The sequence below is a fragment of the Adiantum capillus-veneris genome, chromosome 5, assembly GCF_014529385.1.
Source record: "Adiantum capillus-veneris isolate H3 chromosome 5, ASM1452938v2, whole genome shotgun sequence".
In the NCBI taxonomy this organism is placed as follows: Eukaryota; Viridiplantae; Streptophyta; class Polypodiopsida; order Polypodiales; family Pteridaceae; genus Adiantum; species Adiantum capillus-veneris.
Window position 1 is genome coordinate 91,982,980 of NC_140935.1, and position 72,089 is coordinate 92,055,068.

The 72,089-nt window shown below is 40.9% G+C and overlaps 3 protein-coding genes across 6 annotated transcripts; all 3 read right to left on the reverse strand.

The window, feature by feature from the left end:
- Nucleotides 1-14,139: 14,139 nt before the first annotated feature.
- On the reverse strand, nucleotides 14,140-38,018 carry LOC147457727 (uncharacterized). The gene is made up of 4 exons (XM_086512549.1): nucleotides 37,985-38,018; nucleotides 15,264-15,353; nucleotides 15,005-15,182; nucleotides 14,140-14,924 (listed from the first exon to the last, which is right to left on the reverse strand). The coding sequence occupies exons 2-4, from the start codon at nucleotides 15,299-15,301 to the stop codon at nucleotides 14,628-14,630; spliced, it is 513 nt and encodes a 170-aa protein (XP_086368675.1). The 5' UTR covers nucleotides 15,302-15,353; nucleotides 37,985-38,018; the 3' UTR covers nucleotides 14,140-14,627.
- On the reverse strand, nucleotides 19,390-24,468 carry LOC147457728 (uncharacterized). 2 transcript variants are annotated; one of them, XM_086512548.1, is made up of 2 exons: nucleotides 19,766-24,468; nucleotides 19,390-19,680 (listed from the first exon to the last, which is right to left on the reverse strand). In XM_086512548.1, the coding sequence occupies exons 1-2, from the start codon at nucleotides 20,051-20,053 to the stop codon at nucleotides 19,447-19,449; spliced, it is 522 nt and encodes a 173-aa protein (XP_086368674.1). In that variant the 5' UTR covers nucleotides 20,054-24,468; the 3' UTR covers nucleotides 19,390-19,446. Both variants share the same exon structure in this region; 1 of them encodes a protein (XP_086368674.1).
- LOC147457729 (uncharacterized) lies at nucleotides 37,800-39,529 on the reverse strand. Of its 3 annotated transcripts, none has more exons than XM_086512547.1 (3): nucleotides 39,388-39,529; nucleotides 38,235-38,756; nucleotides 37,800-38,153 (listed from the first exon to the last, which is right to left on the reverse strand). In XM_086512547.1, the coding sequence occupies exons 2-3, from the start codon at nucleotides 38,626-38,628 to the stop codon at nucleotides 38,023-38,025; spliced, it is 525 nt and encodes a 174-aa protein (XP_086368673.1). In that variant the 5' UTR covers nucleotides 38,629-38,756; nucleotides 39,388-39,529; the 3' UTR covers nucleotides 37,800-38,022. The 3 variants fall into 3 exon arrangements, with proteins under 3 accessions (XP_086368673.1, XP_086368671.1, XP_086368672.1); XM_086512545.1 differs by having other exon boundaries at nucleotides 38,235-39,139; nucleotides 39,388-39,519; XM_086512546.1 differs by having other exon boundaries at nucleotides 38,235-38,818; nucleotides 39,388-39,503.
- Nucleotides 39,530-72,089: the final 32,560 nt, after the last annotated feature.

The following is a 72,089-nucleotide window of genomic DNA, read 5'->3' on the forward strand; positions in this document are numbered from 1 at the left end:
CGTTTTCTTTAAAGGCTTGGGCTCTTCTGTGCTTGTCAGCAGCAGCCTTTTGCCTTTGCTGTGAGATAGAGATAGCATCCTTAATCTTTTGGAAAGATTCTTGTAGGTCTCGGCTATACTCATCTGCAGCGAAGATCTTCCCATGTACCTTAAGTAGCAAGGGACTTTTTGATCTTCCCTCAATTACCTCGAAAGGTGCTTTTCCTGTGGAAGTATGTACAGTGTTATTGTAAGCATACTCTACTAAGGGTAAGTACTTCTCCCATTGGGATCTTTGATCTACTTCCGTTACATAGGCTTTTAGTAGATCGAGAATGGTTAGGTTAGCTATTTCACTTTGACCATCAGTTTGTGGATGATAGGCCGAAGAGAAGTTTAGCCTTGTTCCTAAATTCTCAAAGAGACCCTTCCAGAAATTACTGGTCATTCTAGGATCTCTATCCGACACTATGGACATTGGCAAACCATGGTACTTGAAAATTTGTGAAATGAAGAGGGTTGCCATTTGATGGGCTTTGATAGTATTTTTGACAGGTATAAAATGAGCTTGTTTACTGAACCTGTCTACTATCGTCCATATTCCCGTATTCCCATGGATAGACTTAGGCAATCCAAAGATAAAATCCATGGATATGCTCTCCCAAGGTGAATTAGGGATTGGCAAGGGTTGAAGCAATCCAGGTTGCTTCCCTCTATCAAATTTTGTCTTTTGACACACCACACATTTGAAAACATACTCTTGTATGTTCACTTTCATGGTAGGCCAATAGAAATATGTTTCAATTCCCTTTAAGGTAGACTGAATCCCTCTATGCCCCGCATATGGGGGAGCATGAGATTCATACATTACTTTCTCACGTAGTGAGTTAGTAACGCATAGTCTATTGCCATAGAGAAGATAACCATCTTGTAAAGTAAATGGTTCTTCTTTCTTCCCTAATGCAAGGGCTGAAATCACATCTCTAAAATCGGGATCAATAGCATACTCATCTATCACTGAAGATAGATCATTGTGAGTTGCTATGGAAACCGCATTCACTCTCGGTCGTCTTGAGAGTGCATCGACTACTTGATTATGCTTGCCAGAAATGTGAGCAATATGAAAATGAAATTGCGAAAGGAAATTTGCCCACCTCATTTGTTTGTCGGAGAGCTTGGTCTGCGTCATGAAGTACTTAAGACTTTGGTGATCCGTTCGCAGAATGAAAGGAGTCCCCAATAAATAGTGCTTCCATGAGTCTAAGGCATGTAGAACTGCAAGGAGTTCTTTTTTGTATATGCCTAGAGCTTGCTCAACAGGGGCGAGCCTTCGACTCTCATAGCCTATGGCGTGCCCTTCTTGAAGAAAAACAGCCCCAAGGCAATCACCACAAGCATCACATTGGACCTCAAATGGTTTTGAGAGATCCGGTAGTGTAAGCACAAGTTGAGAGATAAGCTTTTCTTTAAGCTTTTCGAAAGCATTGTTCTCCTTAGCAGACCATGTATACCTAACACTTTTCTTTGTTAGGTCATGTAATGGTCCCGCAATGGCCTCTGTAGTAGACTGAGTAACACAATCTTGTAATCTAGAACGCCATGATACTGCTCCACCAGCCAATGTAAAGACATACCCTGACGTAGACCTTCGGTTGTCTAAGTCACCTACATAATTTGAGTCTGTAAAACCCTTTACACTTAGCTCCTGACTCCCATAGCATATACGCATACTCTTTGTAGCTTTCAGGTATCTCAATATTCCTTTCACTCCCTCCCAATGTTTCTTGCCTGGGTTTGACATGTATCGACTTACTACTCCCACTGCAAATGCAATGTCTGGGCGAGTAGCAATCATTGCATACATCAAACTACCCACTGCAGACGCATATGGAATCTTATCCATTTCAGCCTGTTCTTCCTCAGACACAGGACAATCCTGTTTGCTAAGTTTCACATATGGTGGCAATGGAACACTCAGTGCCTTTCCCTTCTCCATATTGAAACGTTGCAAAACCTTGTCAATATACTCTGTTTGAGATAACCAAATCAACTTCTTTGATCTGTCTCTCTCAATGCGCATACCAAGTATATGACTTGCCTCACCCATGTCTTTCATGTCAAACGATTTTGCCATCTTTGACTTCAAAGTTGAAATTTCTTCCAAGTGCTTGCCAGCAATCAACATGTCATCCACATACAAAATAAGGATCAGCCAACTGCCATGCTTAGCCTTCTTTGTATATAGACAGTGATCGAACTCACTACGTTTGTAGCCTTGAGAAAGCATAAACTTGTGGAATTTATGGTACCATGCCCTTGGTGATTGTTTTGAGCCATAAAGACTCTTTAACAACTGGCATACCCAATCTTCCTTGCCTTTCTCAACAAACCCTTCTGGCTGCTGCATGTAAATTTCCACATCTAAATCACCATGCAAGAACGCTGTCTTGACATCCATTTGGTGCAACACCAAATCTAATATGGCAACCAATACAAGAAAGCATCTCAATGTAGTCATCTTGACCACCGGAGAGAAAACTTCATCAAAGTCAATGCCTTGTTCTTGCTTAAAGCCCTTGGCAACAAGCCTTGATTTGTACTTTGGTTGACTATCATGAGCGGTGATCGTATACCTATAAACCCATTTACAAGGTAGAGCCTTTTTGCCCTGTGGTATTTTAACTAGCTTCCATGTCTTGTTTTTATGCAGAGCTATCATCTCTGACTGCATGGCCAATTGCCAATTCCCGGAGTCCTTCATTTGCACTGCTTCCTTGTAACATGAAGGCTCATTGCAATCAGTCAACATGACATAGTTCATAGATGGAACAAACCTATTAGGAGGTCGCGTGACACGTCCAGATCTACGCACAATAGGTGGCTCAGGCTCAGCCACAACCTGTGGTTCCACTCTATCCTGTCCTTGCTCCTCTTGAGCCCTAACATTTTGTCTTGCACGTGCAGGTCCATCTTCTTGGAAGACAACTCTTCTAATCTCCTCAACCCTCTCTGGTTTAGAATGATATTTGGATTCATTAAAGTGAACATCATTGCTGCAGACAACCTTTCTGGATTCGGGATCCCAAAGTCTGTACCCCATCTCACCAGAATTACCATAGCCTAGAAAGATGCACTTTCTACTCTTTGGCTCAAGTTTGTTCCTAAATTCCTTTGGAACGTGAGTATATGCCTCACAACCAAAGACTCTGAGATGCTTGTATGAGGGCATTTTGCCTGACCATACCATCTCTGGCACTGAATCCTTCTCCAAAACCTTGCTAGGAGATCTATTTACAAGATGAACAGCTGTTGATACAGCTTCAGCCCAAAACCCATTTGGCAGTTGTGTATTAGACAACATACTTCTGACCTTCTCTTGTATGGTCCTATTCATCCTCTCAGCAACACCATTTTGAGGAGGATTGTAAGGAGCAGTAAGTTCACGTTTTATACCTTTTGACTCACAAAAGTCCCGAAAGGCCTTTGAAACATACTCTCCACCATTGTCAGTGCGTAAGCATTTAAGCTTCTTGCCACTCTGATTCTCCACAAGTGTCACAAATGTTTTGAAAACACTAAACGCTTCATCCTTGTGCTTGAGAAAGTAAACCCATACTTTCCTCGAGTAATCATCTATAAATGTCATAAAGTAAGAAGCTCCCCCTAGAGATAGGTTAGGCATAGGTCCACACAAATCACTATGAACAAGTGCCAACTGTGTATCTCTTCTACTACTTCTATGCTTATGTGGCTGCTGTGTTTGCTTACCATACAGACAATGTTCACAGAATTCAAAATCATTAAATGAAAAGCCAGGCAAATAACCAGAACAAGACAAGATTTCCATTCCCTTCTTAGACATATGTCCTAACCGGCTATGCCACAAAGAAACGTTCGGCTACTCGGTTACATTGATTACATTTTTAGAGACATTTGATACATAAATCATGTAAAGTCCTCCAGACTTTACTCCATGTGCTACTGTCATAGAACCCTTGGATATCTTCCACATGTTCTGTCCAAAAATGGTGACGTAGCCAGCATCATCAAGTAAACCTGTGTTGATCAAACTCTTTGTAATTGCGGGAACATGTCTCACATTCTTCAGCGTGAAAGAAGAGCCATTCTGAAACTTCAATTGAACATCTCCAACAACTAAGAGCTCACATGTCTGCCCATTGCCTAGCCGAACATGATCTTTAGTGGTCACATAAGAAGTAAACCACTCCTTGTTTGGAGACACATGAAGTGATGCCCCTGAGTCTATAATCCAGTCACTCAGTGCATTTCCATCAGAAGCTGTAAGAAGAGCTGAGTCCATTGTATTCTTCAAGAAGTAGATGTCTCATGAAACTAGACTGTCATCCTCTGCAACAGTGTTTGTCACATTTATTTCTTGAATCTTCACTGAGGACTTGTTCTTCTCACCATGGTCTTCAGCTTTTTCGTTGCCTTTTTCTGCTTTCCATTCTCTGCAGTCTCTTTTCATGTGACCCTTCTTGCCACAATGGTAGCATTCTATGTCACTCTTGCCTTTAGCACTGCGGGACTTGCTACGAGACTGATTCCTCTTTCCACCTTTGTACTTTTCTTTGGTCCTTCCCCTGACAACTAAGGCTGTTCCTTTGCCTTTGTCCATTGTCTTTCGATTGGTTTCTTCAGTAAGCAGACTTCCTTCTACACCTGCTATGTTCAAACCATCTGGAGGTGCAGAATTACTCAAAGCTATGCGAAAAGTGTCCCAACTTTCCGGCAATGTGATCAACAGGAACATAGCTCTAACAGGTTCATCAAACTTGACACCTTGAGCTGACAACTGACTATAGATTGTGTTGAATTCATTCAGATGATTGGACATAGGTGTCCCTTCTTTCATCTTCAAGTCAACAAGCTTCTTAAGCCAGTATATCTGTGAAGCTGCACTCTGCTTCTCATAAAGATCACTCAGCCTTAACCATGCTTGGTAAGCCGACATCTCGTCTGCTACATTGAAGTAAACACTTTCTGCCAAAGTCAGCATAATGGTAGAAAGTGCCAATTCATCCGTTTCGCTCCATTCATCTTCGTCCATATCTTCTGGTTTTATCCCCTTGAGCTTTATAGGTTTTATCTGCTTCTTTTGTACCAACACGTGCCAAATTTGCTTCTTCCACAATGGGAAATTGGTTCCATCCAGCTTCTTGATATTGTAAAGAGCAGTGTCCTGTGATCCAGCCATAGCTACGCTTCACAGTAGTTTACTTTCCTGGGAAAAATTCGGCAGAGTTTTCCCTGTAAACTGACCTCTGAACCAATATCAACCTGTCAAATGAACCAAGAAAGCTTCAGATTCTGCAGAAATTTTGGCAGAGTCTCCTTCGTAAAATGGCTATGGTGTACTAAAAAACAGACCAAAAACAGCTCAAAAAACACTGTCTCTCTGACACTGTAAGCTGCGGGTAAACCTGTCCTGCACCTGTACTGTCTCTCACTGTCCTGTCACTGTCCTATAAGCATAGACTGCGACAATGCCTCAATGGAAGTAAAGCAAAGATGCAATCCCAACTGTCTAACTCACAGTCAATACATCCTAGATGCCTATCTAAGGGTGCTCGAGGGATCGCTCCAAGACCTGTATCACCGAAAGGACCTCAACATTCGAGAATCCCCCAGCTCAATAAAACCTCACTCGACCCTCAACAAAGGCTGCAGTAAATCTGACAGTACATAGACTTCCCACAAAGTCATACATCCACAAATTTCCCACTGTATGCTATAACCGCTGCGGCGGTTGTTTGCTGCGTGACTCACAGCCAGCAAACCCTCAACAGACATACATCATCTCTGACAATGTCAGGATGAAATCTGGAATATCAAGCAGCAAACACAAGCTACCTGATGAACTAGTGGATGTCGCCTATAGTCTGTGTGTAGATGCGCCCGTGTCGTATGTGACATGCCTCCAAGAACTGTGAGCCGTCCTTCGATGTGTAGGCAGCCACAAATCAACACTCTGGGAGTGTCGATATCCTCAGTACCTACAGTCGTAGGCCGAAAATCCCAAATTTGCAGAGTCGGATCTGCACCCGTCGAGACCACGTAGTCGAAAATGACCTGCGCAGACCTTTGTCGAAGCCGAGGTGGCCGTGTCTTCGCCTGTCGAATTTCACTCCAATCTGAGTTGGTGACTCTAGCCTCCTGCAGTGCTGCCCCGAGCCTCGATCTGAGCTCTGATACCAGTTGAAGGAGTACGAGCGGAAGTGCGACGCGAGAGAGAGTGCGAGAAGAAGAGCACGACGATATGGTGAACTCCCTCTACTGTAATGTGTAGAGCATAGTGAGTTCTTATTAGGTTTTTACAAAAGAATATGTGTACATACCTGGCGGCCCGCCCACTTACCTGGGCGACCACATTGGGCTTTATACCCCAACACAGCTAATCCAACATGTTCTTTTTCTATAATGGGAATATATTCGTCTTCATTTACACAAAGACGCAAATGTTGATCTTTACCTCTTCCAATACAATTGTTTCCAATAAGAGCATAGTCTTTTGCTTCTGTTTCAATTGCTCTTTGACGTTGTTTACTCATATCCTCAGGAAATGTTTGGCTCGATAAGTAAGTAACTAGATAGTTACTCCACTTAGGAATAGGTGACATTCGGAACAATGTTACATGAGATATGGGTGTTTGTTTTTTACATTGAGGACAATCTTTCACAAAAGAATGAATATCACTCCTCATAGTTGGCCAAAATACTCCAAGTCTCAAGATCTGTCGCATAGTTTGATCTTTCGCAAAGTGAAGTCCTACTATAGTAACATGTGTTTGACTTAGGTATTGGGTTTTCTCCTCAGGATTAATGCACAATAGCTCAATTTCTTTTTGTATAACCTTCCATCTAGTAACTGATACATAGCCAATTGCTCAATTAATCCAATTGTAATAGAAAGTGGTATTTGCGAATTCACTTGGGCTATGGTCATCAATGATACCATGTTTTCCGACCATCGAGGTATCATTTCAACGGATAACAAATATGCATCTGGTAGATCATCATCTACTCCTTTGGGTGGTTCCCCTGAAACAATCCTTGACAAATGATCTACTCTTTGATGTGTGGTGGCCTTTTTCACAACTACAGTGAAATCAAATTTTAGAAGAATGATGACCCATCTCACTATTCTTTTTGTGTTGCATTGCTTGTTGACCAAGTACAATAAGGCTTGGTGGTCCACAAACAATACAAATTTGTTTGCTAATAGGTAATGTCTATACTTTTTTACGGCATAGATCATTCCTAATCCTTCTCTTTTGGTGGTGGTATAATTCTTTTCCGCCATGTTCAATTGTTGGCTAGCAAAAGAAATAGGAAAATCAATTTTTTCGTCTCCTGGTTGAGCTAGTATACACCCAATGGCAAAATTGGAAGCATCTACATGTATGTGGAATATCTTATTCCAATCCGGTGCTTTCAATATTGGAGCTGAGGTGAGAGCTTGCTTAAGCTTCATGAAGGATTCCTCACACTCATCAGTCCATTCAAAGTGTGTAATCAAGTTGTACATTGGTTTTGCAATAATAGCGTACATGTAAATGAACCGTCTGAAATATCCACAATATCCCATGAAGACTTAAACCCCTTTGATTGTTGTTGGTCTAGGGAAATCAGCAATAACATCAATTTTATCCATATCAGTAGCTATGTCATTTTTAAACACTATATGTCCAAGAATTTTTCCTTGTCTACCCATAAATGTACACTTTTCAGGATTTAAGCAAATCCTATATTGTCTACATTTTTCGAATACCTTTTTGAGGTGTTCAAAATGATCATCTCAGATTGATAAATGTACACCTAGATCATCCATATATACTTCTAAGAAAATCCAAAGATATTTTTTAAAATAATGGCTCATCAATCTTTGGAAGGTGGCAGGAGCATTGATTAACTCAAAAGGCATAACCCGATAGGCAAAAATATTCCATTCCGTTGCAAAGGCAGTTTTATGCTGATCTTTTGGGTCAACCAAAAGTTGATTGTATCCCAAAAAGCCATCTAAAAAGCTGTAAGCTTCTTTACCTGCAACTTGTTCTAAAACAAGCTCAGTGATTGGAAGAGGAAAGTTGTCTCTAATGGTAGCTGCATTCACTTTCTTAAGATTGACACACACCCATAGTTTTCCATTTTTCTTAGGTACTACCACAATTGGAGACACCCAATCTGTGTGTTCAATTTCATAAATGAATTCGGACTCTTTTAGCTTTTCAATCTCTTCTTTGATCTTCCTGGCAAATGTTTCATTATATGTGTATGGCCTTTGTTGACTTGGTTTCGCATCGTCTCTCATGGATATGGTATGTTGACAGATTTCTGGATCAACACCCTTGAGATCCTTATAAGACCAAGCAAAGATATCTCGGTATTCTTTCAATAAGCTTAACAAAATCTCCTCTTCTTCTTCTTCTGTCAGGTCATTTGCAATGTAGGCAGGTCTAGGCTCTTCTCCTAGTTTGGCCAGATCTATCTTTTTTGCATTTTCTGGTCTTTTATGGGACTCGCCCTATTTTCATAGTTCCTTGACAGGTTGTTCGATTATGATTTTTTGATCTTGGAGAGCATATTTCTTGTAATGGGATGGAACTCTCATTACATATGTACCATCCTCTTTTGTGGTTTCCTTTTTTGTCGTATATATATCCTTTAGAGCTTTTTTCAACTCTTGATACTTCTTTTTCCGTTCAACTCGTGTCATAATTGAACCCTTGTCCTACTTTTTAGGCTTTATTTGAGTTTTCTTTCTCGTTTTCCCAATGTTTTTGTCATTTCATGTTCTTTGTTTAAAGAATACCTACCATTGATTTTATCCTTGACACAATCATGTGCCTCTGTCTGCACCGGAAACTGTGTTCTACTAGAAACTAATGGCATAGGTCTAGCTTTCACGTTTCTGGTGTCTCTTTTTCGTCTATACCATTTCTGTCTTCTCGGTTTCTGGTTTGGAAAGTCAAAAAAAAATCCTCTCCTCCTTTCATGAGCAGTTTAGCTCTCACATGTTCTTTTTCTGACCCCGAATCATCTGAGGTAGCTAAATATTCTTCTAACTCATTTGTTGCATCATAGTAGAAGTCTGAAAAGACTTGTTGAGCTTTCATCAAGTCTTTGGGTTCATGAGTTTCGTCTTCAATGTAAAGGGTTGAAATCATTTAGATGGGAATTATGTCATAGCCGTCCTCATTGCAAAATTGAGTAGGCATAGACGTATTTACACATACATACATTGTTGCTAAAATTTGAGACCACTCAAATGGCTCAAACAAATGCTCTGGAAAGGGTTCAGGTATATAGGCTTCATCTGTGCAATCCCTCTCTAAAATACATTCTTCTCGTTTTAAGCTCCCGTTTTCTGAAGCTCCACACATCCAAATAGGAGTGTCTTTGTTCAACCAAGATGGAAACTTAGTTTCAGCCGAACAGACTGAATCGAACTCTTGTATGGGCATTTTCATGACATCTCTATAAGTGTGATCTTTCATATTAACCCTTTTTATTGATTCCACTCGCTTCAAGTACAGATAATTGTTTCTCCAATCTTGGATGAGTTGTACTTGTCGCATGAAAGGTCTTCCCAATATGATTTTGAAATTGAGTTTCTTTCCAAAGTCTACAATGGCAAAAGTGTGTTGATATTCAATCCCATAGGAATTAACTATCACTTTTTCAAGCAGTCCTAAGGGTCTTTCAATGTGTCCATCAGCCAATTGCAATTTCATTCGAGTTTGTCTAATGGCTAGTTATCCTCAGGATTCCCATACTACTTTAGTGGCTATGGCTATGCCTGCCTCACTATCCAGTATTTGCATGGTTTCTATATCATTATACCTCACTGGAAGGGCCGTGTTTCCTTCTTCCCCTTCGTAGTATTCTCCGACTTTGTTCATTAGAATAGATCGAATCTCTTTGTTATCCATTTCGTGTTTCAATTTTCCTAATTTTTTTGCAATTAGCCCTATTATTCCCACCTTCTCTAGAGTTTCTGTAGATCATTCCATAAATATGGTCTGATTTTTAATAGTTCCCCTAAAGTAAGAGTGCATTGAATGGGTGGACATGATTGAATGGATGTTATCTACTTCTAGAGTCTGTTCCGCTCTTTTTACTTGAGTGGTTTTACACACTATGGATTCATCTTCGTTAACTCCCAAGTAAGAGGGTAGTGTTTTCAAGGTCAATGGTTTACACAATCCTGAAGCTTCAGATCCGCAATCCCCATACAAGGATTGTACATCCATGCCCATATCAGGAGGTAGATTGTCTAACCAAACTTCCTCTATAGGAGCTGACTTCAGAGTTAGGCTTCCCTCATTAATCTCTCTAACTTTTTCCCATAAGTGTCCTCTGCAGTCTTCTTCTACAACTATAAGTTCTGGCTCTTTTGTTTCAAGGTGGGGTTCTACCACCACTTCAAATTTTTCGTTATTGGTTCCTACCACGAGCTCCTCAGATTTTTTTCCATACTTTTGAGCTTGGGTTTTTGTTTTTCCAGCAACTCTTGCATGATTCTTACTAGATTTTGATAAGCTTCCAGCTTAGCTGCTTCCATGTCTAAAGAAGGATAGTTTTTTTATTTGTTTTCCATGTTTTGGATTGCTTTAAGTCCCGCTTGGTAAGCTTCCAAGGTTGCATTAATAGGCTCAAAAATTTTATCAACCAAAATTGATCCTCCAGATTTCACGGTGATTTCCTTGATTTCACTTCTAGTTTCTTTCACCTTTTTCCTGGAATAGCTTCTTTGCTGTCTCTTCGTTTTCAACCCCTTGTTTCTGTTTTCTCATCTCATATCTTTTGTTTCTTCTTCTCTTGGTCTTTTGAGAGGAAATTTTTGTATTCTCCAAATCATCAAAGGAGTTATGCTTCTTTTTCTTAGCTTGGGCTCTGGTGATTACCTTGATTGGAACAATTGGTTCACTCTCAGATGAGCTACTAGGTATCACTTGGACTACGTTCACTACTGTTTTACCCTTGTTTAAAGGATTTTTAGGACAATCCTTTGGGAAGTGTCCTCCCTTTTTGCAACATTGTATGCAATAAGCTTCACTTGGCTTGAGGTTCTTGTCAGGCTCTGGGCATCTTTCCAATGATCATTTTCACCACAGTTATGACAGTTTCTAGTTCTTGGCTTAATCATGGGTCTTACCATAGGAGATCTAACACCTGGATTAGCCACATAATACATTGGTGCAAGCTCTGGTGTAGTATAAGTCACAGGTTCTTCCATGGTGGTGGATGCGAATTATACCAATCTCCTTCACCATTACGGTAGATGGACTAGGCTTATCATAGAGTGTACCAGGAACTAGTGCTTGTCCATCTATGACTCCCTCTGGATGCATGTACTTTACACAGGCACTGCATTATGTCCTGGATATGGAGGTTGTTGGCCCAACACAGGTTGAGGTCTTTCCATACCCATCGATGGTCTTTGATCTGGGGCCATATTAGGCTGATATCTGTACATGGGTTGTCCTTGTGGCCTCATAGGTATGTACTAAACATTACCATCAAACTTGGGTCGGTAATAGCACTCATTGGTCTCATGGTTGGTCCATTTACCCTCGATTGCACACCATTTCTGCAGCCTAATTGGTTGTCCTTGTTGAGATATCCCTTGTCTTGGTCCCCTCATATGTGCTTTTTGCATGTTATTCATCATTTCATTCATCCTTTTGAGCATGTCTTCTATGACTGAAAGTGGTGTTGCAGCAGTCTTTTCCACTTGTGTTGGTTTGGTGTGAAAGACCCTGGGAACTGTCGTGTCTGAATCCTCCACCCAACCTCCCTTTTATAGCCTCCTGGCCCTAGGATCCCTTCTCCACTGGGAAGTCAGCCCTTGGCCAGGTCCTTAACCTCCAGGGTGGCCCTTGGCCTTACATTACTCCCCCCTTGGAGAAGCGTTTTTGTCCTCGAAAACACAAGTGGTAGTATCTTCGTAAGAACACTGATGTTTTTCTTATTGGCATCCCATACGCGAGTGAAAGACCCTGGGAACTGTCGTGTCCGAATCCTCCGTCCAACCTCCCTTTTATAGCCTCCTGGCCCTAGGATCCCTTCTCCACTGGGCAGCCGGCTCAGGTCCTTGACCTCCGAGGTGGCCCTTGGCCTGACATTACTCCCCCCTTGGAGAAGCATTTTCATCCTCAAAAACACAAGTGGTAGTATCTTTGTAAGAACACTGATGTTTTTCTTATTGGCATCCCATACGCGAGCCAATTGTCCATATGATACTTGGTGCAGTGAGGAGGTTCAATGAAACCAAGAGCAATATCTTGACATTAGGGCCAAAAACGACTCAAAAGGGCTGTTTGTTAATCTAAGGATTAAGGAATAGTCCAATAGTTATTTGACACGTATACAAAAGTATGGCACTCTTGTCTCCTCTATTGTGGGTTTTGGTGGTCCTATTTTGACGGAGAACCGCTAAATGTCTTGATCACAAGACTAAAACTGCTATATTTAGGTGCTTTCGGCGAGAGAGCTCATTAAATTTGCGGCTCAAAGCAATGAAGTCTCGTCTTTTATTCTATTTTATATTTCACAAAAAAACGTTGTCAAAAGATACGAAATCTATGTCAGAAGGCTCTCAAAACAAGAGCATTAATAACAAATCACCTACTTTTTTCAAACGTATACCTTTCTCGCTCTTTAGTTTGTGAGAGGTTTTAAGTCTTTTCGTCTATACTTTCTTTCTTCTCTAATCTCTGAGTTTCCATGGCGTCTTTTGCACGTCTCCCTTCACATAACATAACTTCTTGTGACTTTCATAACGTTAGAGAGGATGGTCTTTGGAAGTCCATATCTTTTCGTGTGAATGACTGAGTAACAATGCTTCCTTCATGCAAAGGTGTACACAGAGTGAAGAGAACTAAACGCGATAAAGTAAAAAACCATTGGAAAGGTCGTGTTCTTGCTTTCAAAGTGACCGACAATGGCTGGCTAGCTAAGGTTCAACATGTATACATGGCCAAGGATATGGTGTTAGACTGGGAAGAACATCCCACACTGCATTCTTACTGTAAGTATAAAAATTCACTATTTGATACAATGAATTTTTTTCATTATCCCATTGTTTTTCTCATTTTTTGATTCCATTCCAGATATATTTCCTTCAACAGTTGTGGAATGGCAGCCTGTGGAGAGTCTGAGTGGGACGTTCAAAGCAATGCATAAAGAGATTGCAGATGCTATGTATGCTGACAAGCCACCTTCCTTTTACAAAACAATGGATTCGTTTGTCTATTTTGCAGAATATAAAGTTCCATCACGAGAAGGTGCATATGGAGAACTACATCAGTTACCCGTTCCCACCATAAGTTCACTTGATTGGGAAGCTCCTGATGCATGTACTATATCAAGCTTCAAATCCAAGATCAAAGAAGACATCCTTAAAGCTACGTCTCCGGGCAGGATATCAAGAAGGATTAAAGTTCAATGGTTCTTGCCTATACATGTCTTTGTGGCATGTTTCAAAACAATGGATTTGTAGAGGACAAAGACGATGTGGCTTAATAGAAGACTTTCTATGACTGCACTTGATAATGTTCTTGGAGACGGATGGAGCACCAAAGAAACTTTCCATATTGGTGACAATATTAGTTGTAGAGTAAGCCCAAATTCTATGTCTATCTCATATCAACTATGTCGTCAATCATTAGTTCTGGGCTACGACTATAGGAGATGGAGAAGCAAATTAGGTAGCTGGGTTCCTCTCGACTCTGAGGAAAATTGTCTAGAGTTTGAACTAAAGGTCACAGTACATCCACACACCGAGTATAGAAGCCTGATAGTAACAACAAATTGGAGACTAAATGATGTTAGAGAATCTCTTGAGTTTCTTGATGAAACATCTCCCGAGTATAGATTCAAAGTGGATGAAATTGTGGTGAGCACAAGGATGGAGAATTCAACCTCTTGCATCACATGCTTTCCCCCAAAAAGAGTTGTATTTGAGCCACTTGCAAGCACTTGAAAAAACAAGTTCAATATTGTAATCACTTTGCAAATATATTTATCTTTTCTCTACTTATGTTGTTTTAAACTTACATGACATCATGATACACATTTAAGAATCGACAGTTGGTATTAAGTATTTGAAGTACAAAATTATGAATCACCAAAGGGTATATATATATGTTCATATGGACAAAATGAACAAAAGTATACATAACTTTTGTGGACTATTCAATCATGAAATTCCACTTTTTTTTTGCCTGAGAGGATTCTGCATCCTCAGAGACCCTTTTCCTTTTGTGTTCAGAAGGGGGTGAAAGTTCAGGAGTGGGTGGTGGTGGTGACTTGGCAGGGGTTGGTGCTTTGGACCCCTTAGGGCTTGGCACGGGTGACTTGGCAGGGGTTGGTGCTTTGGGCTCCTTAGGACTGGCTGGCTTGGGTGATTTGTCAGCTTTCTTTGACAACATAAATGGTAGCTTGAAAGGTGAGCTAGGTGCCTCCCCCTTATTGTTCTTAAGTGTATGACGCTTTTGAACCTTAAATTTCAATGGTGAGTGGAATGGATGGCTCTTTGTATCTGCTCTTTTTTTTGCAGAGCTCTTAGTGGGACTCTTTCCCTTGACAGTCTTCTTAGTGGGACTCTTCCCCTTGTCAGGGATCTACTTTTGGGTAGGACTCTTCTCCTTGGCAGGGATGTTCTTCTTCTTGGGACTCTTCCCCTTGGCAGGACTCTTCACCTTGGCAAAACTCTTCTTGTGATCCTTTTTCTTTGTATGGATCTTTGTAGGACTTTTCTTCTTTTGATCCATTTTCTTTGCATCCAAACCTTTGGTGGCTCTACCTTTCTTTGGTGGCAAAGGAGAATCTGGATCATTTGGATTTATTGATCTTTCCAAAACCATAGAAACAGCCTTCTCTCTCACCCACGTGACCCAAGACTCTGGATAGTCATGCAACTGAAAAAAATAGAAAAAGGAACTAAAGGACATGACATACATACATAGAACATCAAAATAAATACATGAACCACACTTACAGTGAGTGTAGTCATCCGGCACCTTGACTCAAGATATCTCCATGCATTTGCAAGCACTCTCCATCCACAAGATGTTGAGTCTGTCTGTAAAGGCACTTTTTTATTGTAGTACTTGAAAGCTTCTATATTGTAATCCTTGTTTGTGGTACTCAGGTGACCAACAATAAGTTTGGCAGCACTGCAAGAAGACATTGAATCAAAAAGCTACTAATAAAAAACAATGGGCCATTATCAAGTATAGATTATGCTTCATACTTACAGTTTACTTTTCCCATGGATACTTGACAATGAATTCATAGGTATAATATCTTTCTCCAAAAGATTGAAGATAATAAAACTCCAATGTCCTCTGCAAAATAAAAAACAAATTAGCTAAGAATACCACAAAATGTTAAAAATAACACGTAAAGAGTTAAGAATTACCCTTCAACATAGGGGTATAATATGTAATTGCAGGTCAGCATGTTAAAATCATCAAAAAAACTTGAAAGGGTTCCTTGCTTGTTGAAAAGGCACTGTGTCACTAGAGGGTCAAGTATGGCAATTTGCATAGCTAGAGCCTCTGGAAGATCCCTCATAAGACACCTAGAAAAGGAAACACAAGCCACAATGATCCCCTTGTGCCTGTCTGCCATGCACATGCACTAATAATTAGTAAAGAAACACACCTGAGAGAGATATAGAGCACAGTGTCACCAAGCTCAATGTTCGGATTTACAAGCATACTTGTGTCTTGAGGGAATATGTCCAAATATGCCTCAGTATCTCCAAACAAGGAGACATCCACCACCATTTGGCCTGTGACTTTTTCATAAAGAAGAGAGTTGGATGCTCTTAAAATTTCAGCTTGCTCTTTAAGGATAGCATCCTCGGATATCATGTCTTGCTCCCTCTCAACTTCCTTTCCTGCTTTAATATCCTGGGACTTTCTTGTGTAACATCCTCAATGACAACCTTAGAATCTTTCTGCTGCCTGGAAGGAGGGATGTTTAAAATTTGAAAGGCTCTAAGATCCTCACTAGGAATGAGCTCAAGAGCCTTATCAAACTTGTACCTTAGCCTTGACACAAGCACAAAATCTTTGCTCATAAGTGTGACCCTGTGAGCAAATGCAGCTGCAATGTAGCTATCATTCATAAAGTCTATGAGAAAATCCTCAGCAGCTTCCTGAAGGCACATCACAGCTTAAGACTGCCACCTTACCGAGACAAAAGTTTTGATATTCATCATGCTTACAAGTCTATCAGATATCTCCTTGACAACCCTCATGAAAGAGAGATTTGGAATCAGTAGACAAGTAGACTTTTGTGCTTTTCTTATTTCTCTTAGAGACTTCACCTCATAATTCAATCTCTGGCATTGGGCCTCTAACGAGGTAGTGGAGGGAGTGCTTTCTCTGCATCTTTCTCAACATCACCTATTTCTGGATCAGTTGGGGCTTGGTAGACCTTCCTTGCAGTTTGCTTAGTCCTGGCCATTTGGGTAAAAGAACACACCACGCGACAGACGGGTAGGCCACAACCTTCAAGATGTTTCTATCGCGTCGTGTGTGAGGAGAAGAGTGACAACACGACGCGCTAGAAGGGTGACCCAAGCTGTGGAATAGCTCCGTATCGCATCGTATGGGATCACCGGAACATCCAAAAAGAATCTCACAAAACTCCCTGTGCGACGCGATAGAGGGTGCAACCACGCCTTAGAACATCACCGTATCGCGTCGTACGCGAGGTGAAATATTTAAGCCGAGCAGATCCCCCGCACGACGCGATGAGAGCCTCACCTGACATTTGCAACATACGCCTATCGCGTCGTATGGGAAGCCATGAGTATTCCAAAAAAAGACTTTCACAATGAGAGGGCACACAAACACCTTAGGACATGGTATAGAGCCTCATATGCAAGGTCAAATCTTTAAGCCGAGTAGATCCCCCGCACGACGCAATGAGAGGTTCACCGAGACTCTGGAACTTGCGCCTATCGCGTCGTAAGGGACGCTTAGTGTATGGGAAGCGGTAGAAAGTAGAAGGTGCGTCCACATGCCCAACACTTCCGGTCGCGTCGTTGAGAATAAACTTGGCTTGAATAAGTGGACGGATGACTCGAAGTGCGGGTAGTTGAGGACGACACGATGCGAATGTCGAGTGTGGGAGAAAGCACAAAATGAGCACGTGATAAGGCTTTATATACATAAGACCGTCCGTACGACGACCGTTGTACGCAGGCCACGTGGCACGTATGCATGGCCGACACGTGTCACTAACGGTCATATTTCGGATGTTATATAAAGCTTGGTCTCGAATTTTAGAAAGGTTGCACGTTCACTTGTCGCATACGATGCGAGATATCATCTATTTTTGTGTAATCCTTTCATCTTGCACGATCTCATCTTTGCAAATTGCACATCGGTGGCCCCTATCTCTTGTTGTTTGCTTTGTCTCGTACGACGCGCAGGGAAGAAGTTCCAAAGGTTGGGTCCAGCGCCTATCGCGTCGTTTGGTGTGGCTTTGTCCCGCACAACGCGCAGGGAAGCAATTCCAAAGGCTAGGTCCAGTGCCTATCGCATCGTTTGGTGTTATACGGTTTGGTGTGGCTTTGTCCCGCACGACGCGCAGGGAGGCACTTCCAAAGCCTGGGTCCAGCGCGTATCGCGTGGTACAGGGTTGTTCATTTTGTTGTGGTACATTGGCACTAGTACATTTGCAAACGTTGGGCGTATTTCCGTACCTTGTACCTAGCTTCACCTGTCAACTTTTCCTCTACCATGATTGAAGGCCGGGAGGAGATTTTGGAGGAGAGTCCAAGTGAGAAACTATTGGTGGCTGTGATGGATGGTGGTGACATGGAGGTGTACACCAAAGCATATGAAATATTCAACCCTATGTTTGATCTTGCAGCTTTGTTAGACCATTTGAAAGACTTCTTGGTAGAAGAATTCAAAGAGTTTGAAGAAGCAGTTGAAGACAAGTGTTTGGTTTTAGATGGGAAGGCTTATTGTCATCTAACCGAATATACTACAAACTCAATTGAGAAGAGCAAAGTAACAAGGAGGTTTGGAAGATTTTCTAAGAAAACTTCCTTTGTTTGTCCACCTACCATTTCTTGTCAATTACATTTAAAACCTTGTAACCTTGTTCCAAAAGAAGTTGCTTTTCTTTTCTTTTTGTTCCTTAAAGTTGACATGCAAGGCAAAGCTAATGAAGTGAAAGATACAGATGAGGCAACAAATAAAAATGTTTCCACAGTTTTGCAGCTTGAGAAAAGTGAAATTCTAGAAGAGGAGGAAGTTGATGTTGCAGCTGAGAAGCAGGAGAGTGCAAATTTTGATGGTGCTTAATTTAGAGCTAGTACTGTCATTGATGAGCCAACAGATGAGGTACAGGTATCTGAAGCTTCCCTTACTATTCCAAACCTTCCCTACTTCTTTATCAATAGAAAAGATTATATTCCTCTCCATCATATCCAGTGTTTGCTTAATATGAGGGAGGACTACTGTATTGCAACCATTTCTGAAGCTTCTGAGGTGGCCAAAGATTTTATTGACACGGAAGAAGAGTCAAAAGAGGAGTTTTTGGCACTTGATCTTCATACATCCAATAAAGATTTTTTGCCTGCTACTGATGCACTTGCTGTATGCATGAGAAGAGTGGAAAAGGAAAAACCTTCCTCAAAGATGAGGATTTTGAGAAGAGGCTTGTTGATCTTGGCATCCAATCTTTTGGTAGAGACTTTAAGCTGAAAAAAATTGGAAAGGAAGTTGACATAAGAGAGATGACCGGATCATGCAATCTCCTTCAAGAAAAAGTCATTGCCGAAGATGAATTGCAAAAGGTGATCTCCCTACTGAAATCTTTCTTTTTTTTCAAGTTAGCTTTAATTACTCATTGTCTTGTTTTGCAGATTGAACTCCTTGACAAAGATAATTTTCTTGGGAGAGCTAAAGGCTTGAGAGGGAAAGCAATAGAGGGCTCTTCAAGAAGGGATGCCTCCTCTCTCATGCACTACATGCCTACATTGGATAGTGCCACCTTCTGTGCTTTCCACATGCAGTATTCTGAAGATCTTGAGTTGCCAATGTTTGCACTAAAGATATTGTCACGGTTTTTAGGGTACACTCCCCTTCAAATCAATGCAAACAAGATTATGCTACTTGAGAGAGCAGCAGCACTTTGAATGTTTGGATATGCTGCAGGATTCAATGCCTCAAGAACAGGATACTTTCTTTGCTACTCTAGCTATGCAGCAGCAGCTGAGGAGACAAATGTCAACCTTCTTGGGGGCTATAAAAGAAGAAAGTTTTTGAGATATAGGGGTGACATGCCTGGAGATATATAAAAAATCAAAAACTGATGTAAATTTGATAATTTTTTGCACCAAAATATCTTTTTTGAATTTGGATCTCTTTAGAAAGATTCAGTACAAAGTTTCAAAGTGAAGCATTAATCTCAGATCTGTGGTTGAGCAGCATGGTTGTTTGATCTCATCCGTTGTAATTGCCTCCTATAGAACCAATTGAATAATTCCTTTAGTGCATTGCTCCTTCTTTGTCCACCTCCCTTTCTCATACATTTGAAAAAAGAAGTCCTCGCTTGATAGTGAGATTTTTCCATTCCCTGAGTATTCCATGTTGCAAGGGGTCCTTGTTTTACAAAATATGGTCCATGCAGGTACAGAATATGCTAAAAATAAAAAAAAAGTTAGTTCAACTCAATAGGATGCAAAGTAAAATACTATCCAGACTTTAGAATGTAATTGAATACTCACCAAGTAATATGTGATGTCTTTTGCTTCCCAAGCATCTGTAATAGCAGTTATTAAAAGCTTTATTGTCTTTTTAAAGTCATCTGCATAAGTAGCAGAGCTAACTTGTTGTCTCAAAACTTTCAAAAAATTATCGAGCTTCTTCCACACTTCCATGCGTTTTTTGGCTACATCTGGTCTACTTTTGACATTGGCTGTTATAACACAAAGATCCTTCCAGCAGTTCCACATAGCATCAACTTGTTTGTTGTCATGGTTACTCAAAAATCTTCTGGCTTTTGCTCCACCCATTGAAACATCTTGCAAAACATCACCAGTTCCTTTTGAAAGAGTGGGATCTTTTTTTTAGATGCACTTGACCACCATGAAAACCCATTTGAGATAGCAAAGCCTCGCATTTTTCTATGCACTCATCTGCAAGTTTAGTTGGCTTAATAGAATATGCATAGTCAAGATGGAGTCGAAGCAATTTGTCCAAGATTCTAATCTCTGCATGCATTGTGCATATATGTACATTTTTTAAATCTATTGTTAGAATTGGATCCCAAGTCGATGACGTTAACACTATTCCTCGATGGTGCTTTTCCAACCTCGTGTTCTGCAAGCCATCCTTTTGTTCCAGTGCTTGCCATGCAATATAGACATGGATACTTGGTATTGGCACCTCCACATACACCAAACATGCACTTTAATGCTTTTAGGCCAGCACTCAAGTGCCATTCTACAAAAAAGTCACCCATGCCATCTACACAGAGTTTTTCACCTGCATTTTGGTCCTGTATAATAGAAGGGATATCGGTCTGCAAAAACAGTCATTTCAACGTATCATCATTTTCTACTGGTATTTGAGCTGCTCCGATCCACCAAAGTTCCATTTCTGATTAAGTTTTGTGGTATGGGGAATCAAGCTTACCCTGGCTATAGTCCAATGCTCTATTCATAAGGGATATGGATATTCTTTCCATTTTTTGACATTTTTGAATTTGAGCTTCATCCAATTTCAGAACAAATATAAGTTTTCCTTCACAATCTACTTCTTGCATATTATAGTATCTCACATAGCAGATTGAACATTTTTTATACTCATCCAAATGTTCTTAAAAACATTATACTCAAAAGAAGATTTTTTTTTTCTGTTTTTCATACGGCATCGTTCCTTCTATATGATAGTACTCTCCAAAATGTTCGGGTATTTCTTCGTTTAATAGAGTCCTAACTTTCCCAACATTATGAGGCCTAGGCAACCCAAAAGCTTTAATCTTGTAATACTTTAAAACCTGAAACCAGGTTTTAGAGATGGCCCTGTAACCCCTTCTACTCACCCCCACTGTGTCACAAACTTCTTGCATTTGAGAAGGTTGGACCAGTAAACCCATATCTTTCAGTAAACTTTGAAATACCAATTTTTTCTGAGTTTGATTTTCAGGAAGTTTCAAAAGTTTAAGAATATCACTTTTTTTCATTACCTCATTCAAAAATCTCACCCTTTCTTGACCATTGGACATATCAAATCCTAAAAGACTAGTCACATGTTCTCTAGTAATCTTTAATCTTCTTTTTCTTTGCCCAGAACCTTCTGTTAAGTTTACTACATCTCTCATTCGTTTTACTCGTGCTCTTAATCCTATTGGAGTTTCTTTTAAAGTCCGAAGTTGGTGATTTTCTTGTTTTAGAGATTCTATTTGGTTTTCAAGTTCTAAAATTCTTGCTGCATTTGAAGACAAAACAGTTTTGAGATATTGAATGTAATGTGTATGATCAATGTGTAAATGAGATAACCTAAAACTGTATCCTAGTAAGCCATCAACCCCATCACCAACAAATCTCATCAAATCATGAGGTGTGTGAAAAGATGAATACCTTCCAGTGCTAGGATCCGGTGGATACAAGCTCCCATCTGTCCATATATCAATGTGTTTCTTTCCCTCGTTGCGAAGTTGTTGTGCTTCATTTGTAGTTGTAACTGGTCTTTGATAGACACTCCGCGTAGTAGCATATTCCTGGCTTAGCTTAATGTTCAAGTGAAATTTGCGGTTATCACTAATGGAAGATGTATTAGTCATTGTAAGTAATGAAAGAGCAGAAAGTATAATGAAAATAAAGTAGCAGCAGAACAAGGTGCATCAGAGAAGAAGAGAAAAAGCTCGCGAAAGGTGAGAGAAAATAGAGAGATTCAAAAGTGGAAACAACTATTTGCCGCCAAGTGAAGTAAATGAAAACAAATTTCGAGGTGAGCCACAAAGGAATGTGAAGAAAACGATATCTTTTTTAATATTAAGAGATATGTACTTAGATACGCTTTAGATTGCATAGATATGCTTTAAATGACCAAAACGGACAAATTTGGAGCCGTTTTGACCACAAACGGCTCTGCTAATTAGTAATTTAACCAATTCCTTACACAGCCCTTTTTAAGTCGTTTTTGGCCCTAATGTTTTCAACATTGTTGTCCTTTTGCAACCACCAGTATCTAAATGGTAACTCAATTTATAACTCACTTGAGTACTTTAAAGGAGTAACCACAACTAAGAGGTATCTAAAGACGTAACTAGTTTTCATACTTTCTGAAGATACTGAAAAAATACCAGAAAACCTTGGCGCAACTTTCCATGAAGTGGTGAGCTAGATTTCCGACTCGCGTGAGTATCTAGAAAAGCTCACAGCTACTGAGGGAAAGAATAGGGAGTGTCCTCATGTCAGAATTCTGAACGTTTTGGAACACACAGAACTACATGTTCACCCCTAATGAAGGTTACCTGCCAACATACTTTGTCAGCACACCTAATAAGTCCTTGACTTATGAACCTATTGAAATGGTATCCAACCCCACCACAACATGTGTTCAAAGTTGAAAATCTTACTCAAGCAAATTCTAGAATAGGGAGAGAATCCCCCATTCAAAATGCGTTGTGCTAACGTATGCTCTTAGTAGATCCTTTAGCAAAAAATACTTGTAAGTTGTCCATCCAACACGGGATGAATAGAAGCAGTAAGAGTGAGGTGCTTTCCCCCAACCACTTACAGCCAGTCTTCCACGACTGACGATAAACTATGACTCAACCATTGAGTATCCAACCATATATTTGATATGGAGTGGAGACAACCAACTAGACTTAAAGCGGGTTGAATTGGAGTAAGCTCATAGTTTTAGACCATCCAACCATAGATACCCATCCTGAGCCAGTAACTTGTATGGCAGGGTGTAAACTCATAATAAATCTGCATTAGAGATTGCACTTGCACTGTAAAAAGGTGCAGAAAGAATAAAGTCCATGAATTTGCATGCCGCTCCAAATACATTAATGTTAAACAATAGGGCCCATAACACCTAGTGTGTACACATTTAACACAAACTTATCCAAACCGCAATTCCATGACGAGACTTTCCAGGTACATACGGGAAAGCCTGGCAACAAAAGTTGGACCATAACAGAATGTGACAACGCAGTCACACCTAGGTACCAACCATGAGATATTCTCATGAACGTAGCATACTTGGCTATATGTAGAAACGACCCTCCGTTAAGGTGGTTTCACAGCACTTGTAATCGGAACAAGTCTCCACTTAGTACCCGACAATTTCTGGCCATTGAAATTGTTCCCGATATGGTGTGCTCCAAATGGTCTAATAAATGGATACGACCAGCACGTAGGGACGTCATCGCGACACATCATTAGGAATTAGGCGCCAGCGTCAATCCCAGAGACTCATATCCTCCCCATGTGGAACATGTCTCAAATAAGGATGACCGAGAAAGCGACATCCATCAAGTGCAAGATGTACCTGTGTGTGGAGGTAACTGCAAAACACTCCACGACAAGAGAGAGATATCATCATTATCATTGCTCCACACTGGCTAAACCGAACTCCTTGAGTTCCTAGACCATGTTGTATCCCATGTGACAACATGTGCCAAAGAGAACCTTACACGTGGATTCATCTCAAACATATTTATACAACGTGAAAAAACCAAGCAACATTGTACTGGAAGCCCTAGGCCTTGCCTTCGCAATCCAAACCCTTTGGTTAGAATCTATGTAGTCAAAATCCAATGAAAGACCTGAAAAGTTGAATTTATCCACTACCACATGGTAGATTGCGGACTATTTTCCTTGAAAGTATAACGGAAATAGATCAAATTGTGATCTGCAATGCCGATGGGATGATTTAGTAAACATCCGTTGGGTCTTACCCCAAAACTGTACTTCCATAGACACTCTAGTGTTATAGAAAGCGCAAGAGATCGCACAAGTGAAATGCCCAGCTCTTATGGACAGCCATGCTGTTTGAAATTCTTGTTGCATCTATACGCCGTCTTATAGATCAACCTATGCGAGTGTAAGTTCATTCAAAAACTCGGCTCAATTGTCGCACCAAAACATGTAGTGCTTACGAAATACCCATGTGTAATTGCAAGACTCTTGCTTGGCCATTAACGTCAATGGGGAGTCCACTGGGTAGATTTGTTCAAGCTAGAGAACAATCACCCAAGAAATGTCATCATTTGGGTCTTATCCTAGGTCTGTTGACTATGGCTCTTAGCCGGTGTGGCTCATAGCCTTTATGCCAATAACAAATTAGTGTTCAATCGAGGAACCGATGAAGACTAATTAGAGTGGCGTCTTAGCCACTTACTAGCTGAGAGTTAGCCCACCTTGGCTCAAGCTGGCTCACGAGCAACACATGTATCAAAATATTCTTAAAAAGTTTGCATTATTCTTCAAGAGAAAGAAGAAAGAGAGAAAAGAAGAGCATGCTAGGCGGAGGAACGTTCCTTAAACGACTATGACATGCATAGTTGATTGCCATGCTCTTGTGCATCTTATGCGTAATGTGCAGCTTATCCTATAAGCATGCAACAGTTTTTTGCTATGACTCTCTCATCGAGAGAGGTAACAGAAAAACACAAACAAGTCACAGACTGACCCATCTACCGTGTATGTGGTTGTGAAAACACCAGTGTGACTTAATGATAGCACTTTGCCTTTGAATTAAGTCCGAGTTTTAGGTTCTTTTTGGTGTTGTTGTGTGTTGATAGCAACCCAAAAATCATGTTAAACAATCCAGAACTCATCTTGTCCTTGACAAAGTGTCTGGTGTTATAGTGGAAGCATATTGCATGAGGCGGTAGAATTGAATTCACCTAGCTAGCAGACCATGCATGCAGAATCTTAAGCCTTTGGCAAGAGTGATGACCTCAAACATGAGAGCCAAAACCATAAGTGCCTTGCACAGTCTAGACTGGTAGGGATTCTGTGAAGTGATATTCTCTATTTTGCCAATTTTCCAAACTGATGTGCCAATGCCCTTAATTCCAAGTCAATGGACAATACCTTGGCACAAGTGAGAAGCCTTGCTTCGTATAAAACTATCAAAGCACTTTGCTTTGCAGAAAAACAAGTAGGTTCCAAGCAAAGGTGTAAACATGGAAAAAATAAGAAGAACTTAAAATTGGCTAACCTGGTCGTTGCTGTAATCAATTGTCCCGAGAATATTGTCTGTATGTATCATATACACCCTCGTGTATCGTGTACACCCGTCTGGTATGTAATGAAATAACCTTCAATGCGAGGTGCCCAAATTGTAGCCAACAGATGCTGGTATCGACGTACAAAGATCATGGCAAACGAGAATTGACCTTGTCAATCAATTTCAATTGATATTGGCTAGTGCCGTGTAGCGAGCATCTTTGCCGGCTTCTGGAAGCAGTGACAAGAAGTCGGCCATGTCGAGCTCTGTGCACCCTTCATGAAGTCGGGCCACAGGGTGTGCCAATCTCCTTGAGATTCCATGGGCATCAAAATTGAACTGCTATTAATCCGTGCAGCAGATCAGGGCTGCAGTAGTCAAGCCATGCTTGAGTCATGTTCGCAAGTTAAGCAGTGGTTGCCAACAAAATTGTAATGCTTAAAATATCTATCACAAGCCGTTCCGGTGCTTGGAGTGGAGAAAGTGAACAACCTTTTATGCATGTTAGAGATATGCAATAGAGGTGATACATGCTCCATCTAGAGAAGATGATTCATAAGCAATTGACAGCCCTGATGTTATTACATCAATTCGTGGTCGACATAAATGAGAAAAAACATAGCAAACTGATCAAAAGATGTATGCTAAGTGCCTCATGCCAGTCTCATACATTACCTTATGTAGAGATACGGCAAGGATTGTGTAACAAGTTATGCAGTTGACAATAAAGTACAAGCATCCTAATGCGCAGATAAAGAATACCTGAAAGTATTTGCTGCTACATGGATTATCTGTTGCAAATCCTTAATGACGGAATACATCCGATCGTGCCTTGCTATGCTTATGCTAACCACAGAAGCACCTTGTGTGTGGTACAAGCCTTGCTTGTGGATTGCATATGTGTGAAGTTATGGTTTATGGTTGACTTAAAAGTCGGAGCTGTTTTGCATCATGTTTATGGTGATGGAATCATATCATATGATGTATAGGAACTCATGGATTGATGTGGGATGCCTCATATGGAATATTGTGATTGATTTTCACCTTCCTAGGTCAAAACTAGCTCTATGTGCAGGACAGATGAAGTGTAGATGTGATGCATCAACTTTGCATTATTGGATGTGGTTTAAAAAAATTTATATCATGATTAGTTGTTGGTCGGACTCTTTTTATGCATGAAAGAATCACGTCTTAAGGGTCACATATGTGTGGACTCCGATTAATTGCAGGGGATGTGTCAAACTCCAAGTGTGGGAGTTAGTTCAGTGTGATTATGATTCATGGTTAAGGGTTGAGATTCCCTTATTGATTATGGTTGATATTCTATGGTGTAAGCCGGTGTGGCTCATGGTTTTTTTTCCTCGATATAATTATGATGCCGAAATTTTTGCTACGATGTTATGTTCTAAAGTGGTTATGCATAATTGGTCGTACCTCATCCAAGTTGGGTGGAGTGCTCGCCCGTGTGATGTGATTGGATTATGGTTTATGGTTTTGGGATTGGATCATGAAGTGATTTCGATCGTTTATGGCAGACATGTAAGGGTAGAGACCCTATACAGTCTAACTGCTTGGAAAATATTGTTGTGCATATGGGAAGTGCTATTGTGATTGGACTCGTGTATTATGTTTCTCATGGCAGCGTCGCTACAAAACTAGGATCACCTACAGCGCTTAGCTTTAGACTAAAGGGTCATTGACCTGGGGCTTTGTTGGATCAGGGGTGTTCCTAAGTCTTCTTCTTTTTGTTAGGCTCATCTACACGATTAGTGTGTCAAGGTTTGAATGACCTACATGACTAAGGTGTCGGTGATTTTTCCTTGGCTTTGTCTAAACACCCGGTGTTAGGCATCAAAAGAGGCGTTGCCTCTAAACTGATATGGTTGGTGTTGCTACCCTACCACCTACTGATACTTGGGATCCTTTTAGAGCTCGGGTTCATGGAGGGAGGCAAAGTGGACTCAGCATATGTCTGGCTCAGGTAGGTTGGAGGTGTTCTGGCTCGCTCCCGGCGAAGTGAAATTCTCTTTATCCATAGTAGAGCAGAAGTGGATGGGTGGACCGATCGATCCCTACACAGGGTTCGGTGCTCTGATAGTTATTTTGTCATAAACTCTTTTTTTAATGTTATGGTATACCCATATTTTTTCATTGCATTGATACATGGTTGCCTATTCCGTTTAGATGGGCATTTGTTGTCATCTTCTCATGTCTCTGTGCACTCTATTTCACCCGCCGCTATATTCTCTCTCTCTCTCTCTCTCTCTCTCTCTCTCTCTCTCTCTCTCTCCACACCAACGCGGTGTATACATATATTCACCCTCCACCATGTTATATTTTTCTTAAGTACGCTTTCATTCATAACACCCATTCAAGGGTAGCACTAGTCGCTAGGTACCTTTGGATTCAGTCGAGCTCATGGCTTAAACTCCATGCTTGGTTGGGCGCTGAGAACTCCTCCCCTATGCAAATGCTTTCACAACTCTGATGTATATTTAAAATTATATAAAAGTGTAAACTATATATTTTGTGCATAGACCCCCGGGGAGGGGTATCTCTCACCTGGTATCAGAGCCAATGCTTAAGTTTATGGGGATAGCCTAAAGCCTAATACTAGTCGGGTTAGTTATGCATCATGCATGCATTCATGCATGCTATTCGAGAAAACATATTATATTCATGATGCATCTATAAGTGACATTGGTTTGTGATACTTGTTTGACTTGCCTTCTTGAGTAGAAGTGTTTGGTTTGATTTATGGTTGAAGTGTTCAAACAACGTCGTTGTAATTTCTTTGAATGATTGTTTTAAAGTAACAAATGGCTTCCAGAGTAATTTCTGAATGCTTTAGCCAGGGGAATGAGATTTTAGCCATAGTGTTCAACAATATGGTGACACGGTTGTCCAAGGATGAACGGAAACTCTTTTACTTACAAATCGGGACCAATGTCTTTCGCATACCAAGAAACACAACTTGTTGGAAGAGTGTTGACTTTAGTTACCTTATCCGTCACCAAGAACCCTTCCATCAATTCTTCATATATATTGATGACAGTCCAAGAGATTGGTTTGCCAACCTCAAACTACTTCAACTCAGAATATGGCTAGGCCTAGAAGACATGTTCTACTACTTGGCGATGCGTTCCCAAATGTTAAGGATTGCCGAAGTTGCTAAGAAGTTTGAGCTCTTGCAGCTGTCATAGAAAAGGAGAAGTTAGACGATTATTACATACCATGTTGTCGCGTGGGAGGTGGTCTGAGAAAATACCATGTTATGAGAGTTAAAAGAATATTTAGAGAATTAGCTCCAAGACACCCATAACATTGTAATGAAACCGTAAAGACTAAATTTTGATGAATAAAAAAAGCGTAGACTTAGATTCACATGTATACTAAGTTTTCTCTCTCTCATTGTCTTGTTTTGGATGGATCTTCTTAATTGTCTAGATGAACTCCCGTGTGACTTTGCACAAAGAATCTTTTTCAGTTATGCGGTTGGATTCAGTTTTCATTGGGGAATTGAAGTGGTTCGAGTTTCAAAGGAGACTAGAGATTACCTTGTACCCAACACTTACGTAGCATGGGAGTTATATGTTGAAGCTCAGCCTAAACATCAAACACAAGTGCCTGATAGGTTTATGACCAACCCACAGCTTTGGGTGAAGAAAAAGATCCAAGAAGGCCTTAACTTATGCTCTCTTTTGGACATACCGAGTCGTGAACTGATACTTAGTAAGAAGGCTCTTGTGCTAAACCAAAGATACGGATTTTGTGAGAAGGTCATAATCAAAGTATGGAAGAAGTCAAAAGGAGGCAACCAATTCTATTATGTAACCCAGGATTGGTTTAATAAAGTCTATGAACCTATCCTCAAATACAACCCTCACAATGTCACCGTTACCTTTGATGACTGCGAGAAACCAAGGTGCATTGGTGAGTTTTTCCGAGCACAACCAATGCCAGTGAACTTGAGTAGATACTTCTATAGAAATGATGTAAATAAACGACATGCTTATGTAAACTGCTTTACTCGATTATCACCCAAGGATGTATCACGGGGGGAAAATTGATACAAAAACAAAGACGTGATTTTTACTTCACAAGTTGAAGTGTTAAACTTTGACACCCGAGATGTGAACAAATATAGGGATAGAACCTCAATTGTAGGAACCAAGAATTGATTCATTGGACCCTTTCGTATTTATGCATCTCCCTAGAAACACTATGTATCTTTTTGATTGTCTGCGGTTATAAAAATTTGATTTTGATATAACACATATTGTCTTGAAGATATAATAATTGAGTTTGAATCTTAGTTTTATCGTTCTAACTAACTTGAGTGATAGGGTGTGTGTGTGTAGATGACTAACGTCTTAGCTTGAGGGATATGGGTGAATATACTCTCTCGCTTTATGGTGGAGGAGCATTTCCAAACTGGAGTGGAAGTACAAAGACTTGTCACTATCAACAACGGGAACGTTAATCGTCAACTGCGTCCAGGAGAAGGAGGAAATCAAAGACCTCAAGGAAGACCTCAAGTTAACAGAGCTCAAGGGACTAGAGGTGAAAGAAATCAGACAAACGCGTATGGCCATATTGTAATTGAACATCAAGGAGTAAATGAATAATTTTCAGTAATTCAAACCCCAGCAAAGTATCAAGGTAGCCATTTTACCTTATTGATTGATTCAAGGAGTACACATTCTTTTATATCTCCTAAGTGCATCAGAAACCTCATTTTGCATGAACACCCTGATCAGACTTTACAGTAGAATTAGCTACGGGTAGGAGGGCTAGATCTTCTATTTTAGTGGGTAACTTGAATTTTGTTTTGGATGGTCATAATACTTTTGCAAACTTCAGAGTCTTGCCCATAGGAATTTACGATGGAATTCTAAGAATGGATTGATATAAAGCCAATGATGCTCACATACATTGTAAAGACGCTTCATTGACTTTTGAAAATGATCAGAACTCTAGGATTACAGTCATTGGGAAACGAGGGAAGCCTAAGCTTAGACTAGTGAAGTTTACCAAACTTATGAAGAGTAATAAGAAGAATGAGAAGATTTACAGTAAAGCTTAACCCCAAGGAGAAGAAGATAGATTCACATGAGTAATGGAAATGGCCTATGAAGTTTGAGGATAGCAAAATTAAGAGAATTAGAGTGAGCATTTTTGTGAGATTACTTTGAGAACGTAGAGGGTGAACTTAATTGATGGTAGCAACATGAATATAGTACTTGGCATGAACAATGCTTTTGCGAGAGAGAGAGAGAGAGAACATGACAATAGTTGAGGACCAGATTTATTTGGAGCCAATCCCCCTTCCAAAAGGCATTTGTATTATAGATTCTCCCAATCATTGTGTTCCTTGTGACCTTGGTGATACTATGAAGATGGAATGCTTCATGCATCACGAGCATAACATAAACTTTGCAAAAAGCATTAACTATCCCAAGGCCTCAAACACCTTCGAAGGTGGAGAGAGCTAGCGGGTAATGAGGGTAGGGAAGAGGAAGAAGAATCATTCATAAGAGAAAGAAATAATTGCTCACTTATCATCACTCTGCTTCAGTCCCAAGGCCTCAAACACCTTCGAAGGTGGAGAGAGCTAGCGGGTAATGAGGGTAGGGAAGAGGAAGAAGAATCATTCATAAGAGAAAGAAATAATTGCTCACTTATCATCACTCTTCTTACTTAGCATAGCATAATAGCATAGTAATGAAGATAAAGAAGATGGAAGCTTAAGCATTGAAGCATGACTCTTGGTTGGATTCGCATTCTATAGCCAAGAGTGTTGATATAGGCTCTCCACTTCTCAACAAGCTTGGAAAAGTAGATAGAGCTCTTGCATTTTGCATTCCACACAATGAGAGAATGTGTGTGTATGTGTGTGTGGGACAGTATATCCCCTCACATGCTTGGTCCACCTCTTTCTCTCTCTCTCTCTCTCTCTCTCTCTCTCTCTCTCTCTCTCTAGTAATATTTAATTATATCATTTAAGACATGTGTCCTCTTTTTCCTCTTTGAGAGAAAAAACTTAATTATTTATTTTTATGCGTTTAAATTCTCATTGGACCCCTTTAAAACCTACCCAATAGGATTCAAGCACACCATGAGAACCACATGTGGAGAATTTTTTAAACGTGTCTTTTATGCTTCTTAAGTCATTTTGTTTGATTTGAATACTTTAAACACTTAATCAATCAAGCATGTGTCTTTTATGCTTCTTAAGTCATTTGTTTTGAATTGAATACTTCAAGCATTAGTCAATTAAGCATGGAAACGTTCATGCTTCTTGAGAAATTATCTTTGAATTTAACATTTCAAAAACCTTGATCAATTAAGCATAAAATCATCTCAAGCTTTGGGCAAGGTTCCCACAACCACTTTAAGCATCTTAGCACCTCATTCTTGGGTAAGATTCCCACCTCGAGGTTAGCCCTAGCTTGTGTAAGGTCAAAGGAATTTTAAACACTAACTTTTGGAGGTCTTTAATGAAGCTAACCCTAAGGTCTTTTAACTCCATTAGATGCACGTTACTCTTTGATAGACTACCTCCTTTTGGACCCCTATTGAAATGTAACCATCTCTCCTCTTGGTCCCTTACTGAGGTAAATCTAGAAGCACTTATTGCACATTGCTCTTTGGTAGACCGTCTCTTTTTTGACCCCTATTGAGATGCAATCGTTTCTCTTTTTAGTCTCCTATTAAGATAAGTTTAGAAGCACATATCTATATCCTAACTCTTGTTCCTCTTTTATCTTCTCATATTAAATAATCAGTTTAATATGAAAAAATCATTTAGTAAAATTAGATATTATATTTTATGACATTACCTCTCTTGAAATCATAGTCGTCCTCGACTATGAGGTAGAGAAGATAAAGCCTAGTCATTAGTCCATGTTTCTTAGCGGGTAGAGGATCCCTTTTTATCCTACGACATCATTCCAAAATGGATGACTAATCCATTTGGTACTTAGGAAGCTTAACTGCCGCAAGCATGTTTGCTCTTTAGTCCATATCATACTTCCAAAGTAGAATGACAAGTTCTTGTTGGTGTTTGGGAGACGTCGTCACCACAAGCATGATCATAAGCATGCATACTTCTTAAATTTTGTACACAATAAAAGAAAGAGAATGAGTCATATAAGACAAAACATTGTTCATTTGAAATGCATTTTCATTTGCTTACTCTAGTGTAGCATTGTAAGCATTGACAAGGCTCATATTATCCTTAAGCTAGATTCCTTACATTCATCTAGCATCTTTAAAAGGATAATTCTTAAACTTAACAAAATATCATTGGATAACGTTACCGTTTCTTCGTACCTTGTCTTTCTGTCGAAGAATCGATTTGGACTGCAACACCTCTTCTTGATCTTTGATCTATGACAGGTCTGACAGGTCTTCAATTATTGGTTCTTTTTGTGGCTCTCCTTTGTAAGGCTTGAGTATGCTCACATGGTTAACATTGTGAATGAGCCAATGGTTGGGCAAATTTAATTGATAAGCCATCTCATTGATTGGCTTAAGAATATTAAAAGAAATGACCATAGTATCTTTTTGCTAGTTTAGCATAATACTCTTGGTGGCTCGTAGGATTCTTGCTCGCAGTATGCCTTAGACAAACCTTGAGAAACTTTAGCAAGACCCAATCATTTTTCTTAAAGACTAAGGCTCTTCTGTGCTTATTAGCAGTAGCCATTTTTGCCTTTGTTGTGAGATGGATATAACATTTTTATATCTTTGGAAAAGATTCTTGTAAGTCTCAACTATATTGATTAGCACCGAAGATCTTCCCATATACTTTTAAGTAGTAAGGGACTTTTGGATCTTACCTCTTTAACCTCGAAGGGTGCTTTTCCCATAGAAGTATTGTCACGTGACACATCCCAACCCTATGTGTCCGTGGACAAGCTACACCACAGCAGGGTTCAATCAGTTCAGTCAAGTCTAGATTAGCAGTGATCTGGCACTTTTGTGAGTCTATTCGTAGACCGTGCATGCCCAGTCACTTAGCATAGATGCATATCCTTCGGTTGCACACAGCATGATCATCGGAATTTCCATCAAAGTCCATTAGCATCACAGAGGGGAATTTTCCAGTGCATTTAGCCTATTTTTCTATTTATTGGTATTTTCACTTATTATTTTTAAGTGACTTTCCAACCAAAGTAGGTAGGGCAATTTTGCTAAGTTAATATATAAGCAAACCAAAGTTCACACTTTCTCGCAGAAGAGGCAACAGGAGCACATGCTCAACAGGCTTTCTTCTCAACAAGAACCTCAATCGCCAAGCTCTCCCATAGCCTAGCGTTTTTGGATTAGACCTCCTCCGCAGTACCTCCAAGACCCATGGTGTTTCCAGCCTTTGTGTGATCGCCAACACCCTCAGCATCCCTTCGTTGCAGATTGCCATGATCGCCCTAGAGTGCATTTCAGCCAGCGTTTTTCTTGCCAAAAGCCAGCCAGCCAACAGCAAATTTCAACGTTTTGAGGCCCTGCCCTTCAATGTTTTCGTCAAGCAACCACTAACGCTAGGAGACTGCAGCCTCAGCATTTTTCAGCAGAGAATTCAACCATCGATACACGCAGGTTTTCAGCCTATGCACAGTAGCAGATCAGCCCCGAAAGGTTGCAGATGTACCCCCAAGTTTAGCCCAAGAAAACGCAGCCAGAACAGTCCATTTTCAGCATTGAAACAGTCCAAGAAATTCAGCATCAAGAAGATCCCAGATTTCAACCCAAGTCGCCGTCGTCATCACCGTCGTCGTCATCAGCATAGTCCAACTTGCATCTGTCCATTGCATCTGCATTGTACGCATTTGTGCAATCAAAGAATAGACCACTCTCGCCGACGAGAGTGGGGCCTTCGGAGGAGGGTTTTACAATCTCTCGATGTCGTATCTCTTCTCTCTCTACAAGACGGAAAGCTCTCTCTTTCCCCAAAGAACTAAAAGGAACCTTGAGCAATAAAGATCACTAATCTTGAGAAAATACAACCTTCATTCCACTGCACCTAACAAGTATGTACAATGTCATCCTACGCATACTCTATAAGAGGTAGGTACTTCTCTCATTGGAAACGTTGATCTACTTCCATAACATAGGCTTTTAGTAGACTCAAGAATCGGTTAGATTAGTTATTTCACTTTGATCATCTGTTTGTGGATGATCGATCGAAAGAGAAATTTAATCTACTTCCTAAGTTCTCAAAGAGACCCTTCTAAAACTTATTGCGATCATTTTTTAAGATCTTTGTCCGACACTATGGATGTTGGCAAGCCATGATACTTGAAATTTGAGATCTAAAGAAGGTTACCATTTGATGTGCCTTAATAGTCTTTTTGACAGGCATAGAGTGTATTTTCTTGCTAAGCCTATCGAGACTGAAACAATCCAAGTTGCTTCCCTCGATCAAATTTCAATTTTTTATATACCACGCATTTTGAAACATACTCTTGTATGTTTACTTTTCATGGTAGACCAACCTACGTATATTTCTACTCCTCAAAGGGTAGATTATGGAATCCCTCTTTGCCCCGTATAAGGAGAAGCATGGGATTCATACATGACTTTCTTACTGTATGGGTGAGTAACACATAGCCTATTGCCGTTCGGAAGATAACCATCCTCCAAGGTAAATGGTTCTTTTTTTTTCTTCCCTAATGCTAAGACTGTAGTTATGTACTGTCTCCAGTCAATAGCATACTCATCTATCATAAAAGATAGATCATTGTGAGTTGCTATAGACACCGCATTTACCCTTGGCCATCGTGGAAGTGCATTGACCACTTGATTGTGCTTGCCAGCAATGTGAGCAATATAAAATTTAATTGCCAAAGAAAATTTGTCCACCTCATTTGTTTGTCGAAAAGCTTGGTTTGCATTATGAAGTACTTGAGACTTTGTGATCCATTTGTAGGATGAATGGATCCCCCAAGAGATAGTGCTTCCATGTGTTTAGGGCATGTAGAACAACTAAATGCTCTTTTTTGTATATGCCAAAGATCCGTTCATCGGCATTGAACCTTCGGCTCTCATATGCTATGGCATGCCCTTCTTGAAACAACACTGCTCCAAGGCAATCACCACAAGCATCACATTGGACCTCAAATGGCTTTGAGAGATCCGGAAGCATAAGGATTGGTTGGGAGGTAAGCTTCTAGTACTCCTGCAAACAAATAGCCAAAGATCAAAACAGGAAAACATTACCTTTGATATAAGGTGCAACGGAAGTGAATGTTGAACTTTGCTCAAGATGAGTGCTCCGAACCGTGCTCAAGGGTTCCTTTTACTTACAGAAGGGAGAGCCTTCCGTTTCTAAGTGAGAGAATGCAAATGATCACAAACAAAGTGGACAACACTGTGAATGAAGGTACTGAGTCTGAGAGATAGAGAGAGAAGAATACGACACCAAAATGTTATTAAACCCTCCTCCAAGGGCCCCTCTCTCGATGGCGAAGGAAGTCTACGCTATTGATTGCACAATCTGATACAAAGTGCTGATACAAGTTCTTGATGCTATGGTGGATCTAAGTTGGGAGACGACGACGACGGCGAGCGAGGGCGGCGACGACGAGGACAATGGCTAGCTGAAATCGCTAACTTGATGGCTGAAAAACATTGTTCTATCTGGGGCTGAAAACACCAATGCTTCAGGGCTGGAAACGCTGGAGTTATCTGCTCAAATCGTTGATTTAAGCCTGTTGAAAACGCTGATTTGCTGTTATGAAAACGCTGCTGATGCTGATCTTGTCTGCTGAAAACGTTGAGACAAAGCTGTGTTAAAACGCTTATCTGCAGTTCTTGGAAACGTTGTACAAGCTGAGCAGAACAATGAAGTGGGCTATTGGAAAACGCTGGTCCAAAGGCTGATCTGCAGCTGCGGCGTAGGCTGATCTGCAAACGCTAAATGTTGACAGATTTGGCGGCGACGACAATGGTTCTTCAAGAGGTTCTTGCTGAGGAGAAACACTAGAGAGCCTGCTGCAGATTCTATCTCTGCTCTCTTGGTTTCTTCTGCTCTACTGAGTGTCTGCCAAGTTTCTTTTGTATTAACTTAGCAAAATTGCCCTACCCAGTTCCCCAACAAAGTCATTTATTAATAATAAGTGAAAATGGCTAAAATAGGAAAAATTGGTTCTCTGCACTGTAAAATGCTCATGATGGCTACTGATGGTAATGCTGATGATCATGATGTGTGCAACCAGAGGATATGCAACTATTCAAAGTGCCTGGACATCACGGCCTGCGCACAAGCTAACAAAGGTGCCAGAACACTTCCTAAGCTGACCTGAACCCTGGACTTGAAGTAGCTTGTCCACATGCACATAGGGTAGATGTGCACTTGACATTTGAAGTCTTGAGAACGAAATGCAACTCGTTCCTCAAAAAAGAAAATCCTCGAAAGAGATCTCGTCGCAAAGAATTCTCTCTTCGAATCCTGCACACAGAAGAGGTGTGCTCTTGGGTCCCTTCTCGTAAATCGACCCCGTCTACGACGTTTATGGGCTGAAAACAATGAAAAACAGAAGCATGTCGTGATGGAAACACTCTCTGTAGGCACTTCTTTGCGTTGGAACTCGCCTACCGAGTCTTGGCGGCATCTGGTACAATCGGGGCAGCCATGGGCAATCATCGACAGCTTCATCTTCGCGAGTGAAATTTGCAGCAGCGTTGTCTTCCTGCTAGCACTGGCCTTCTCCATAGAGCGTGCGAGTTTCTGCTTTTGTAGCTCCTGGCAGCTGGCAGGAATAGGGGCGGTCTTGCCGGCGGGAATAGGGGAGAAGGAGGGGCGCCAAAGCTAGAGAGAGGAAGGTCGCTTGCGCATCAGCCAGAGAGAGAGAGAGAGAGCTGTCATAAGAAGATAAGGCTGTTTTTTTTTTTTTTTGTGCTTTGCTCTTCTTCTTTTTTTTAAAGGGTGGTTGCCCACTTATGAAGTGGGCGGCCGGCCTATTTTAAAAATGGTATGAACCTGCCCAAAAACTCAATAAAATCTTGTAAGTTGAAAACAATGCTTACACAGCACTTCCCAGGCGTCCCTGGATGCAACCACATGCACAAATGCAATGCAGACATAGACTTCCTCGCGGGAAAGCATCTACTTTCCCGAAAAGCAAGCCGTGCGATTTCGATAACAGTGTTACCCTTTCATGGTTTACGCTAAGTGCACTTACCTCTCAAAAGCATGGTCCACAACTTTTCTCAAAAAACATGGAGGGCTGCTTCTAAGGCTTGTGGAGTGACCAGTTGCACATGCATGCAAAAGAGAGAGGGAGAAGTCCAGATTTACCTACAAAGGAGTAGACTATAGTGTCATACTAGTTATCCACAAAACAATATAAACACCCTTGCCTGCAAAGTACTTTTATCATTTGCGGAAAACCTTGCATGCACCATGTAGTCATGCCTTCTAACTGTTCTCAAAAAGGCGATTGGTGCTAAAGAAAGTCAAAACCCTGAACACAAATCACTCAGGCCTCATCAGCCAGTAACGGCCTGAATAGCAGAAACACATACACACAACACCCTACTTATGCTATCATTAGTCACAGCACGCTAATCAACACACGAGCTCAGAGACTTGTACTTAACACAAAAGACCATAAGTGGTTGTACGAAATTGCACATCACTTCCTATCTTTGAGTCAGGTGTACTTGTAATCACTGCTAACGATATATGCATCTGGCATGTTCATCGGCTGCCATGTGTACATTATGAACTTTGAGCATTCTAGACGTACCTGACCACATGCGGTAAACGATAAAGCTCTCGAGAGCTTCACATCCTTATGTTCACATTCTTGCGGCAAATGGGGCAGCGAGTGCTCCTCTCCATCCACTGGAGAATGCAAGATAAGTGAAAATGATGCCCACAGCTTGTGCTTCTCTTTGGGTTTGCATTATCATATCCTACACAAGCACAGCAAAAATAAGAAATCATAATTTTTAGATGTTTCCATTTTCTTCCTATATGTACAAGAAAATGTCTACCTTCAAGACATGTTGGACAAGTGTCCTGCTCATCATTTGCGCATTCTATTGACGGATTATGAGTGACGGAAGAAGCTGAAACCTTAAGCATCTCTTGAGCAAAACGCAAAACCTTTTCAGCTGCCTCCAGGTCATGGCTGCTCAAAGGTGGGACACATGAAACATTCTGTACCATAGAGGAGGAAGGCGACCATGTTGATGCATTGCTCCTCTCTTCTTGTGGAGACACTTCTAGACTGGGACGTGGCAATTCATGTAAAACTCTGACGCACCGTGGATGGACGTAAAACCGGCAGCTTGCACAAAGAAAACGCCATGTCTTTCCTTGTTCTCCACACTGAGCACAGGTGAAATTGGCTTCGTCCTTAGGAGGCCTGCATTGCAGTCTAAGCATATGTTCTGGATGCCTCGAGTACTTGATTTGAGAGGGAAGTGTGGCGCAAAATTGGTGTAAGTTATAATCACAATTGCGGCATTGATAGAACAAGTCCACAGTCACCTGGCCGCATGCAGCGCATAATACTGGATTTTCCGAGGCTTTGGTCAGAGACAAGGGATGGCAGTGCGTAGGGTGCAAAATGAATCTGGGTGCCCTTACACACAATGAGTGCATGTCATAATCACAAGTCTCGCATCTGAAAGCCCATTTGTGTATGCTTTCACCACAACCATCACATGAGTGGTTAGTACTGCAATGACAAAGATGAAGAGGATGCTGGTAGTGGCTGAAATGGGTCTGTTGTTTCACATTAGCGGCACACGTGACATGAATATCGAAGTCACACTCTGGACAATGGTAGACGGGTCCGCAGCCTTTCTCCCAGCATAAATTGCACATAAATCGGCCACTTGCATACGGGGATGCCTCTAACAGAGATAGTGTGTGCACCATGATGAGTCCAAGCCTGTGCATTCACATATAAATGAACATAGAAGCATTTGACCTAGGTATGAACGATGAAAAAATGTCTCTACACACAGGTACCACTGGGCACGATGCATGTATGTCTGTTATGGGCACAATCATCTCTCTCTCACACACACACACAGAGTCTAAGTGCCTAATTCCAAGCGCTAAACATCAGACATGTCAACACAAGCGTTTGAAGTAAATTTTCGAGAGATAGAACCAGCTTATGGGAGGAAACAGTACCTTTCTGCAAAAAATCATGAAGAGATGGCGCACTCTCCCGATGCACTGGTCGTTCTGAGCTACTGGAAGCTCCCCGCGCGAGACTGAAGCGAGAGGAAGGGGAACTTTCAACGTTGTGGGAAACAATGAAAATGGACCAGATTTGAGCTCACGACTAGCTACGTGCTATTTTTAATACAAGCAGCTGAAAAACAGCATCTTTTTTTTTTACAGCAAAATTCACAATTCGTGAGTGACTTGTATTAAGCATAGCGTCAAACTAGTCTTGCTTGGTGGGCCTTGCTATATAATATCTATAACATATAATTGGACAACCGGCTTGCTGCTGCATGGACAAACATCGTGGAAAGGAATTGGTGTGAATCTTAAGAATTAGGCAATATATCATTTACATGAACATTCAAGGATGGCCGAGGGCACAGGATTGTTGAATCTGCATGAGCTATAGTTGGAGTGGCATAATGCTGGCCATAACTAGTTGCGCTTGTAGTATGGTAGTTGAAGCTGGACATACTGTTCAGGTGGCCACTGGGTCTTGTTGCACACAAAGCTACTATGATCGCTACGCAGGGAAGGTGCAGGTAGGCTTATAGTTAGGTATTCAGGCTTCATTGCAAAAGAAGGTCGATTTCTATATACCTACTCTCTCTCTCTCTCTCTCTCTCTCTCTCTCTCTCTCTCTCTCTCTCTCTCTCTCTCTCTCTCTGTGTGTGTGTGTGTGTGTGTGTGTGTGTGTGTGTGTGTGTGCGTGTGTGTGTGTGTGTGTGTGGCACAGAGACAAATCTGCAGACAAAGCTCCAAACTGCTTCTGAGAGCAATTAAGCAATGTAGAGTGCTCTTTTTATTTTATTCAATTGGTAGCTTTTCACACGGAGTCTTTTTTATTTAGAGCTTTTTTCTAATTCCACGTGGTGGCTTTGTTGAAATTAGGGTGGCAGAGAAACGCACACAGCTTGGAGAAGACGAAGGAAGCTCAAGGCACACAATAGAGAGTGTGTTACTTAGTGTGCAATGGAAAGATAGATAGCCCTAGAGTGATGGGCGTATATACAATGCTTGGGGGGGAAAACCTCCTAAAGAGGGAAAAAATGCCCCGGCGGTCCTAGTGTGTTCACACACATCACTACCACATGTATATGGTAACAAATCCCCCCTGGAGTGATGCGGTGAACGAGAGCTGGCACATGAGTAAAGGGAAGTGCCATGCCGTGAGGACATGATCAGTCCACAAAGGGGAGTAAGCCCAAAGCTTTGCGGAAAGCTTCAAGCTTCTCACGAGACAATGCCTTTGTGAAAAGATCTGCAAGGTTGTCCTGTGTTGGCACATAAGCCAAACTGATCTCTCCTGCTGAGAGCCTCTCCCCGACATAGTGGTAATGCACCTCAATGTGCTTTGTGTGAGCATGAAAAACTCGGTTCCTCGCAACTGCCAATGTGCTCTGACTGTCAGTGTAGATAGTGTTGGTAGTGTCCTGTCCAACACCCAAATCAACCATAAGGCGTCTGAGCCATACACACTCAACCGTAGCTGTTAAGATTGCACTGTACTCAGCCTCACAACTCGAAGTGGCCACAGTAGGTTGCTTCTTGCTCAACCATGATATACATGAACTGCCAAGCATGAAACAAACACCACTTGTGGACACTCGCGTGTCAAAACAACCAACCCAATCTGAGTTCGAAAAAGCATGTAAGTCTGGCGGCAATGATCCCCCCTTGGGATAAAACAAGCCAAGATGTAAAGTGCCACTAAGGTAGCGGAAAATCCTCTTGACAGCCTGCTAATGCTTAGACCCTAGGCTATGCATAAATCTGCTGACCTTTGAGACTGCAAACTGAATATCTGGCCTCGTGTTGCATACATAAATGAGGCAGCCAACAGCAGTTTCATAAAGAATGACATCACCAGGATCGCCAGCATCATGTAGACTCAACTTCAAACCTGTTTCCATGGGAGTGGCAATAGGTTTGCAATCCTCAAGTCCAAACTTACATAGCAATGTCTCTATGTAACTTTTCTAACACAAGGCAATACCACCATCACACTGCTTAAACTATATACCCAAGTAATGATGCAACATCCCAAAATCTTTCATCTTGAAAGTAGCATTCAAATCAGCCTTAAATTCAGCAATATGTCTCTCATTTGGTCCAGTGATCAGCAAATCATCGACATAAAGAACCACAATGAGAAGTACATCACCCTCACGCTTTACATACAATGTGCTTTCTGTTGGATTGTTAAGAAAACCTCGTTTGACCAAATGAGTGTCAGCTTTCTCATACCAAGCACGAGGAGATTGCTTCAACCCATACAAAGCCTTCTTACATCTGCACACTTTGTCCTCTTGTCCTTTTATGACAAAACCACGAGGCTACGTTACATAAACTTCCTCAAATACCATTCAAGAAAGCACTAACAATGTCTGGATGTACATCCCAACCCAAATGACCTGCCAATGCACATAGAAAACGCACAGTAGTCATACGACAAGTGGGAGGAAAAGTCTCTTCATAATCTATGCCTTTTTGCTGTGCATAACCCTTTGCAACAAGTCGAGCCTTACTGCGATCGATCTCACCATCCAGCTTGCGTTTCAACTTGTAAACCCACTTCATACTAATGGCCTTTTTGCCAAGAGGCAAGTCCATGTGTCATTTTCTATAAGTGCATCATATTCTGATTGCATGGCAGCCATCCAATTTTTTGAATTATGTGCTTCATCAAAATACAAAGGCTCCTCAACATCATGTAAGCTAGACACAGCCAAAGCATAACAATCTGATGCATAAGATGCATGGTGAGAGCCTGAACGAGTACGACTAGACAAAGGTGCATCCAATTTACTGACATGCAAAGTGTGCTGCAGCCATTTTGGCATCCCTCTAGCCTGCTCATTTTCAGCCCTTTCCTCAGCAAGTACATCATGTACATCTACATCAGTAATAGGTTGATCTCTAACATTTTCAGAAAACCCCATAGGCTGTACATTTGCCTCATTGGAACTTACATTCGTATTTCCACCACCGAAAAGAGGCAACAAAGTGTCATAAATGTCATGTGAGCGTACATTAATGTCTCTAGTACATGACAGCAAGGGCTGAACAGAATCTTCCATAAACACTACATCCCTTGAAACAAGAATACGTTTTGTTTGCGGATGATACAACCTATAGCCTTTGCTTTCAGCACTATAACAAACAAAAATACATTTGACAGCCTTATCATCCAATTTTCTGCGCTGTGTTTGTGGCACCAAAGCATATGCCAAACAGCCAAAAACACGCATGTGCTCAATAGAAGGCTTTCTATCATGCCATGCTTCATATTGAGTAATAGACTGCAAAGCTTTCGTAGGACACCTGTTTAGTACATAAGTGACACACATGATGGCCTCAAGCCAAAAAGAATTCGGCAAAGCTTGACTTTTGACCATATATCGTGCCATTTCCGTAAATGACCTGTTTTTCCTCTCAGCAACACCATTTTGTTGAGGTGTATAAGGCACTGTACATTGGTGTTTTATCCCACGACTAGCCAGAAATTCATTGAATTCATGAGACATATACTCCCCTTCTCGATCAGAACGGAGGGTGCCCATAGTACATTTCGATACATTTTCAGCCATAGCCAAAAATTGTTTGAAGTACATAAAAACTTCGGGCTTCGCTTTAAGCGGAAATACCCATGCATTCATCAATGAAAGTCACGAAGTAAAGGTAATTGCCCAAGGACAGAGTTTGCATGGGCCCACAAACACCACTATGCACAAGCTCCAACCTACATGTGGCCTGGATTGAGCCATCCTTTAGAAACTTAGAACGCTGCATCTTACCCAAAATACAGCCTTCACAAACATATTTGACAGGTGCTTCAAGAGGCGGCAAAGAAGCAACCATATCAGATTTCTGCAAACTGGCAAACTTCAGATGACCAAAATGTGCATGCCAAAGTTTTGCATCTGAAATAGCCCTTGAATCTGCAACAGCATTTGCAAAATTTTGTCCACACTTGTCATACAAAGTGAGCTTATACTGCCCACGGCACAAAAGCCCAAATGCAACAATTTCATCACCGAAACTGAGATCATGCACTGTACATCTATCATCCACAAATTTGACTACAAGACCAAGTCTATCAAGTGCAGATACAGATAAAAGATTCTTCTTGATCCTAGGTACATAAAGTGCATCAACAAGTGTGAAAGATCTGCCATTAGCAGCAGTAAGCATAATCTTTCCAACTCCCTGAACTGGATAAGAGGCATTGTTGGCACAAGTGACAAAATTCCCATGGACAGACTCGAGAGAGGTGAAAAAATCACGATGTGAGGTAATGTGCTTTGTAGCACCATTGTCGAAATATCACACATGTGAATCTGCAGCAACTGACAAGCATGCATCATGGACAGCAGGATTGTAAGTGCACTCTGTGCTAAAAGCCCATTCTGCATCGATATCAGCATCACGGTCTCCTTTCACAGAGGACTCAACAATGGTTGCATTTGTAGTGGAACCAACATTTGCAGTGGAACCACCCTCTTTCTTCTTAGCCTCTTTGGCCTTCAACTTAGGACACTTCTTGATCAAGTGATCATTAGCTTTACAATAATGGCAACGCATCTCTTTTTTATCCTTATCACCAGAATTGCCAGACGAATGCTGCCAGCAGAAGCATTAGGAACAAAAGTTTTGCCACTCGCAGCAGAACCATAAGAAGTGGTTGCATTGATGTTACCACCCTTTCTTTGAGAAGCAATAAAAGCCTGTTCAACTGCACGCTGTCTAGTCCTGTTTTTTCTGGAAAGTGACTCTTGCAACAGCAATGTGCATAATTGCATCAAACTTGACAACTTCTAAATTTCCTTGGGTCATAAGTCTCCAAGTACTAGCAAAAATCTGGTAAGAATCTGGTAAGGCATCAAGAACAGTCTGCACAAGGGAACTATCTAAAATGACTTCACCTGCAGAAATAAGTTGCTCATTGATATCCTTGACACTAGTAAGTAAAGTGTCCATATCATCTTCCTCATGCATAATCTTTGAATCCAGCACTTTACGCAGCAAAGCAACTTTACCCTCATTGCGGCTTGCATAAAGACTAGCCAAAATATCCCAAGCATGTTTTGCAGATTTTGCTGAACAGATGTGAGGAACAATGGTGCGCTTCACAGACAACGCAATCAATGCGTGAGCCTACGCATCCTTTACATCCCAACGAGCTTGTTCTGCCATAGGCAAAACAACTCTAATAGCAGCAATCCTTGCAGCAAGACCTGCAACATCCTCAACATCGCCTACATCCTCAAAACCAGGACGTACATCAATGCCCTGCACAATATTCCAGATGCCCTTTGACACAAGAACGTGTTGCATCATATAAGCCCACACAGGGTAATTGTCTCCATCCAACCTGTCCTCATCAGCAAACATCTTGAAGACATCTGTGTTGTTGTCAGCCATGGTAAATGCTGCACCTGATGTGAAAACTGCTCGAAAATAGGAGAAATGGAGCAGGAACAACACGTGCTATATAGCACAAACCGTAGAAGACCGTAAGGCACCTGTTATGCAAAAAACGGCACTGATAGAAACTCCACAAAATGACGAAATGCTTGTGCAGCACTGCCTATAATGGAAACGAAGGCTGAAATATTTGTCGACCTGCAAACGCTTGCCAAAGCTCACTGAAATCGGAGAAAGTGAGCAGGCGTGTGTTGGAGCAGCTGGTGAGTAATCCCAAGAGGACGCAGCCTACTCTTATACCAATTGTTGGAATTAGGGTTGCAGAGAAATGCACACAGCTTGGAGAAGATGAAGGAAGCTCAAGGCACACAATAGAGAGTGTGTTACTTAGTGTGCAATGGAAAGATAGATAGCCCTAGAGTGATGGGCGTATATACAATGCTCAGGGGAATTAACCTCCTAAAGAGGAAAAAAATTTCCCAGCGGTCCTCGTGTGTTCACACACATCACTACCACATGTATATGGTAACAGGCTTCTGCATTTATATACTAGAAAAAGAGCGTTTGGCTCACCAAGTAATTATATAGAACCAACCTCAAGCTAAGATCGAGCCTTCAGGTGCTTAAGATTACAAGCTGAATGGTTATTGCCTCTTATTGAGGCCTATTACCATAGTATGTGAGCAAAAGTTCTAGACTTTATTTATCGCATGTTGATATGACAGCATGGGCAGCCCTAGGCCAATCATCCGAGTTTCACTTGCACCCAAGCGTCCATATCAGCACTATGCTTTATTGTATAATCTCTACGAAGCCTTCCACATCAAGATCTCCTTCAAACACATGGCAGCTCCTTGCCTGCCATACGTTATGAAAGAAGAAGTACCTGACAGTTTGAGTGCAAATGAGAAGGGTAGGACTTCCCAACTTCTTGCCTCCAAGGAATAAATCAGTCTTGAAGAATTTGAGTTGCCATATCCTTTGGACCCACTTGCATATTTTCCCTGTGAGGCCTCTGATAGCCAAGCATTCCATGAATAGGTGGGTGAGATCCTCGCTAGCTAACCTGCACCCCAAGCATCGATCTGACGCAATCCCTTTCTCTTGGATCTGCACGCCCATCGATTGAGCACCCCATATTACATTTCAAAGAAATATATTCATATCCTACAGCCACTTTGGCTTCCAGATGTTTTCCATTACTTGCTCCCACCATGCTTCCGGCCATTGTCTTTTCCATATTTTGTTAAGGGGGTTAGACCTATTATTCTTGTGCATAATTGCATGATATATGCCTTTAGAATAGGGTTTCCATAAAAGACTGCTTTCGGGCCATCTCCAAGAATTCCACTCAAACCCGGATTCACAGATTGGCATTACAACATTGTCAAGCGCTTTCATCACTTTGTTGACTAGCAATATCTCAAGGCCATTAAGTTGATACTGGATTACTAGAAGGTCAATAGTTGTCCACCTCTTGTTGTCATCGTCCCAGAAGTGCCCAAGTCGATTCAAGAACCTTATTATTCACTTTTCTGGCAGTTTTTATTAGGGACTTTGTGGTGGACCTACAACTTTAGAGAGCCAAGGGAACCAATGCAATATGGAGTTCTTAAAGTACCTGGTTTCTTCCCCCCACTCTAAGACTCCCGCTGCTCTTTTACACTTCCTTATCAAATCCCCTGAGATGCCACCCAGACTTAGAGCAGACCACATCGGGGCTAGGAGTTTGTCGTGAACTTCTACCCCTTTCCATCTACCACCTTTCGAAATAAGTTTAGCTGCTTCTTACATATCGTTGGTCATGATAGCCCAGGCTTGATCGTGTTTAGCCAATCAGACCACAAATTTGGTGCAGTGGGCCTCAGCATGGGCGAAAAGGTTAAGAATTGTCAGACCTCCTTGATCCAATTTTGAGACGAACACTTGAGTCAATAATCCAATTCTGTGCATAGCATTTGTCAAGAGCTAACTATGCCTCATGATTGAAATCAAAAGTGAAGACTAGTACATGTGACGACTGTGACACATCACGAACAACATCAACATGTGGAGACTCAATGACATTGAGCTCCTCTATCTTCACCCTGCTCTTAGGAGGTGCATAACTTACGATAATGGCTTTACCCTTCTCTCTTTGCAACAAACGACAATCCTTTTTCAAGTGTCCTTTCTTGTGACAATGATAGCATTCAATGTTCCTTCTATCACATCCACAACTCTTGCTACTTGCATTCTTGCAATCTTGAGAACGATCACGACTGTGACTACGACCTCTCTGCCTTTGATTGTTCCTCTGGCAGCGTTAAATGTATCTTATGATGCAAACAAAGGACATAGCAAGAAAATGGCTTTCATTTCATCATCAAAATTAAGCCTGTTTGATGTCAATTGAATAAACACAATGTTAAACTCATTTAGGTGTGAGGTTACATTGCTACCTTCTTTCATATTAAGATGCATAAGCTTCTTCATCAGAAATACTTTGTTCAATGGACTCTTACCATCACATGTTGAGCACAAAAACTCCCATAGTTCTATAGCATTGCGATCTAATAGTCACCCTGGCATGAGCATCAAGCTCTTCCCACTCATTATAGTGTACAAACCCTCTTTGTTCTCTTTCAATGGTGCTACAAGTCCTTTGTTGATTAGGACATCATGCATTCTCTGCTTCCATAAAGTGAGTTTTGTACCATCAGTTTTTTTAATGTAGTAATTTTCTTTCTTAAAAGATCTAGCCATACTGACAAGAGCTAGCTGCAAGAGAGTAACGCTAAGAACTTATCGTAAATTTTTTGTGAAAACTTTAGCAGAGTCTCCTCTATTCATAGATAAAAATCTCAACTAGAAACTTGGCAAAAACCAGTGCAATGTAAACGCAAAAGAGTGTTGTAGGAAAACTAGAGGGCTCACGAAAAAATCAAAAGAGTCTCCTCTGTCCAAAGATCAAAATCTAAAGTGAAACTGAGAAAAAATAATGCATAAACCAACAAAGAGTGATGATAGGGCATAAATTGGCATATACTGGTCAAAAAAACTATTGAGAGGCCGCCAACTTGGCATCAAAGCACCTATACATGTTTATACATGTCCTATGGCGAGGCCATGAACGGGGATCTCCAACAACCCTATCCACCATACACTAGGTAACCCGGCCCCCAATGCTCGGGTTTAAAAAACCTCTCACACAACGACCCTCACAAAAGGTTATGTAGACGTGATTAGAAACAATGTCAAAAAGGGCTCTTTTGGACCAAGTTCTAGAAATGGTTGGGACTACCAAAACGATTTAGAACTAGCTCCACAATGAGGTACAATGGCAGTATCATCGCAACAAAGCGTACATCTTAAAAACGTAAAATTGTCACTACAAGATCGCAAAACATGCACTCAAACAGATGCTACTTAGATGCAAGAAAAATCTAGACTAGTGAGCTCCTTGCTCGAGTAAAACACTCTCAATACAACATAAGCACTCTCAAGTGCTAGTCACGCATAAACCATGTGCATCCAAACTTCTACTGGAACGATAATGTCTGGTACTACCAAAGATGCTCGCATATCTGTTGTGTCAAGAGAACTTGTGTTTGTCAATGTGCGTGTAAATTTGTATTTGAGAGTTGTCTCTAAGAAGCCAACAACGGCTATGCATTAGCAATACCACAGAGACATACATCAAAAATCTGTGTAAAACAGTGGCAATAAGCCAAAAATTGCTCTCTCTATTCATTGCATAAAAACTGTTATGTCGATGCCCAATCTGGTGCCGATGTCGATGCCAAAGAAGTTGATGATGACTTATGTCGTCGAACAAAGTGTCTCACCTGCTCGAAGATGACAGAGTCGCCAAGCCAAAAATCGAAGTGTGTGTATGTGTGAGGATATTGATGTCATGCACATTGCTGCAATAAATGTGATCAAAATTAGGTCAAAAAGACACCACACCATTCCATCGAAAATGTGTCCAAACTCCCATAATGACTCTTGGGTTGTGAAAATTTAAGCCTGTATGAGGAAATTATAGCAAAAATCCGTTTTTCAAGCCAGTAAATGCACCTACAAAAACCTGTTTTTGCTAAACTGCTACACTATGGTTTAAAAAATGGTCCCAAATCTCAAAAAAATTAGCTCCTAAATGAGCTAAACACCAAGCCCGCTCAAAACAACCAGCTAGTGATGGCCTATCACAAGAGGTGCTAGCAATGTGCATGCAACAATGGGTGCACCTCAAGTTGCAAGCAACTCAATACAACACTAGTCTCGGTCAAAACACCCAGCTGGTGATGGCCTATCACAAGAGGTGTTAGCAGATGCACCGTGTGCAGGGTCCAAGTACAAAGCACTAAGGCTTAGGTTTGTTTTGTGTGCCAAAACTAAACGTACAACACATTATCTCCTCCACCAAAAGCTCAAAATAAGCTATAATATAAATTGTAGGAATAGGAAAGATATTATCTCCCCCCCAAGCCATGGAATTATATCGTAAGGTCCTTGACAATGACATCAGTGCTCGAAAAAAATCAAGGTTTATTATAATCATACCTACAATTTTTGAGAGGTACCTCTAAGTTTTACATTTTAAGGTGAGACAAGCTACATAATTGAGAGAAATTTAGTGTGAAACCTTTAGATACCTCTAACATTTTATGTATGTAGGTTTTCCAAGTTAGAGGGAAACAAACTTTTTTTAGCACTAGTCCTTGTGTTCCACCTTGTATAGGTGGTCTTGAGTTCAAGCCCCGTTGGATAGCTCTTTGAAATCTCTTGGGAGTGTTCGTGCAATGTCAAAAACTCCATTTCTCATGCATGGGTGTGACTGTGACTGTGACTGTGTGTGTGTGTGTGTGTGTGTGTGTGTGTGTGTGTGTGTGTGTGTAGCTGTTAAACTAAATAAATAACACATCAATGAACAAGATGTTCAAAAGACGACTGGCTAAAGATGTCAAGGCAAAGATAAGTACAGAAACAATCCAGTCTTTGAATCATAACTATACAATATAGTAAGAATGAGGGAATTTGTACAAAGGTATCAAAAGCTATCCCAATTGCATCATTAAATGTTTCCAAAGTCGGACTGCAGCAAGCTAAACCCCTTTAAGCCAAGATAGAATTCTCACCTGCATCCATATAGTCAAGATAACAGATATGTTAGACTTGGCTACGTTCACCTCTTTATATAGAGGAAGAAAGATGATCGTCTGGTCGGTGTGATGAGTAGAGAGCATGAATGTAGAGATCTCCATAGCTACACCGAGGCCGCCAATAGGTAGAATGAGAGAGTTGTTCAAGGTGGCCTTCATAGCAAGTAATCTCATAGGTAGTAAAACCGCCCTACTTTGTTAAAAAAACCCTTTTCCGAGAAGGGTTAATTCCCACAATGGCCACTTAATGTGGTGAAGCTATTCCTTCTTGCATTGGAGAAAACCATTCTGATTACCTTGGACAGAATAGTTTTAAGGCCAAGTTCCCCATCTAGGGGAATGTTTTCATAACATTGTGTGATATCAGCAGAAAAAATATGAAAGATATATTTAGGGAGGTTAAGAGAGACTTCAGTGGAGTTTTTTGTAATCCAAAAGGGGTTGTACTGTATATAAAGGAAGTCATGACAAATTTTCTATTTAGAGGCACAAATAATTCAAACTCAGCTAGTATTAGGTCAAGGCATAGTGTGATATCCTTAATGATATTAGTAAAAATACACTTAGAAGCGTCAGATATCCATTTGAATTTGTGTTTATGTATTTTATATGTGGGAAAAAGTATTGGCAGTTTTGTGTCTTGTACATTATAGCCTAAATCCTCCAAGTTTCTTGAGATATCATTGGTGACAGTCTGAATGGAAGAATTAATTCTCATAAATTCATGCCCAGAAACCCGATTGCGAGCAGCAATCCAAGCACGTTTTTTACAGATGACAGTGGGACAATTAGGGTTTTTATCTAGCCCAACTATGAACCAATTATTATATATTCTTTTGAAAATCAAGAGCAAGTTTCGATGTTAACCAGGAGTTATCAATATATAACCATTTTCTAGGGATTTGTGATATTTTTGAAGGAAGTATTGCTCCATAACTTTAGTTAAGTCCAGTAGGACTGTCTTCTCCAGTTGGAGAGAACTGACAAGCTCAGTTAAACAACTAAATAAAGCCGATAGAGCTAGGTAAGAGTTTTTAGGAAAGTTAGGTATGTAATTGAGCCTACTGGCCAAGATTTTCCAAATTTTGATATTGTCAATGATATTAAGATCACAAGTACAAACATGAAGACCGCATGTATCAAAGACTTTGCAATATGTGGTATATAGACTGCAAGTACAATCGGGAATAGATTCAAGCCGAAGAAAATCATTACTATAAACCAAGTTTTTTATGGTTTATATATACGACCAACCAATGAGAACATTATCTAGCAGTTTATGATTGCCAAAAAGAAGATCAAAGCACTCACAAAAAAGAGTTTTAGGTTGGTTCCAATTCAAAGTACATTATGGAAAAGACAGTGTAGGTAGATAAAGCCTTGGTTTGGAGCAACTTTGTGAGAATCCTTTGTCCACAAGGGTTACATTTCAAGAAAATTCCTGATGGGATAATTTCTGCCTCTACCCCTAGTGAAGCTATTGTTAGAATTAGGGTTGCAGAGAAACACACACAGCTTGGAGAAGACGAAGGAAGCTCAAGGCACACAATAGAGAGTGTATAACTTCGTGTGCAATGGAAAGATGGATAGCCCTAAAGTGATGGGCGTATATACAATGCACTGGGGAAAAAACCTCCTAAAGAGAGAAAAAATGCCCCGGCGGTCCTAGTGTGTTCACAGACATCACTACCACATGTATATGGAAACAAATCCCCCATGGAGTGATGCGGTGAACGAGAGCTGGCACATGAGTAAAGGGAAGTGCCATGCCCTGAGGACAGGATCAGTCCACAAAGGGGAGTAAGCCCAAAGCTTTGCGGAAAGCTTCAAGCTTCTCACGAGACAATGCCTTTGTGAAAAGATCTGCAAGGTTGTCCTGTGTTGGCACATAAGCCAAACTGATCTCTCCTACTGAGAGCCTCTCCCTGACATAGTGGTAATGCACCTCAATGTGCTTTGTGCGAGCATGAAAAACTGTGTTCCTCACAACTGCCAATGCGCTTTGACTGTCAGTGTAGATAGTGTTGGCAGTGTCCTGTCCAACACCCAAATCAACCATAAGGCGTCTGAGCCATACACACTCAACCGTAGCTGTGAAGACTGCCCTGTACTTAGCCTCACGACTCGAAGTGGCCACAGTAGGTTGCTTCTTGCTCAACCATGATATACATGAACTGCCAAGCATGAAACAAAATCCACTTGTGGACACTCGCGTGTCAAAACAACCAGCCCAATCTGAGTCCGAAAAAGCATGTAAGTCTGGCAGCAATGATCCCCCCTTGGGATAAAACAAGCCCATATGTAAAGTGCCACTAAGGTAGCGGAAAATCCTCTTGACAGCCTACCAATGCTTAGACCCTGGGCTATGCATAAATCTGCTGACCTGTGAGACTGCAAACTGAATATCTGGCCTCGTGTTGCATACATAAATGATGCAGCCAACAACAGTTTTGTAAAGAGTGACATCAGCAGGATCGCCAGCATCATGTAGACTCAACTTCAAACCTGTTTCCATGGGAGTGGCAATAGGGTTGCAATCCTCAAGTCCAAACTTACATAGCAATGTCTCTATGTAACTTTTCTGACACAAGGCAATACCACCATCACATTGCTTAAACTGTATACCCAAATAATGATGCAACAGCCCCAAATCTTTCATCTTGAAAGTAGCATTCAAATCAGCCTTAAATTCAGCAATATGTCTCTCATTTGGTCCAGTGATCAGCAAATCATCGACATAAAGAACCACAATGAGAAGTACATCACCCTCACGCTTTACATACAATGTGCTTTCTATTGGATTGTTAAGAAAGCCTCGTTTGACCAAATGAGTGTCAGCTTTCTCATACCAAGCACGAGGAGATTGCTTCAACCCATACAAAGCCTTCTTACATCTGCACACTTTGTCCTCTTGTCCTTTTATGACAAAACCACGAGGCTACGTTACATAAACTTCCTCAAATATGTCACGATTCAAGAAAGTAGTAACAATGTCTGATTGATGTACATCCCAACCAAAATGATCTGCCAATGCACATAGAAAACGCACAGTAGTCACACGACAAGTGGGAGCAAAAGTCTCTTCATAATCTATGCCTTTTTGCTATGCATAACCCTTTGCAACAAGTCGAGCCTTATGGCGATCGATCTCACCATCCGGCTTGCGTTTCAACTTGTAAACCCACTTCGTACCAATGGCCTTTTTGCCAGGAGGCAAATCACATAAAGTCCATGTGTCATTTTCTATAAGTGCATCATATTCTGATTGCATGGCAGCCATCCAATTTTCTGAATTCTGTGCTTCATCAAAAGACAGAGGCTCCTCAACATCATGTAAACTAGACACAGCCAAAGCATAACAATCTGATGCATAAGATGCATGGCGAGAGCCTGAACGAGTACGACTAGTCAAAGGTGCATCCAATTTATTGTCACGCAAAGTGTGCACCAGCCATTTTGGCATACCTCTAGCCTGCTCATTTTCAGCCCTTTCCTCATCAAGTACATCATGTACATCTGCATCAGTAATAGGCTGATCTATAACATTTTCAAAAACCCCCATAGGTTGTACATTTGCCTCATTGGAACTTACATTCGTATTTCCACCACTGAAAAGAGGCAACAAAGTGTCATAAATGTCTTGTGAGCTTACATTATTGTCTCTAGTACATGACATCAAGGGCTGAACAGAATCTTCCACAAACACTACATCCCGAGAAACCAGAATACGTTTTGCTTGCGGATGATACAACCTGTAACCTTTGCTTTCAGTACTATAACCAACAAAAATACATTTGACAGCCTTATCATCCAATTTTCTGCGCTGTGTTTGTGGCACCAAATCATATGCCAAACAGCCAAAAACACGCATGTGCTCAATAGAAGGCTTTCTATCATGCCATGCTTCATATGGAGTAATAGACTGCAAAGCTTTCGTAGGACAACTGTTAAGTACATAAGTGGCACACATGATGGCCTCAAGCCAAAAAGAATGCGGTTAAGCTTGACTTTTGACCATACATCGTGCCATTTCCGTCAGTGACCTGTTTTTCCTCTCAACAACACCATTTTGCTGAGGTGTATAAGGCACTGTACATTGGTGTTTTATCCCACGACTAGCCAGAAATGCATTAAATTCATGAGACATATACTCCCCCCCTCGATCGGAATGGAGGGTGCCCATAGTAGATTTCGAGACATTTTCAGCCATATCCAAAAATTGTTTGCAGCACATAAAAACTTCGGACTTCGCTTTAAGCGGAAATACCCATGCATGCCTGGATAATCATCAATGAAAGTCACGAAGTACAGGTAATTGCCCAAGGACGGAGTTTGCATGGGCCCACAAACATCACTATGCACAAGCTGCAATCTGCATGTGGCCCGAACTGAACCATCCTTTGGAAATTTAGAACGCTGCATCTCACCCAAAATACAACCTTCACAAACATGTTTGACAGGTGCTTCAAGAGGCGGCAAAGAAGCAACCATATCAGATTTCTGCAAACGCAACAAACTAGCAAAATTCATATGACCAAAACGTGCATGCCAAAGCTTTCCATCTGAAATAGCCCTTGAATCTGCAACAGCATTTGCAAAATTCTGTCCACACTTGTCATACAAAGTGGGCTTATACAGCCCACAACACAAAAGCCCAGATGCAACAATTTCATCACCAAAACTGAGATCATGAACTGTACATCTGTCATCCACAAATTTGACTACAAGTCCAAGTCTAGCAAGTGCGGATACAGACAAGAGATTCTTCTTGATCCTAGGTACATAAAGTGCATCACTAAGTGTGAAGGAACTGCCATTAGCAGCACTGAGCACAATCTTTCCAACTCCGTGAATTGGATAAGAGGCGTTGTTGGCACAAGTGACTGAATTCCCATGAGGGACAGACTCGAGAGAGGTAAACAATTCACGATGTAAGGTAATGTGCTTTGTAGCACCACTGTCGAAATACCACACATGTGAATCTGCAGCAACTGACAAGCATGCATCATGGACAGCAAGATTGTAAGTGCACTCTACGCTAAAAGCCCATTCTGCATCAACATCAGCAACACAGTCTCCTTTCACAGAAGACTCAACAATGGTTGCATTTGTAGTGGAACCAGCATTTGCAGTGGAACCACCCTCTTTCTTCTTAGCCTCTTTGGCATTCAACTTAGGACACGACTTGATCAAGTGATCATTGGCTTTACAATAATGGCAACGCATCTTCTTTTTGCCCTTATCACTAGAATTGCCAGACGAAGTACTGCCAGCAGAAGCATTAGGAACAGAATTTTTGCCACTCGCAGCAAACCATAAGAAGTGGCTGCATTACTGTTACCACCCTTTCTTTGAGAAGCAATAAAATCCTGTTTAACTGCACGCTACCTAGTCCTGTTTTTTCTAGAAAGTGACTCTTGCAGCAACAATGTGCATAATGCATCAAACTTGACAACTTTAGGATTTCCTTGGGTCATCAGTCTCCAAGTACTAGCAAAAGTCTGGTAGGAATCTGGTAAGGCATCAAGAACAGTCTGCACAAGGGAACTGTCTGAAATGACTTCACCTGCAGAAATAAGCTACTCATTGATATCCTTGAAACTAGCAAGGAAAGTGTCCATATCATCTTCCTCATGCATAATCTTCGACTCCAGCTCTTTACGCAACAAAGCAATTTTAGCCTCATTGCGGCTTGCATAAAGACCTGCTAGAATATCCCAAGCCTGTTTTGCAGATTTTGCTGAACGGATGTGAGGAACAATGGTACGCTTCACAGACAACGCAATCAATGCATGAGCCTGCGCATCCTTAACATCCCAACGAGCTTGTTCTGCCATAGGCAAAACAACTCTAACAGCTGCAATCCTTGCAGCAAGACCTGCAACATCCTCAACATCGCCTACATCCTCAGAACCAGGACGTACATCAATGCCCTGCACAATGTTCTAGACACCCTTTGACACAAGAACATGTTGCATCATATAAGCCCACATAAGGTAGTTGTCCCCATCCATCCTGTCCTCAGCAACAAACATCTTGAACACATCTGTGTTGTTGTTGTCAGCCATGGTAAATGTTGCACCTGATGTGAAAACTTCTCGAAAATAGGAGAAACAGAGCGGGAACAACCTGTGCTATATAGCACAAACCGTAGAAGACTATAAGGCACCTCTTATGCAAAAAACGGCACTAACAGAAATTTTGCACAAAATGACGAAATAGCCTGTGCAGTACTGCCTGTAGTGGAAACAGAGGCTGAAATGAGCCCAAATCAAAATTCTGAGCAGACCAAGCTCTTTGAGCTTATCCAAAAATTTTGTCGACCTGCGAACGCTCGCCAAAGCTCACTAAAATTGGAGAAAGTGAGCAGGCGTGTGCTGGAGCAGATGGCGACTAAGCTCGGGAGGACGTGACCTGCTCTGATACCAATTGTTGGAATTAGGGTTGCAGAGAAACACACACAGCTTGGAGAAGACGAAGGAAGCTCAAGGCACACAATAGAGAGTGTATAACTTAGTGTGCAATGGAAACATGGATAGCCCTAGAGTGATGGGCGTATATACAATGCACGGGGGAAAAAACCTCCTAAAGAGGTAAAAAATGCCCCGGCGATCCTAGTGTGTTCACACACATCACTACCACATGTATATGGTAACAGCTATGAGACTTTCCTCGATTGGAAGAAGAGCTAGGTGTTAAAAAGAAGTAAAATAGTTAGGGGTAGTGAGAGAATTAGGTCTTTTCAGAGCAGGAGATGAAGGTGCTGCAGGAAGCATGTGCAAGTGCAAGTGAAAGAGTAGAGAGAGAGAGAGACCTATTATTGGGTGGAGCGCACATCAATGTTATTCTATTGCAACTACTTATTCTGTTGTATTTAAGAATAAGTGTATATAGGTTAAGTTAGTAGATGGGTTAGTAGTAAGTGGGATGTCTGGCCAATTGGCATGAATCCCAACAAACTCCCACTTGAAGGCCAACGCAGCCCAAGTGACGTGGTACATACAACCATGAAGCAATCTAGTGGCTTCAACCTATACCCATCAACTCACTACAATGTGTAAACCGCTCCAAAGCTAAGCCTTTCGTCAAAGCATCTGTTGGGTTGTCGTCAGTGTGTACCTTGACCAAACCAATGAGCTTTTTGGCCAAGAAATCTCTCACGAGATGATACCTGACTTCAATGTGTTTTGATTTGGATTGAAACACGAGATTCCTTGGCAATGCAAGAGCACTTTGACTATCACAATATATCACTGGAGTCTCATCAATGCCAAGATTTCTGACCAAGCGAGATAACCATACAGCCTCTTTACTTGCATCCGACAATGCAATGTACTCTGCTTCTGTAGTGGCAGACGACGTACAATCTTGAAGACATGACCTCCAAGATATTGTTGCTCCAGCAAATATGAAGACATAGCTAGATGTCGATATCCTATTGTTGACACAACCGGCATAGTCTCTATCTGCATAACCCAAGATGAATGCATCACTGCTTCCCAATGCTTGCTGCCAGAATTTGCCATATATCGGCTCACAACTCCCACTGCAAAAGAAACGTCTGGCCTTGTGGCTACCATAGCATACATGAGACTGCCCACTGCCGAAGAATATGGTACCTTAGCCATTTCAGCTCGCTCAGCATCAGATTTGGGTGCATCTTCCTTGCTAAGTTTCAAGAATGCCTGCATTGGGGTACTCAATGCTTTCTCCCCCTGCATTTTGAAACGCTACAAAACTTTCTCAATGTATGTTTCCTTAGATAACTCAAGAACACAACGTTTGCGATCTCTTTTGATTCGCATGCCAAGAAAGTGTGTAGCATCCCCCAAATCTTTCATTGCAAAATTATTTCTAAGTGTTTTCTTCAAGTTGGCAATTTCCGCAATGGATTTCCCAGATATAAGCATGTCATCAACATACAAAACTAGAATGATCATTGAGCCATCATCTAGCTTTCTTATGTACAAGCAGTGATCCTCTTCGCTCCTCTTATACCCTTGAGACCTCATACATGCATCAAATTTATGATACCACTGCCTTGAACCCTGCTTTAAACCATAAAGTGCCTTTTTGAGCTTTCATACTAGCTCCTCACGAGATGCATTCTCCTGAACAAACCCTTCAGGCTACTGCGTGTAAACATCCTCATCGAGATCCCCGTGAAGAAATGTTGTCTTCACATCCATTTGGACAAGTTCCATGTCCTCAATCGCTACAAGACCAACTACGGTTCTAAGCATTGTCATCTTGACCACAGGCAAGAAGATTTCATCAAAATCGACTCCCTTTTGCTATTTGAACCCTTTGGCTACAAGTCTAGCTTTGTACTTTGGATTTGGATCACCTGAGATAAATTTCATCTTGTAAACCCATTTGCAAGGTAAAGCTTTCGCATCATTTGGCAGTTTTACCAAGTCCCAAGTGTCATTAGCCAGAATCAAGTTATACTAAGATTCCATAGCCTGCTCCCACTTCACCACATCATCCATCATCATGGCTTCTTGGTAGCAGCTTTGCTCACTGCAATCGGTCAACATGATGTAATCAAGACCTGACTCGAAACATGCAGGTTGACGAGAGACTCTAGTGGACCATCTCACTCCTTGACCATTGCTATCCGCTCCCTCTGGAGCATTGCTAGTGTAAGGTACTCACTAGCCAACTGAGTTGATTTCACTTTCTATGAGGCAACATCCTCAAAAGTGACTCTCCAAATCTCTATTTTCTTGAAAGGATGCATCTTTGACTCATTGAAGATCACATTTGAACTACGGATGACATATCCCATCTCTCAATCTGCACCATATCCAATGAAAATACATTTGTGTGACTTTGGCTCTAACTTTTGTCGAAGTTGTTTAGGCACGTGAACATAAGCATCAAAACCAAAAACACGTAGATGTTCATAGTGGGGCTTACGTTTAGACCATAACTCTGAATTTCATAATTCAATGGCGTACTAGGTGAACGATTTATCATGTGCATTGCGGTCAAGATGGCTTCTGCCCAAAAGCCTTGTGTGAGATTTGCCATAGAAAGCATGGTTGTGACTCTTTCCTGACTCGTATGATTCATGCGCTCAGCAACTCCATTCTGAGCTGGTGTGTATGGTGCAGTAAACTGCCTTTTAATCCCCCTTTTAGTACATAAATTTTCAAACTCTTTGGAGACATACTCTCCACCGTTGTCAGTTCGCAACCTCTTGAGTTTCTTGCCTGACTGATTCTCAATAAGTGCAAAAATTTTCTAGAGCACAGGAAGAACTTGATCCTTAAGTTTCAAAGGATATGCCCACACCTTTCGAGTAGAGTCATCTATGAATGTCACAAAATAGCTGGCCCCCCCTAGAGATTTGGTTGACATAGGACCAAAACATCACTATGTACAAAATCTAGAGGTTCATTGACCCAATGGTAAATGAACGGACCTGGTCTGTTTGCCATAGATATAGTGCTCACAAACAAGAAATTCAACATAAGACAAGATAGGTAAGTAGCCAAAATGAGTCAGAGTTATTATTCATTTTTGGCTAATATGACCTAGCCAGCAATGCCACAACTCAGTAGACGGAAGCTCGGCTATAGATATGTAATCATGACCAACATCTGACACATGCATGGAATACAAGGTACCATGCTTCTAACCTCTGAGTACAACAAGATTACCTTTGTGTACTATCCATGAACCATTGCCAAATGTGGTGTTGTAGCCCAAATCATCAAGCCGGCCAAAAGAAAACAAGCTCTTAGTCAACTTGGGCACATGTCTGACATTACATAAAGTAAAGTGCGTGCTATTCCTTAGATGCAATTTGACATTTCCGACACCCTCAATGTCTAGTTCATAAGCATCACCAAGTCTCACTTTGCCACAAGAGTGAGAATAAGTAGATAACCACTCTCTATGTGGTGTCACATGGAAACTCGCACCAGAATCTACTATCCAATTCTGTGCATACTGTGCATCTTCTGTAACAAGAGCCTCAACAGGTAGATCTGCTGTGAAGACCAATACGTCAGAGGTAAGTGGCATAACAACCGCTAGAAGAGTCTCTACAATACGAGCATTTGAAGACTCTAGCACATTGATCTCCCCTAACTTTGCTTTGTCCTTGTTTGAATCATCAGACTTAGAAGTGTCACCGAATTGTTTAACCTTCTTGCTTTGCTACCATTTCCTGTAATCCTTCTTCACATGCCCTTTTTTATGGCAGTGATAGCACTTGACATTACACATAGAACCCCGAGACTTACTGCGTGAGTCCCCCACGTTTCTTGCTTTTGGCACGACTTTGAGTGCGACCCCTCTGTCTATCACTAGCAACATACGCATCACCATCCTTCTTGCATTCGAGAGATTTCCTCCGAAGCTCCTTGGTAAATAGACTCCCAAGGATGTCATTGTACACTAGACCAGTACCAGGTGCTGAGTTGCTAATCCTAGTACAGAACGTATCCCAAGACGAAGGTAAACTGCATAGCAAGAAGATACATTTTTTTTCCTCATCGAAGACCAAACCATGAGTGGTCAATTGAGTGAAAATGATATTGAACTCATTAATGTGAGTAGAGATAATTCCCTCTTCCTTCATATGAAGGTCAAATAGCTTCTTCATCAAGAAAACCTTATTAGTGGCACTTTTGTTCTCATAACTAGAACACACCTTATCCCATACATCTCTAGCAGTCCTTTCTCCAACTATAGTAAAGTACAAAGATTCGGCCAAATGCAAACAGAGGGTAGATTTGGCCTTAGCATCAAGTCTCTCCCACTCAACATCTGTATACTCGCCCTCTGGGTGCTCCATGATAGGATCTAGCTGGCCTTTTTGTATAAGAACATCTTGAATCTGCTCTTTCCAGATGGAAAAATTCGTCCCATCAAATTTTTGGATATTGTAAATATCCTTTTCACCACTAGATGACATGGCTGTAAGCTAAAGATAATATGGCGATAAACATTGGTATTTTTGGGAAAAATTCGGCAGAGTTTCCCTAGAAAAACTAAGAGAATCTCAATCCAAAAATGTCAACAAGATATTAGTAACGCATCAAAAGAAATGCTCTCAGAACATAAGATAGGTGCAATAACCACTAACTGTGCATAAAAAGTCAAAAGCTGACCCAAGGCATGCCAACACGACGTCAAATGCACCTAGCCCTCTCTATACATGTCCTACGGTGAGGCCACGAAAAAGGGGTACTCCATCAACCTGTATCACCAAAAGGATCTCAACATTCGAGAATCCCCCAGCTATAGAAAACCTCACGCTATCGACCCTCACAAAAGGTTATGCAGAGAAGAAACCAGTCCAGTCTCAAAAAGGGTCTCCGAACTGAGTCTCAAAAACGGTCGGGACTGCCAGAAACAAGCCAAATCGGCTCCACAAAAGGTACATATGGCAGATTCTGCAACTCAACGTACATCCACTGTCAACAATACTGCAAGGTGCAGTATACGCGCTCAAACATGCACCAAATAAAATGTACAAGCAGTAAACAGATCCCTACGGTGAGTAAAACCGCTCTCAAAAGAGCTCAAGCACTATCAAAAGTGCCAAAACAATGCATATGCGCATCAAGTACTCCCACTGAAATCTGCGTTGATGCAAAACACTGCAACCTGTAACAAACCTGAATGTCTTGTATGTATGCAAGAACATGTGAGGAGATGGATACCTGAAAAATCCGAGACAATGCCAATGCCAAAAAGTGCTCCTAATCAGCCCATAAACAACGTCTCAATAGCACATAATAGCCATAAAATGGCTATATACAATCCCAAAATAGTCTCTGAACAACCTGCACCTGTGTCATGTACCAGTACCTATACCTCTAGCAAAAGTGGAGTTGAAAAATACAACTCCTGAAGTGTAGCTCGGATGAAGCTTTTGACTGCACGAACAGCTTCGAAAGGGGGGTAAAACCTTAGGTCGCCTGCCAAAAATGCTCTCGGAACGTTGAATTTGCCAATGCTGAAATCAAAAACCTGTTTGCACTTTTGAAACTTTGCGCGCGCACGGACGCGAAAACGGCAAGCACAAACCCTGCTCTAATACCAGTTGAAGGTGCCGCAGGAAGCGTATGCAAGTCCAAGTGCGAGAGCAGAGAGAGAGAGAAAGACCTACTATTGGGTGGAGCGCATAGCAACGTTATCCTGTTTTGCAGCTCCTTATTCTGTTGTATTTAAGAATAAGTGTATATAGGTTAAGTTAGTAGATTGGTTAGTAGTAAGTGGGATGTTCGGCCAGTTGGCCTGAATCCCAACAGGAGAGTCATCTTCCTCAATACAGGGTTTGAGTAAGCTAGTGATAAGTTTTACACCTTTGTAGTTAGCACAAGTGGTAAGGTAGATTCCGGGCTCATCAGATTTCAGTTCCTTCAATATGTCCATCATTAATCCATGAAAAATGTTGAAGGCAATCTGAGCAATTACAATCTGTTCAGCTTGTCCACCCAACCAGGAGCAAATAAGGGAGAGGTGAAAATCAATTGGTTTTTCTGGGAAGTGTAGGTCCAAATGGCTAAGAATAAACCAGATGGCATGATCAAACCACATGATGTTGGATTCGTAAGAGGCTTTAGGGTCAAGAAATCTGCAAGCACATTTAACATAGGGTCGAAAAACATTCCAAATGGATTCTGTATAGAGTCCGGGTTACTTTTAGCAAACTCCATGTTCCCTTTCGTACGGATATAGAGGCCATTATTAGAAGGGCACTTAGAATGGTCAATGATATTGAGGTTGAAGGGTGCTTTAATAAGTTCTCCTTTGTCAAGAAATTGCCCACCTTTTAAGATCTTGAGTTTGCAGTCCTCGACTGTAGATGCATGGAGGTTGGCAAGGTAAACCCAAGTTTCACTCAAAATAGGTGCTAAGAAGGATTTTTTGGGCAGGACCCAAAGCTGATGGTCCACTCCAAAAGACTCGATCTCAATCTGTCTGATAGGTAAGAAGGGAAAAACTTTTGAGATTTTTGGCACCATTTCTAAAAAGTTGGAATCACTGACGGAGCAAAGAGAAAATTAGTTGAAATTCTTTGACAGCTTCAAGAGTAGCACTATTCCTACAAAAGATACCACCAGTTTGAGGGATCGTAGGGGTAGCTGGGGTACTAACAAAAGATGGATTGAGGCTGCATAGCTTCCTTCAAAAGTTAGACAGATTAGCCCAGAGGAAGAGAATAGGGCAAGCTCCTGTTGGTATTGTAGAGAGAGTATAGGAAGTTGGGCTATGTACTGGGAGATTAAATTCACACCTTCTTTGGATTCCTTATCTAATATAGCCAAAACTTTAACCCAATCATTAAAAGATAAGATGTGTAAGATAGACATTTTATTGTCTGAGGTAAGAGCCGAGTCATATATTAGTTGAGATGCATCCAAACTGTTAATACATTGGAGGACAAGAGACGTGGCCACAGAGAGGGGTTCAGAAGTCAATTCCAATCCTTGTCAGAGAGCAAGGGTTTGCAATATATCAGAAAAAGATTAAGTGAGGTTACAATTACTTACAAAAGTAAGTAATACAATCCTTGGCCTTTCTAGGTAGGAAGGGTCTGGTTCTAATTTCCAAAGCTTTTTTTGCTTTATGGCCTTTTAGGTACAACTTAATCTGTTCGAGAATCTTTGTATGATTCTCAGGGCTATGTTTTATACTCATGCGGGCAGTTATTCTAAAAGGTTTGTGGTCCTAAAAGGCAATAAATATGATTAGTAAATGTAGATTGGGCGTGCAAACCTTAAACGGCAAAGTCAAAGACTATAGTAGCCGTGAGCAAGGGACCAGAAAAATAGTCTAAGATGGACCACCTAACACCAGTCAACCAAAAGGATTTACATACTGTGTGTTCAACTTAGAGCTAAGTCAAAGACTATAGTAGCCGTGAGCAGGGGACAAGAAAAATAGTCTAAGAAGGACCACCTAACACTAGTCAACCAAAAGGATTTACATATTGTGGGTTCAACTTAGAGCTAAGTTATAGACTTTGTTTCCAAAGTCAGCATCCCAATTTTTCTAATAAAAAACCTATACAACCTTATGTATAGGATGTGTGTGTAGCTGTTCTATTATAGATAACAAGATATAATTGAACTTATCAAAAGATAGCTGGCTTTAGAACAAAGGAGATGATAAGTACAAAACAATTCAGTCTTAGAATTAATTTTGTACAATGATTGCAAGAATGAAGCACCATTCCAATATACAGTTTAATAAAAGAACTTCCCAAGCAGTAGGTATGTGTAATCCAGTGTTGGACAGCTTGCTAGCCAAAAAAAACTTTCCAAGATAACATAGAGTCCTTAACTGCATTTATCTAAACAAGACAATAGATATGTTAACCTTGGATGTATTATCAATGGACTATACCAGTTGTTATCCATGTCCATCTAATAAACTTTTTTTAGAAACTAACGAGCTAAGTCCATATTTATGAAAAAATGTTTTCTGTTTTTACAAAAATTCCAAACTTTTTAGTAAAGGAGTGTCATTTTGATTAGAAGGCCATCACCTCTTCTAATCCAAGTGTCTGAATCCCCCCTTTTTTTTAATTATTTGTGTTCTTAAAAAAGTTCCATTTATAGTTCTTATACAATATCAAGTCTGTTTAAGTTTGTTTTTAGGTTAGATATCCATCATGGTAAATGGACTCCAAATTATCCCACAATCTATATTCACTTACCATATACTTCTCTTAAGCAATCCAAGTAGCAAGGAGCCTTGATACAAGCCAGGCCTTGAGCCAAATCCATGAAGTTTTAAGGGAAAAATATACCATGCTTAACATCAATATCCAAAGCTACAAAGGGAGTGACATCCGCCCAAGAGAATGCAAAAACTGTAATGCATATCCTAACCCAATTAATAAAGTAAAGACCAAGTACTACAATAGTGTGCAATCGGGCCCAACATGCCTAAGAACCTGTTTATTTTCTTACATAACAGTGTGCAGTAAGACAAAAAAGCACCATCATATATGTATGTACCCATAGTTAACCAAAATCAGTGTGCAGTAGGACAGAAGAACACCATCACCCATGTATGTACCCATAGCCAAGCAATATATGCGGCCTATCAAGGCTTCTTATGATAGTGCTAAAAAACCTCTGTAAAAGCGATAATATCAAGTAAATCACAAGGCATTTTGATGCTCAGTAAGCCCCCCAAAGTATGTCCGGTTACTGCCGACAGAGTACTTGCCATGTTGCGTAAAGTGGCAGCACAATCTCCCTAAAAAATTCAATGTTGATGTAGAGCAATCCTCCAGAAAACCAAATATTTCCAAAGATTTTAAACGGCAGCAACTGGTACCTCATACCCCGAAACCTACAGTAATTACGCAGTTTAACAGCAACCCGAAAAAACCCAGTGGAAGGGTAAAATAGCCATGCCAAAATACCATATATTTCCACCCAACCATGGACCTTAACTAGGTTATGTTTATACAGAGCCGAAAACTCATAAAGAACCACATTCGCTATAGCATCATTATCAAGATGAAATTACCCTTTAAACCAGTAGATAGCACAGGAAAAGCCAGTGCGTATCACAGATTGCAACAGCATGCTGTTGTCAATCACGACCCTATTTTCTAGGCCATGTGGTAACATCGTAACCAATATGGTCAGATTAGTCAAGCGCAGAAATGTAAACTATTCATGCCCCAAAAAAAGCATCATCTCATATACTCCTAGCCTGACTAGGTTCCCAACCAAAAGTCGTTTATGTAGAGAAAAAACAATATTATGAATGACCATACCAAAATAGGCAGCAATGTAAAGAAACACAGTGCATTAGAACTCCCTTTAAAAAAAATTAATAATCATCAGTCTGCAAAATCTATATGCAAAGGCGAAGAAGCCAACCTGAGTCACCTGTGTTGCAAGCTCCATTCTTCACAGTATCATAGCAACTTAATTTGTACTTAATGTAAGCAGAATAATCAACCAAAAGCTAAGTGAGGGGTAGAGATGCACCTTCACCTCTTTAAATAGATGTAGGAGGATGATCGCTCGGTCGGTGTGATGAGCAGAGTGTATGAATGTAGAGATCCCCATAGCTACAACGAGGTCGCCATAGGTAGAATGAGAGAGCTATTCAAGGCGCCTTGACGACAAGTAATATCATAGGCAGTAAAACCTCCCTACTTTGTTAAAAAAACCCCTTTTCCTAGAAGGGTTAATTCCCACGATGGCCACCTAATGTGGTGAAGCTAAAGGTATCAAATTAGGCTAATGCTAAAATGTGTGTGTGTGTGTGTGTGTGTGTGTGTGTGTGTGTGTGTGTGTAGCTGTTTTTACTTAAATAATAAGACATAATTGAACTTTAACATTCAAAAGACAGCTGGCTTTAGAGAAAAATCTTTGATAAGTACAAAACCATCTTAGTCTTAGAATTATATTTGTATAGAGCTAATGAGAATGAAGCCTCATTCCAGTATATACTGATATCAGAAGTACTTCCCCAGTAGTAGGTGTAAGTGTAATCATGTACAGACATTTGCTTTAAGCCAAAAAAATCCAAGAAAAGATAAAGTCCTCACCTACATCCATTCAACAAGACAATAGATACATTAGCGTTGGATGTGTTTTACAGGTGTCAATGGACTATATCAATTGTTATCCATGTCCAAATTACAACCCTTTTAACTAAAAACAAATGTCCAAAAAGAGCTCATGTACTCTAAAACTTGATTTTTAAATTTTTTTAAAGGAGACTAGTTATACATATGGTTTCTATATAGCCCCATTTTAAAAGGACCTTAATAGATATTTATTATACATATCATTTTGATCATAAGGCCACCACCCCTTCTGATCCAAGTGTTTTAATACCCACATCGGCATAAAAGATACGAACCTTCAATATCCTTTGCAGAGAGTGTCCAATGCAACCTTTTATTTTTCATGATTTAAGACCAGTAAAACATCACGGAAGAGTTTAGTTTGCCCAAGAGAAGAGATAGTTGAAGCTAAGCCAACAAGATATAGCATCCAAGGTACCATTTGTGTCCGGCAAAACAGTCCTTCCATTTTTTAGGGCTAAGAGGGAGGAAGTATTGCTAAACCCTCCAAAAAATAACAAGTTTTAAGCTTGATAATTAGATCATTACTACCTTTCTTAATGCTGCAGCATTCTTTTGTAGTTTTTATGATGCTTACACCTCAACATATCAACAATACTGAGTCAGAACAAGTGATCAACAGAAAAACCATAACCCATGTAGAAGAATCCAACAAGGATGATAGCCCTAATGAGGTTGTTTAGGGGGGGGAAACATTTTTTACTGATAATTAAATACAGTAAAAACCATAGTTTTTGTAACATTTTATAAGTCTCTACCTATTTCAAAGAGGTAAATAGGAGAAATTATGAATAGTACACGTTCGCGGTAGGTCACGTCACCAATATATGATGCTCCTGAGTTATGCTTAACGAGCCAGGTGGTATCCTCCTTTGTGAGTATTGTTGTAAAGAAAACCAATGAACCAATTTCCCATACTCCAAATACCTTAGGTGCCCCGTTTTTTATGCAATAAACTGTTTAAGCAAAGCTCACAGAACCAAAAACATAGACAGAAATAGTAACGAAATCCTTAAACCATAATCATCCATACCAAGTGTTTTTCCAGTCAAATGCCAAACACAATCTAACTTAGCCACCCACACAGTGGGCCTTACCAAGTTAAGTCACATGGTTCACATGCCTATAAGCAGAGGTGTTTACATCACCTTTAGACCTATATATACAAAGGAGAGAGAACCATAATACCAAGAACAAAAAATATACAGTAACCGACCTGTGTAGGTTGCGCTGCATGCTCCATAACGACACAGCAGAGAACGAATACACACAGTCCTCTCTTTAGGTTACGCAAATATGAGTGGCATAAAATGGTAACCATCTTTTTGCAACATTTGTCAGCCTACTCAATGTCCTCTTCCTCATATGTGTATATATTTTTCAATGCTATTAAGTTATTTAGAGTAAATTCCCCCTCTTCGTTTAACCTTTGTGGCGACACATACATTATACTCTTCCCAAAAATGTCACCTTAGTCATATATTTAGATTACCACCCTTTTCTTTTTTGCTTTGTAAATAGAATAAGCATACAATAACCAACTATATACCCCCAAACTTTCTTAGCTCTTGTGAATTAATAGTAGAAAAATAATATATCCATCTTCCACCCCTTACAGATAAATTCCCATGGAAATCAACTCTCCACTTGTCTTTACCAAAGATTATGGTCCCTCTCTACAAGTCTTTTATGCCCCCTACATAGGTGGCCCAATATCTCTTAAGAATATACATATAGTTTCTCTCCTTTCAAAAAAGACTCCAATTGTATATTCTTTTCACAAGAAAATAATATTGGGCCCTCCTCTATTTGTTTAAGCATCATAGCCTTTTGAAAAAGCATGATTCCCCTTGGATGCATACAAGCAAAGGGCCCATACAAGAAGACTTTGAAGCAAAAGGTTCCTTAGCCTAGTGTGGACCTTCCAAACCGAATTCCTTGGTGCATGGGCGTGAAGAATAGTCCAAATTCATATCAAACATGTTGAGAAGGTCAATTTTGCCTTTTGAAGCATGTCATTCCGAGCTACAGGTAAAAAGTTATTGGTCAAAATAGTGTAAATCTGTCAGATTCGCAGCAAAAGGGAACTGTAAATCAAGTAAATCAAGAGAGTGAGATCTTATTTTTCCCCTACTCATCTTCTAGAAGAGCAATGAGTGTTCAAGGTCACTTGCATGTGATGGGACCAACCTAAAGATGCTTTCTAAATGCCAAGACAGACAAGTTGAGATACCCCGCAGGAGCCACCCGTAGGGCCTCATGGTGGGGCCCACCTACATTATGCACCCCTATGGAGCCTTCACGGTCTAAAATGATATTTTTGGTGAATAAATAGTCCCTTTTATGTCCAATATTCAATGAGTGGTCAAAGGACACTTAATTAGGTCTAATCACTTACTCTAATTAAGTATAGCATAATCCCACTCCTACACAACTATAAATAGCCCCCCTTGGAGAGACTCAAGGACACACACACCTATATTTTCAACTTCATGTTGTTTCTTGATCAATAGTAGAGAAAACCCCAACTCTCCCTCTTTCACATCCTCCCTCCTAACCCTCCTCTTTGGAGGAAGTGCAACTCTATTCTCCACTCTCTCCATTCTACAATCTCTTACTCCATCAACCCAATAAATCATTTGTAGCACCTCAATAACTTGTAAATACATCATGATCTCTCTCATGGTTATGTTAATGATCATGAAATCATCTTCAAAAATTTTCAAGTGTCGCAATTCGTGATGGTTAGCCAGCGTCTGTCCTCCCCTTAAAAGGTGTGCGAGAAATCAAGTAAGTGTTCTATTCTCAATTTACCATTGGTTTGTTTTCTCCACACTTATTCAATTGGTCTAAAGAAATTTCTCACTCCAACTCTCTTTTGCTTCATTACATATGCATGTGGCTACCTCTCATGGTGATTTTATTTGTGTCACGGCATTGCATAGATAGAGATGAGCTCTCTATGCAAAGTGTGTTAGTTTGATGTAAGTGATTCTCTTGTGTGTTTGAGAGGCAAGTCTTGCGCGCATGATTTTTTGATGAGTGCTTGAGAGAGGAAGAGTTTGGATGTATTATGGGTATTCTTATGGGGAGAAGGTGAATGCTATTCCACAAATTGCATATTTCATTTTGATGCACGGCATTGGGTTGCATAATCGTTGATAGTGTTCAAGTGTCCAAAGTGTATATAGAGTAAGGGGGTTTTCAAAGTGTGTTGCTTGGGTGGGTGAGTGCAAGTGTTATTTTTTTTGATTGGTTTCCTTCTCCACTCCCAAAAGAAGGTGGTGTCCCAAGTAGTGTGCGTACCTCTTTACGAACATTTTGTGAGGGTAGGCCCATTGGTTTGGGTTTAGAGGCCCCATTTCAAAAAGCTCGCCCTCATAAAGTGGTGCCCACACTGAGGAACATATTTCCAAGTTACCTTCAAATTCTTCAGTGATGAACAATGGAGTTCCCATCTATCCATTTCATTTTGCACAACACATTAGAGTAAATGTTCACATAGATAGAAAAGTCTTTTTCCAGCAACGCATTGTTTTTATGTTTGGTGCAGAAAGACTTAGAGAAATATTGGCATCACCCAATCCAATTATACTTCCAATCATCAATTATGAAACTTCTTTTGATGTTCACGTTTTCATTTTGTTTTAAAAGCAGGAACAAGGAGTAGTGAAGGGTGCTCAAGGGCCATATGAAAGAACGAGGTCTTCAAACCAACAACGAGGAGTAGCACATGAATCACGATCAAAATAATGAACCTTTTAGGCCTATTGCTCGGCAATCCATTCATATAATCATTGCAACTAAGTTTAGGTTTCAATCTATCATAAGGAGGATATTTGGATCCACTCGCCTCAATGAAATCAATGCTTCAATTAATCCATTTATTCTACCTATGATAAAGTACGAATTAACAATGGATGTGTACATCTTCATTTTAATGTAATCAGATTTATAGTGTCAATAATCTTGTGCGGCCTGTAAGAGAAAAGTTTCTTTAAAAAAAGAGTTTTAAAAAGTCTAAACAAAATGTCAAGTTCTTTTCCCACGTTCTATGCAAGAAGTGGGGAAGATGCGCAAGAGTTTCTTGACAACTTGGAGATGGCACATCTCATATCCGGGAGAGACGAAGAGGAAGTAAAGCTACGAGCCTTCCCGTTGGTTCTAAAAGCAGAAGCTAAAGCATGGTATGAGACCTTGCAACCCCAAATCAAGTCCAATTGGGAGAGACTGCGAGCAAGCTTCCTCTCCAAGTTCGGGCAAGGTGATACTTCTGAAGGACTATGGAAATGTCTTATTGGGCATAAGCAGGTATCACTTGAAGACTATCCCTCTTATGAAGCAACCTTTGTCAATCTATGGGGTAGGTGGGAGGCTACATTAGAAAATCATGGTGGTGCACCTAACTTTCTAAAAAAAGAGAGATTCATGGTTGGCTTGTATCCACTTTTAAAGGCTAAAGTATAGCTAAAATTCCCATCCACCTTCGAAGAAACACGTGAGGTAGCCATCATCAAGTTTAGAAAACTACACTTCCAAGCACATAGAGCAAGGGGTTTGAATGAAGTGAGTGAGAGGGAGTCTTCACAAACCATGGAAGCACCAATTAGGGCCCCTCTTGCACAATCTTCACAAATAGGAGATAACTCTCAACAAGAGGTTTTACAAAGGCTAACTCAACAGCTTGAGAACCTCACTCTGAATCTAGTACAAGGCCTACCTCAACAACGACAACCAAGAGAAGGGAATCGCAATCAACGAAGACAAGCTCAAGAGTTGCGATGTTGGAATTGCAATGAAATGGGCCATGGCATGTAGAATTGTCCACATCCAAGGCGACTTCCGGGAGACATTTATCCCCCTAGACCGCCTCCTCTCACTGTGCAACAAGAACAAGCTCAAGGCCCACAAATCCTTCGACGACCACCACCACCAGCAAATATACCTCCCGTCCCACATGAGGAGGAAGAAAGAGGAGTCAACATCATCAAGCTAGAAGAGGTAATAGATGAGCATACTCTAAACTTTGATGTTATGCCAGCAGAAAAACGCACAAGAGCACATGATAAGGATGAAGACATGAGAAGTGAAGGAAAAAATTCAGCCAGAAGGGACAAGAAGAAGAAGTCAAAGATGGAAGAAGCTGAAAGTAGCAGGAAGAAAAGATCAAGGCGAAGGGAAATTGGTATCAACGACTTCCCATTGGGAAAGGAGCTAGAGCCCTACAACATCTTGGAGGATTTACAAACCCAAAAGCCAAACATTTCATGGCCTCAACTTCTACACCTATCAGCCAAGGTAAGAAGGCAATGGCCAAAGTTGGTAAGTATAAGAATTCCAAAAAAGAAAGCAAATCTTTCCATTAAGGTTGTGGCCTCAAAGCTACAAAAAGATGTGGAACCCATTGTGGATGCTTACATAAGGGGTAAAAAGGTGTCTTAATGTATATGTTGATGGTGGAGCTCAAATGTGTGTGATCACGGAAAAATCAATGAACAAGTTAG

Excerpts from the sequence above, each read along its gene's own strand:
- LOC147457729 (XM_086512545.1), bottom strand. The coding sequence starts at position 39,126 with ATGGTGCACACACTATCTCTGTTAGAGGCATCCCCGTATGCAAGTGGC. Across the intron at positions 38,154-38,234 it reads TTGTCCAACATGTCTTGAAG|GATATGATAATGCAAACCCA; the intron begins GTAGACATTTTC and ends GTGCTTGTGTAG.
- LOC147457728 (XM_086512548.1), bottom strand. The coding sequence starts at position 20,053 with ATGGGTGGAGCAAAAGCCAGAAGATTTTTGAGTAACCATGACAACAAA. Across the intron at positions 19,681-19,765 it reads AAGACATCACATATTACTTG|CATATTCTGTACCTGCATGG; the intron begins GTGAGTATTCAA and ends TTTTATTTTTAG.
- LOC147457727 (XM_086512549.1), bottom strand. The coding sequence starts at position 15,301 with ATGAATTCATTGTCAAGTATCCATGGGAAAAGTAAACT. Across the intron at positions 15,183-15,263 it reads ATCCATGGGAAAAGTAAACT|TGCTGCCAAACTTATTGTTG; the intron begins GTAAGTATGAAG and ends GTCTTCTTGCAG. Across the intron at positions 14,925-15,004 it reads GCCGGATGACTACACTCACT|TTGCATGACTATCCAGAGTC; the intron begins GTAAGTGTGGTT and ends TATTTTTTTCAG.